Here is a 64,121-nt window from a genome sequence, read left to right on the forward strand (position 1 = left end):
TACTGACTATAGTGATAGTTATTTGGCCAAATTGCCAGTTCTTTTTGTGATTACTTTCTATAAACTTCTTGTTTTGCATGCCTGATAATCCCTTTTCCCTTCTAGATCTCCATCTCCTGCCTGCCTGCACCCCTTTATTTCAAACATTAAATGCATTCTTCACAATCAACAAACCAAATAATGTTGCCTTTTGGTTTGCCTGCATGTTTGTCTGCTAGAACAAAGTCTCTCATTTTCTTCTTTGTTATAAAACAGGTCAGATGTTTGCTGAAATGTTAGTGTAAGGTGATCAGAAGAAGCAACACATCCTGTCAATTCTCAGAGATTCATAATATTATGTGACAGGACTTTACAACTCTGGAAAATGATCACAGTGACATTAATTTTAGCCTCTGTGATTGCGAGATCAAACATAATCACTATCCTGGATTTCAGACCTCTGAGTCATCGCCCACAAGTCACATTTCAGAAGAAAAGAAGAAACTACTAGCTTATCAAATAATATAATGAAGTGTAATGAAATCCAGTCAGATATAAATTAGACAGTAATTACCAGTAATGTGCCCTCACACGCTGTAAGTACATACAGTATTCTACTATTACACTACTACTACAGTGTCATACTGTATATCGCAGAAGAAAATATAATTTCATTATTTACTGTAAATTTACACTAAAGTTTTACATTTCATTGTAATTGCTGAGTCATGTTCAATGTTTTTGCCAGATGACTCCACTTTTGCCTGAACCTTATGTTTCACCACCCCAGTGTGCCAACACAATAAAAAAAGTACGGTGGCCCTGAGAGCTCACAGTGCTGCAACTTAAGAAAACACATTAAAATACACAAAACACAAGCAAACTGAGAAAACACCCTCATCAATTTGACAACACAAGAGCAGCATTTAGAAAATGCTACACAACACAACAGAAGTGTTTCCAGAGGACACTTAAAAGTGATGCACACGTCTGGACACGCTTGTGATATTATCACGTTATTTCAAGAAAATCATATTTTCACGTTATAATGTGAAAAAATCACATTATTTCATGCTAATGATATTTTCATGTTACACGTGATATATATCGTTAGCCCGCTAGCCTGTATCAATCACATTGCATTAAACAAATCAATAAAATAAATTAATGATACATGTTTTAGTTGGTCTCTCTTAACTGCACCAAGTTGATCTTGGTCTTGCTCACCTGCTAACGCTAGGATGCTATCGATCACCTGCTACCGTTAGCAGGCTATCGATCGCCGGCTAACGTTAGCCGGCTATCGATCAGCTGATAACGTTAACATGCTATGATCGTTATAACGTGAAATTTTTATTATCTTGAAATAACGTGATAATATCACAAATGTATCCAGATGTGTGCATCACTTTTAAGGGTCCTCTGGAAACACTTCTGTTGTGTTCTGGTCTATTTGCAGCGTGTTTTCTAAATGCTACACTTGTGTCAAATTGATGAAGATGTTTTCTCAATTTGCTTGTGTTTTGAGTATTTGCACGTGTTTTCTTAAGTTGAGCTTTCAGGGCCACCGTACATTAGTCTTGTTGCAATGAACAGGTGAGCTGATCACTTGCTGCTGGAGATGAGGGTGCAGTTAATATGCACTGAAACACTGTTTTTCAGCACAATTTTCTGCATTTCCACTTTTGCTGACTCTCATTGGTTACGCTCTTATCTAAAATCCTCCGTGTGGAATCTACAACAAAGGATTTTTAAATCATTGACAAGGTCCTGCTCGTTAGTAAATGAGATAAAGTGTCCTTTGGGTTTCTATCCTGTAATAGTCTGAAAACCCTGCCAGGCTTTATCTGTGTCCTTCTTTCACTGTGACTCTGTCTCATCCCTGTAGGCTGCCTCGCATTCCTTCATTTTGGTTTTGATCTTCCTTTGTACTGTTCTCATTTCCTGCCTCATTCCTAGGGCTTTGAAAGCATTTTGTCCTTTATTTGTGCTTAAAGTTCTGGTGTACGCCCTGGTTTATTGTTGTGATATACAATAATGCATTTTTCAAGGAATCAACATATGCCAATAACGCCACAATAGCTAGAGATTTCACATAAGCATCAGACCTACTTTTGTCTTCAGATGATCTGAACATTCAACATCATTTTGTTAAATCATTGGCCAATCATGTAGCTTTCAGGCTTAGTGTGTGACTTTCTTGGTGTGACCCAACAGTCCCCCATAGGCATCGTAGTGGTTTCACACGAAGACATCATCTTGCATCAGCTCATGAACCTGCCATTTGACCAGGCTGCCTCTGGGTCATTCACTGTGGCTGTTTTTCAACTTTTCAACTTAGTTCCTATAACAACTAGACCTTCGGAAAAATGAATACAAACTTTTTATATAATAAGAAAAAAGACACTTGAAGAAAACATGAAGCTTACCAAGTATTTTCTTCTTATATCTAGCAATAGTATAATAGTAATAAGTATATTGTTTTGACTATGATTTACCTACTGACCATAGCTTTATGTGGTGGCTGTGGCTCAGTTGGTAGAGTCGGTTGGCCCCCCGTTGGTGGTTCAATCCCTGACCGTCGCAGCCTACATGTCGAAGTATCCTTGAGCAAGATACTGAACCCCAAATTGCTCCCGATGCTGCTTTCATCAGTATTTTATTTAATTGAATTCCCAATGGTGGCAGGTGGCACCGTTTAGGGTAGCCTCTGCCACCAGTATGAATGTGTGTGTGAAAGGGTGAATGAGCGCAGTCTGTAGTGTAAAGCGCTTTGAGTGGTCGCAAATCGACTAGAAAAGCGATATACAAGTGCAGGTCCATTTACCATTTACCATTTATGTGCTTATTTAATTATCTTATTGTTTAAAGACTTCTTTTTAGGAGTGACATTGTGAGCTTTTTAATGCTTTTCAAGCTATTCAACTGTTGAATATGGTGAGTTTTTACTTAAAATATTGGCAATCTGGGAGAAAAAAATGTGATAACAGCACTATTAGAGAATGACATTATTAACAGGAATTTACTGTAAATTTATACTGAAAAGTTTAAAGTGTACTGTGACTTTAAAGTAATCAAAATCATTTACTTTTGGAAAAATATTTTACTCAACAGAAGTATTGACAGTCGCTAGCTAAAAAAAGAAAAACACTTGAGGCTGACCTTAGATCACATGGGTTCCTTTGACCCTTGAACCCCGTTCCGTTAAGACCCGCCCTATTCTGCCTCTGATTGACTCTGACTCTGACAGCTCAACAACATGAACCAATAGTAGCGCCAGTATACCAAGTGTATTATATTAATCAACATGGCAAAGTTTCAGTATTTGAGCTATTTGATATTTCTATCATAATCAGTTTCTATAACTATTACTAGCAACTTTTACATCACTTAGTAAAAATACAAACAAAGTGAAGAGCAGAATACAAACCATTAATAAAACATTATACAGTACTTGATGCAAATGGAAAATGTTTTGAAAAATAATTGAATATAGGGATATAACCATAACTATGCTACACTATGTGCTGTATACAGTGCACAATGATGTTAATATGTTGTACAATGTACATAAGTGAAGTCAGGTGGTTATTGCTAATATAGTAAGGTGCATGATTGTCCATAAATGTTAGGGGTAACTGCATATTGATACTTTTGATCGTCACAGAAGAATAATACCCTGGCTTCTAAAAGAATGTGACATTAATATCATTATGTTCAACATCCCTCAGAATGCCACCCAGACTTCTCAGACATGTTTTGCATCACACTCTTTCATCCACAAGAAAACATGTTTTTTCAACCTAGCCGGCCATTTGATGTCATTGTTAGCTAACGCTAATGTTAGCTAGTAATTAGCTATTACCGTTAGCATGGAGCGACATAAACTAAAATGTTTTCGTCTGATAACTACTTGACCTAGTTACCTGCTGCTGACAGGACGCTCCGGTGTCTCCGCTCGGACATGCTTCAGCTCGGACATCCTTCAGCTCAGACATCCTTCAGGGACAGCATGTCCTTCTCCCGGCACAGTACTCCAAATGTGCGAACATTTGTTACACATGCTTCACGACGCATGGTATGGTCCAGGTCAGCCTCCTGACAGCACCTGGTGTCAGGACACACCGACACCAGGTGCTGCCGACCCGCTCCGCCCCCCAGACGAGCTCCAGCTCCACATCCTCCTCCTCTCTCCGGACCACCGCTCCAGTCTATGATCAGAAAGTCTTTCAATGTTTGTGGGCTGTCTGAGAAGACTGACATAAATTAATACGACCGCCATCCTCTGCTTCAGAGAGACAGCCTGCACCACTGGACTGCAGGTCTCTGCTCGGTGTCACGGCAAACCCATGGATCTAACACTTTAACTATTGTTTGATCATTTAGAAACAAGAAACAACATTTTTAAACCTTTTTATTATCAGTGATGAAGCGTAGAGTTGTTGTCGTGAACGTCATGAAACAACCGTTGTTGTTGTTTAGATGATGCTTCCGCTACCAGCTGTCAGCTGTAAACTGAAAAGGCACCCACGTGGAGGGCTGGAAAATGACCAATCATAAGAGGCCTGGGGTCAATTGACCAAAAAAGACACAAAATAACTTTAAAAAAACCTAAATTACTTTTAAAAGACACAAAATGATAGAAAAAAGACACACAATTACTAAAAAAGACACAAAATAACTAAAAAAGACACAAAATGACCAAAGAAAGACACAAAATTACAAAAAAGACACAAAATGACAGAAGAAAAACTAAATTACTTAAAAAAGACACAAAATGACAGAAAAAAAGACACAAAATAACTAAGAAAATCACACAAAATGACAGAAAAAAACCTAAATTACTTTTAAAAGACACAAAATGATAGAAAAAAGACACAGAATTACTAGAAAAGACAAATAATTACCAAAAAAGACACAAAATAACTAAAAAAGACACAAAATGACCAAAGAAAGACACAAAATTACAAAAAAGACACAAAATGACAGAAAAAAAGACACAAAATAACTAAGAAAATCACACAAAATGACAGAAAAAAACCTAAATTACTTTTAAAAGACACAAAATGATAGAAAAAAGACACACAATTACTAAAAAAGACACAAAATTACCAAAAAAGACACAAAATAACTAAAAAAGACACAAAATGACCAAAGAAAGACACAAAATTACAAAAAAGACACAAAATTACAGAAAAAAAACGAAATTACTTAAAAAAGACACAAAATGACAGAAAAAAAGACACAAAATAACTAAGAAAATCACACAAAATGACAGAAAAAAACCTAAATTACTTTTAAAAAAGACACAAAATGACAGAAAAAAAGACACAAAATTACTAAAAGACACAAAATTACCTAAAAAGACACAAAATAACTAAAAAGGACACAAAATGACCCAAAAAGACACAAAATGACAGAAAAAAAACCTAAATTACTTAAAAAAGACACAAAATGACAGAAAAAAGACACAAACTTACTAAAAAAGACAAAAAATGAACAAAAAAGACACAAAATAACTAAAAAGGACACAAAATGACCAACAAAAAGACACAAAATGACTAGAAAGGACACAAAATGACCAAAAAAATGTAGGAAATGGTCTGCTACAATATATTTGTGTATGATTGTCAGTGCCAAGAGAAAGAGAGAAAGATGGCCTATATTTTGCATTTTGTTGTCCAAGTAGCTGTTACTTTGTTCAGTGACAATAAAGTTCAATCTAATCAATTCTAATGACTGTTGATTGAGGGTGGGTGGTGGCAGCGGGGCTCAATGGGTGCTCAGCAGCCCTAAAGCTCTGACCCTAGACTTGCCCCTGTCCAATCTGCCTCAAACTTGTCATGCATGATGATGGTTCATCACTGACCAGTTCTACATAACAATATTTAATACATTCCCGCCCTTTTTGATTAGCCACGACCCCTTTCATAACAAATAAACTGTCCTAGAAACTTGTATAAGGTGTCAGATTACTCGGCATAGAGTTCCTGTTTAATTGGTGGTTGATTACCACGCCCCTTTTGATTAGTCACGGCCCCTTTTACTAACTAATGAACCGTTTGTCCTAGAGACTTGTATGAGGTGTCTGTGAACTCAGGACAGAGTCCCTGTTTAACTGCTGATTTAATCAACGAGAATCATGGGCCAGAGGCAAGCACACAATCAAAATTTCTTTAGAAATTTTCTAGTTGTTCATCTTTTATTTCGTGGTCAAATAAATTCTCAATCAATCAAAACAAATTCAATAATTTACTGAAAAAGCTGAACTGTATTGTGTTGTAAATGTACAAGAATATAGTAATGTATTTCTACCAATACACTGTATTTCTAAAATACAGTAGAAACTGTAAAAAAATAAAATAAAATTTAAAAAATGTACTCCTGCTAGATAATTATTATAAATTTACACTGAAAAGTTTTACAGTTAACCCTTTGATGCACAACATGGGTCTTAAGTGACCCGACTGAGTATTTATTTTTTATATCTTTGCAATAAATTAATTTCATCATTCAGTATTCCAAGTTTTCCTCAATCAAGTTTTTGATCACATACATACTAATTTTTTGTTTTCATTTCTTACTTTTTGAATAAAAACGCTTTTTGTATTACTACATGGGTCAAAAAATGTATTATGGGGTAATGCGTGTATAATTTTAAGGAAAAAATATTTAATCAACTTTGGAATAAGGCTGTAACATAACAAAATGTGGAAAAAATTAAGCATTGTGAATACCTTCCAGATACACTGTATGTGTGACAAAATGATACATAAACATGTTAAATAAAAATAAAAAATAATGTATGAGTGTTTGGCCCTTCTTACTGCTAAAGTTACTATTTGAAACAAACTACTATTATTATAGTATTAGGTCATTTAATTTTAAATCGAATTGGGATGAATGAGTTATTTTTGACCCATGTGTGTAAAATTGATGTAATAATACAAAAACTATTTTTCTTCATAAAGTATGAAAGGAAAAATGGATATAATGATCAGTTGAAATAAAAAAAAACATTCAAAGAATACTTGGACTATTCAGTCATAAAATAAGCAGCATTAAATAGCATGAGAAATTAAAACGGGTCATTTTTACCCATGTTGTGCATCAAAGGGTTAATGTATATTTGAACCATAATAACATGTATGAAATACATATGCTAACACAAAATAACAATAGTAAAATGAAGAAAAAAGAACTTTATAATGACTTAATATGCAGAGAATGGATCAAACACAATGAAGATGAGACTGTTGGATTAATTCTGATGCAAAAAAAAAAGGATGGTTATATAACAATACAAAGTTCAGCAGATGTCACAAACAACAGGATAAACTACATGTGTGGAAGCTCAATGAAATGTAGCAGAAATAAATCATTGCTGCAGGGAGCTGTTTATTTATTGATGAAGGCTTTCTTCTCTAACCTACATCAAAGGCAGGGTGACACACGAGGTGTGTGTAAGTGTGTGTATCGCAGAGACTGAGACAGAGAGACACTGACTGGATGTGCATGTGATGTATGTGTTTTACAGTGAGAGCCAAATCAGGTCATTAAAATGAGATCAAAGTGGCATGACACCATATCATCATATCAGCAGTCAAGTCAAGTCGCTCTTATTGATATAGCCCAATATTACAAGTCACAGTTTGCCTCAAGGGGCTTTAAAACAGCCCTGTAAAGCAGGGATGGGCAACTGGAAGCCCGAGGGCCGCATACTGCCCGCACCCTCACTTGAAGTGGCCCTCAGTACAACTACATGTATTTGAGCATGAAATCTTAAAAGTGCAGTGTAAAAATGCACAAAAAACTTATTGCAATTAATGTTGGTCTGCTGTTCTTGCACTGATAAAAAAAAGTGGTTATTTTTTATTCTCTTCAAACCTTTTGTATTCCTATTTATACTATTATACATGCATTTGAGCATGAAATATGTTCAGTTACTGCACTGTAAACATATTTAAAATTACAGTTTCACCAAATCTGGTTAAGTGCACGGTCCTATATGTGGCCCTGTGGTAGTGTCCATGAAAAATTGTGGCCCCCTCCAGCATTTAAGTTGCCCATCCCTGCTGTGTAGCAAATCATCTGATGTCAAAATCATGTCAGAGAAGAGATGAGAAGTTTTGTTTTGAAACAAAATTTTGAACTGAGCCATGTTGGTTTTGAAAAAGCTGACTCTTCAGAATGAATCACTAATATTTGTATAAAGTAAGTTTGTAGGGAAAAAAACAACAGAATCCACCCTCTGTCCTCTGTAACATTACAGAGGACAGAGGGTGGATTCTGTTGTTTTTTTCCAAATACCATATGCTACATAGCATATGGTATGTATGGACATGGAATATGTAGCAGGACTTAATTCATTTAATATCCTTAACCACTTATTCATACCGCCAGACAGGGCTGACACATAGAGACAGACAACCATTCACGCTCTCATTCACTCCTACGGGCAATTAAGAGTCACCAAATAAACTGAAGCTGCATACCTTTGGACTGTGAAATGAAGCTGGCGGACCCGCAGAGAACCAACACTGATGGGGAGAACATACAATTCCACATAAAAGAGCCGCAAGCCGGGTTCAAACAGCTCTTGCTGTGAGGCAAAAGTGCTACAACTACAGTGGCCTAGAGACCTCACAGCGCTGCAACTTAAGAAAACACTTGTGAAAACATCTTCATCAGTTTGACAACACAAGCGCAGCATTTAGAAAACGTGAAGACCACAACACAACAGAAGTGTTTCCAGAGGACACTTAAAAGTGATGCACACGGGGCGCCCCGGTGGCACACCTGGTAGAGCGCATATCATAGAGGCCTTCGTACACGGGCATCCTGGGTTCGAATCCCACTCGGAGCCCTTTCCCTCTGACTTCACTCTGTCTCTCTCACTCTCAATTAAGCCTTGAAAATGGCCAAAAAATATCTGGGAAAAAAAAGGAGTGATGCACACGTCTGGACATGCATGTGATATTAAGTTATTTCAATGACTTGAACTAACCAAATACTTTGTTGCCAAACCAAAGTATCAAATTTTAACACAAAAGAAAACACTTGGCTCTTGTCTCACGGCCTCTATTTCAGAGATTGTGGGATTTCTATAGAATTTGATTAGGCTATCATGCAGGAAAAACTTATGCTAAATCCTACCTATTTTGTTTAGCCAACATTTAAAAAAAACAGCCTGGGGGATGTTCCATAAAAAAAAAATGCTGCTTAATTGAAAAAGCCGTTCCACTAACGCAGCTCAGTCGAGTCTAGTCAACGATAACCCAGGCTAGACAAGCCTAAAACATGGCGGAACTGTTTTTTGGGATGTTGTTTCCGTCCGTCAGAAATAAATTGACACACAGCTGAACTAGCAGGCTAACAGCTCGACTGTTAGCCTGCTAGTTCAGTGGTGTAAATTACCATGGTTACTGAGCGGCAAGTCACATAAGCCACTTTGATGGAACGCCTCCCTCACTTAAGTTAGCGAGGTTTATCAAAATAAGCCAGGCTTTTCCTTAATCCACGTTGATGGTGTCCATTAAGCTGTTCAGAAAAAAAAACGCAACAAAAACAAAATACATGGTGCTTACAGGTCTAGAATAAGGAGTTAAATGTCTGAAATAATAATTTAAAAAAAGACACAATGTCACAGTATGTTTTGAAAATTTTAATAAACAAAAGAAAAAATGGAAATAATACTGTCGCAGCAAACCTTACAGGAGAAAAAAATGCCTTTCTAAAGTGGAAGGAAAATGGAAAGCCTTACAGAAAAAGATTTTTTCTTTCTTTTTTTTTTAACATTCAAAGTAAAAGAAGTACAACAGTGTGGCAAATTCATAAATGTAATATTCCTAATGCACTTTAATCTACAAGTATGGTAGTTGGAATTATTGAAAAGGATGGATTCTTGGCTGCATTTATTGCCACAGACTGAGCTGAAGCAATGAAACCCAAATTATACAGTTTGCATGTTGATGCTACTGACAGAGCCAAGATTAACAAAATGAATCAGAAGGAGCTGAGACAACTTGGGAGTTAAAATAGCTCCATTCCCAGAGTATCTCTGGTGGAGTGCATGCCCAGATTCATTTATTCTGTGAAATGTGTGGTAGTGATGGGGGAGCTATAGAAAATACTTTACAGAGATTATTTTTTTCTCTATATTTAAAGTTAAAGGAATTTATAACATGGTGGTCTATTATATATAAAGAATTTATAATATGAAGATTCCAAATGCACTTTGATGTGAGAGCTGCTGTGTTGGCTGGTTTTTAGTCCTAATCTAGAGATTTAGTGCATTTTTACAACTCTTCTCTTTTAAAAATAAAAGTCATGGTTGGGAAAAGCCTGGATTCCAAATTGCATATATGTAAATGAAGTGTTGTGTTGTGTGAGACGCCAATTATTGTTTTATTTCTATTTGTCTTTGAGTCTTAAGACTCTTGTCTCTCCCCACAGACTCTTCTCTGCATCCGTTTTTTTAGTTGGCCTTGCCTTTTCTCTTCTTTCCTGCAGAAAAGACACAAACAGAGCCACAAATATTACTCCAAATGTTAATTCACAAAATACTGGTCTGTAATTAAACAAAAATATAAAAGTTAACTCTATGGAGTTTTGGGCTGTTTTGTCCATTTCTGAATCCTTTTCATCCTGTCTGTATTCACAACTTAAAAAATGTTTAAATGCCATGTTGGTGTATTTTTTTCACCTATATGAACTGATAATAATTTATTTTTTATTCTGACTTACTGGATCAACATTTTGAACCAAAAAGAAACAAAGAAAAACCAACATAAATGTGATCTTGTGATTGTGTGTGATCCTGTCATCAACTCTGGTTTTTATTCTAGTGGGACTCGATTTTATTTGGGTCTTGTGTGTTTAGCGTAACAATTTTGTTCATTTTGTGTATTTTTATTCATTTTGTGTCTTAGTGAGTCATTTTGTGTCTTTTTTGGTCATTTTGTGTCTTCTGTGGGGTTTTTTTGTCGTCATTTTGTCTCCTTATTTTGTGTCTTTTTCGGTCATTTTGTGTCCTTTTTTGGTCATTTTTTTTGTCTTTTTTGTCATTTTGTGTCCTTTTTTGGTCATCATTAAGTCATTTTAATAGGATATTTTTGACCAGAACAACTTGACACACAGTGCTGAGCTTCATCTCACATTAATATTCAGGCTCACAGCTTTCAGATTGTGTCAACCTCTTCTATGTGGCATTTATTGTTGACCTGCTATCTCCCCTAAACATCCACCGCCCACAACCACCAAAAAGGTCTTTGAACAATAAGAGATTAAGATATCAATTAAACTATAAGCAAAAGTGCAGCATAGAACACAATGGCCCTCATTAATCAAGCGAGCGTAGAAACCAGCGCAGATCTGAGTGTATATTTTGTCTTACGACAGGGTCCACGTGTGATTTATCAAACGATCGTATCTCGCCAACCACAGCGTAAGAATGATCGGCTGTAAATCACACCATAAATCTGGTGGCTGGAAACAAGCGTAATTTAAATACCACGCCCTAATATATACCCGATTCAGATGGCTCGCCTTCAGAGTTTACGACACCGAAGGGCGCAATACGGCCAGAAAGAGAATTTTTTCATCCTCTAAAGTCAGCTTTATTAGCAAAGTGCACCGTTACAATTAACAATAGGGGCAATATAGACATATTAAAGAAATACGCAGCGACGGAGGTTTATGAAATAAAAGTACTTATAGTTATAAACTCAAACAAGTTCACTGAATATTTTACATTTGGAGCACGGACTTAGAAGTTTTCAGCTTTTTGGTTGAAGGAGGTAAACAGTGTTTTAAAGTAAGCTTTAATTCTAAAAGAAGAGGAATTTCTCAGAGTCAGAAAGTGAAACGCTGACGTCCAACAGCTGCAACACAACAAACTAGTTTTGTTTGGCAGCATAAAAAGTGAAAAAGAAGGAAATCAGTGGTGCTGTCAGCAGAGTAGCGGACTATTAAACTCCCGGCGAGGTTTGAGTAATTACATCGTGATATATAAAGCCTAATAATCTATAGCCTATAATATCTGAATATTGCTATTATTATGATGGAGATATATTATTCACCTCTTTACATTTACTAATAATGATGTCCTAGTCAGAGGAGCGTGTGGCAGCGCTGATTGGAAATGTTTCTATTCGGGCAGCGCCGCTGGTGAAGGAGACGCTGACGCTCCGGTGAACAGCAGAAGACAACAACATTTAATATCCTTGGCTGGTATTCTGTTTAAAGAATTTCACAATCGCAGGGTGTATTTATTTTTGGATTATGTTTTAATGATAAATTATGTAGTCTAAACATGTTTTGCTTTGTCACTATTAAAAATCAAAACACCACAGAGTTTTATCAACTCCAGGCATCGATACCATATTCTCAGATCAATTCTCCGACTCAGACGTGTGGACTTCACGCTGATTCAAATTTGCGTACACGAGCTGAGAGCAGACGTGAGATCTGATCGTACCGTCCGCTCACGTCCAAACTGATAAATGCCGAGGCTTGCGTAGAAATCATCTTACGCCCACTTTACGCTCACTTCCTGACGTACGCTCGTTTGATAAATGAGGGCCAATGAGAGTAATTGGGGTTCATCATCAGAATAGCATGATTTAACTGGGTGATGTCAGTCTATGGATTGATGGACTTTCTGATCTAATAATGGTGCTACGTCAAGGTTTTATCAAAATCATAAGAAAACATAATCTAAAGACAGTCAATATCCAACGGGCCACAAACCAATGGGTGACGTCACGGTGACAACGTCCATTATTTATATATACAGTCTATGATTTAAATGCAGAAGAAAACACTTGGCTATGGCCTAATGGCTTCTGTTTCAGAGGTTGTGAGCCTTCTATAGAGTTCTATTAGAATAACATGCAGGAAAATCAATTCATAGTTTGTTCTTTTCGATCCAGAAGTGAACCTGTGAAGTCAGTCTTACCTTTGGGCCTTCTGGGCCTTTGGGTCTTGGTTTTTACAGTGCAAGGTTTGGTGATGGAAAGAGTCTGTTGACACCCGTCATACAGAGCCTTCTTCAACGTCCCTGATCTGGACCGCAAGCCAGTGCTTGGATCACACTCTCCCCAACTGCCAAAGCGATACTTGCAGTCAGCTAGAAGAGTCAAGAAGAGACAGACAGAAGATAGCTGAACACATGCAGCATAGCTCTCATACGTACATGGTCCAACGGGAATTAAGAACTAATGAGGGCCCTGGGCACTGGAGGCAGTAAAAGCAGATTATAAAGACAATTTAGAACCTTGTGTCCAAGGTTGAGCTTCAGCACCAAATTCATGTGTACTAAAAATAACTTGTCTGGTCTTTTCAGTTCCAGTTCCAGCTGTACTGTTTTTATGTTACCACTCTCTCTACTGAAATATTGATCCCTACGTGCAACAACTGATTTCAAAGACCACTGAGACTCATTTAGACATTTACAGCTGCATGCTTCTTGCTTTCTCTTAGTTACACTGTAAACAATTGTCTTGTAAATTAACAGTATTTTATACTGGCAGCAGTGTTGCCAGCATTCTATTAATTTTAAAGACCTCTTTAAAATTAAGTTAATCAACTTTTAACCCCTTATATATAATCACTGCATATATTTTTTTCTATGGTTTCCAAAAAACCTGATACACATCACACATAATAGGTTAAATCAATAAAATGATTTTTGTTAGAGTTTAATGACTATAACAACTTGACGCACAGTGCTGAACTGCATCTTAATCTTTTGGTTCCAGCTTTCAGATGGTTTAAACCACTAGTGCAGGGGTCGGCTCTTCAGGCCATCTACAGCGGCTCCCTTTTTTCTCCTAGATTTGCCACTTTTAATCTCATAAATCTGGGATATTTTTCTCTTAGATTTGCCAATTTAAATCTCATAAATTTGTGACTTTAACACTTGGCCCTAATTGGCAAAATAACAGTTATTATTTTACATTTTAATTTTAATTTGTCATTGATGTATGCCCAAATCAATTTGTATTCTTCAATTGTAAAAATGTGGTTTATAAACAGCAGTAAAACATTTTTTTAAAACATTTTAGTCAACTAAAATGTGCATCATAACTTTTGAAAGTCGCTTTTGAAAGCGGCCCGATGCCTTAACCTCTAAATTTAGCCAGTTTCAAGTCTAGTTTTAAGTTTCCAACGCCAGGCTAGCTTTCCTGAGATATTTCTCAGGAGTCTCTCCTTTAATTGCACTAGGGTCCTCACTGCATTCTGCCAAAACCATATAAATAACTTCTCATTGTGACCTATTAGTAATGTTGGTAGGCTAATTAGGCTTCAATTAAGGCTGTTTTATCTTTGTTGTAAGGCATTCTCCATTCTGAGATTTGTTCTCTTATTCTGGCCAACAATGGCTCTTTTTTGGTAAAGGTTGCCGACCCCTGCACTAGTGGTGTCTATTGTTGACCTGCTATCTCCCCCTAAATAATCCCCCAATTCTCTATAAAAGGGGGGCGAGAGGTCAACTGAGCATGATTTAAAATTTAGAACTTAAAGATCAAACTAATCCAAAACTTGTGTAAAGTTAGTTTCTCTGTACTGTATAAGTGATGTGCGAAAAATAGAACATTACCAGTGCAGGTCTCGTCTTATTAAAAGGGATATGCAGATTGATGCTACACCCCGAAATGAAATGTTTTAACCAACATGCTCAGAGTACAAGCTTCAGGCATCTCACACCAAAGTATGTCATAAACAGTTGTAGCTGAATCAATTAGAGTTGAATCTTCGCTGACACAGTGTCAACACAAATTGTATCATTAGAGCTACACAGACGTGTTTATGCAGGGCTGCTGCACTAGATTGCATCATATGTTACAGGTGCTTGTGATGTTATTTCCCCTGCCTCTGTATGTACAGTCATTCAGTCAATGTCAGCTTTAACTTTGTAGTCCAATGGAGCACATAAATCTGGGATATTGTGTGTGTGTGTGTGTGTGTGTGTGTGTGTGTGTGTGTGTGTGTGTGTGTGTGTACCAGGTGATAGGCATAATTTTTGCAATATTCCAGCTATAGGGGAAGTGGTGGACCTCACAAACAACTTAACGGTTGTGGCCCTCACAAGTATATAAAGACGTGTGTGTGTGTGTGTGTGTGTGTGTGTGTGTGTGTGTGTGTGTTTGTACCTGGTGATAGGCATAATTTTTGCATCATTCTAGCTATAGGGGAAGTGGTGGTCCTCACAAACAACTCAACGATCATGGCCCTCACAACTACATAAAGACATTTATGTGTGTGTGTGTGTGTGTGTGTGTGTGTGTGTGTGCGTGTGTAGGTGTAGTTACCTCCAAATTCTTTTTTCCAGTTGCAAGGTACTTTACATTTCATCTTCCTGCTCTGCTGGTCACATGACCCCTCTCTAAACCCTGCTCCGCAGTCTCCGTTGCTAGGGACACAGTTGCCATAGTGCCAGTCAGTGCATTCTGACCCGGGTTGGGAGGGTTTGTTTTTCTCTGAGGACAGAAAAACGACTTATTATCTGGTTATTTCAAAAATGCAATTGGCAAATTCAGCTGCTGATGGTGGGTTGGTCACTGGGAACTGCCGGAATGAACCGAGACAAATAAAGAAAAGTGCTCAGAGCCGTGCACCTGAGCAGCAAGGCACACATGTAAAAGATATCATCCATATGAATCATTATTTTAAAATGCATTTGTCACTACAACAACCACCACTCTTCCAATGTCATAGAAACTTTAAGTTTTTTGTCATGCAATGCAATTATTTCACTTTGTTTTTACTTAGAGACCTCGTTTTTGGTTTTTAAATGCATCCTGGACAGTTGCCAGCAGGTCCACACTGCAAAAATGGTGTGTCTAAAAACAAGATAAAAACACTAAATCTGAGGGAAATGATTTTGCTGCATGGACAGATAATTTCACTTGACAAGATTTCTTAAATTAAGATTTTTTTAAATCTAAAAATAAGCAAATAAATAAGGCTATGACAAAGCATTATATATATAGTTATAAAAAAAAGAACGAAAAATGTGCAATGATTCCTAGCCTATATTATGATAATGAGGTATTATTAAATTCTTTACATTTAGTAATAATTCTGTCCCAGTCAGAGGAGTGTGTGGCAGAGCTGATTGGAAATGTTTCTATTGGGTCAGAACCGCTGGTGAAGGAGACACTGATGCTCCGGTGTCCAGCAGGATAAATGATGTAACCTAAACATGCTTTGGTTTGTCACCATTAAAAACAAAATCCGGCAGAGTTGGGTCCAAATTGATAAATGTCGAGCCTTGCGTAGAAATGATCGTACGCCCACTTTACGCTCTTTCTGTCGTATGCTTGATTGATAAATGAGGGCCAATGTGTTGCATCATTGCCTCATCAACTCTGAATGGTGGGGCCACTGAATGTTGCTGGTGACTGTATGCACTGTAAGCTTATGATGTCTGAGTGGTGATATTTCATCAAAATATTGTTGGCATAAAAAAACATAATCTACATGCTTTGTGTGCATTTTGATAAAGTGCTGAGAAGAAGTGCTCCCCCATTTTTTCATACTTTTCAGAATGATGGAATGTTTTAACAATGGACCACCACTGTGTATTAGTGTGAACCCCAAATTCATCTATCACACTCCACTCCACTCCATTTATTAATCCACATATGTTTCCTCAGAATGCAAAAATATAAAATAATTTATGAGATATTGCTGCAAGTTAATTACTGTAAATTGACACTGGAACGTTTTATAGTGTATTTGGGCTTCACCATTTAATAGTTGCAATATATTTTGATTACAGAAACTTATACTGTAACAAGAGAAATGTAGAAAGAGACAGTATGGCAAGGAGAGGGAAAAAGATCATTTTACCTTTCTTGTTTTTCCCTCCAGCTACAGTTTTGACAGAGATGAGAGTGACTAACAGCAGCAGCAGCAGTGAAGCCCTCATCCTGTGCAAACACAACAGTGGGAAAATCAACATTAAAAATGGTCACATACATCACAACTGATAAACCATTAAGTGTTGACCCTCACCCCGGGGTTATTTCATGTGAAATCATTATGTGCTCCTCTCACCACAACATCACAGCTCATAACAACCCGACAGGGGACTTCTGAACATTGGCTGTCTTTATACAAGAAAACAAGCACCTACATTGTTTTGTAAATCATAAATGAGAACAGCAAGTCAACTACTTGTTATTTTCATATACATCAGACTTAAATTGCTTAGGTGGTGGGTAGTTTAAAGACAAAATTATACTTTCTGCATCCACAAGGGTCCTGTGGTGTATTTCTATCATTAGACGGTGTACACGTTGGCTTTTTGTGGACATCCCTGCAACTTCAATTGTAGCCACTTGGCTAATCCACCTGCTGGTAGGCCGGTAGGTCTTTATCAGCCCATTGAATTGGCAACTATGTTAACGTTTGTTGTCCAGTGGAACCTGTAGTAGGCCCAGGCGGCAACCTCCAGTTCTGAGCAGGGCAAACCAGGAAATGCTTTAAGCTGCATTCTACCAAAAATTCCAACAGGGGGGCTGATGGCGACTGCAAAAACATTTCTGTCCATTCATTTTAATGCAAAATGAGAAAAATTCCCACTTGATTTATTACCTCAGGATTTTTTTTTGGGACAACACTATGGTAAATGGACCTGCACTTATATAGCGCTTTTCGACCACTACAGACTGCGCTCATTCACCCTTTCACACACACACACATTCATACTGCTGGCAGAGGCTACCCTAAACGGTCCCACCTGCCACCATTGGGAATTCACAGCACATCGGGAGCAATTTGGGGTTCAGTATCTTGCTCAAGGATACTTCGACATGTAGGCTGCGATGGTCAGGAATAACAACCAACCCTTCGGTTGGGGGCCAACCAACTCTCCCAACTGAGCCACAGCCGCACTATGGCCTCAGTCGCTAGTAAAAAAAATCTTCTACAAGATGATGATTGATGTTAATAGTTCAAATAACTGCCCCATTTAGAAGAAAATAGAAGATAAAGAATCGTATGATTTGGGGCATAGCTACCTTTGATTGAAAGCTCACTAACAAGGTGAGCCGGAGAGAGGCAGAACAATCAATAAAGTTATATATAACGTTTTATAGATATCAAAAACAAGGACATTTACGGGGTTGGTCTTATAATTTTGACCCTTCCACTGTATTTTCACTTAATGACAGTTTATTTGAATGTTTTGTTCAGTAAATTGTCACTTTTCTAGCCAAAATGAACATCCCAGTTAATGCTGACATGAATTAGCAGCGACTTCTCTCAGTCAGGTTGAGGTGTATATGGTCTGCTCCCCGTATCGGAAACAAGATGGCGACGAGTGTAACGCTGAACTCGATGCTTCCAACGGGCCACAAACCAATGGGTGACGTCACGGTGACTACGTCCAATATCTATATACAGTCTATGAGTAAACCATAATAGTTATAATAACGATCATGAAAAAAACTTTCATCCGTGATCATGTTCAATGTCAAAATATAAGTTTCAGATTATTATTATTAGGGACCGAGCACCGAGGTGTGAGGACCCTATTGTAAATACTCCATCTTTTATTATTGAATGAATCACGTTTTTGAGGGCTTTCTCATATTCCAAAACTCAAAATTCAATCCCGTCGAAAATTTATTTCATTGGTTTCAGAAATGGGCGTGGCACAATGACCTACTAGCGCCCCTCTCACAGGTTTGTCGTAGAGACACAAAATTTGGTACGTACATGGGAAGACGCACCAAAAAGTCTCAAGAACCCATAACCAAAAACAAACAGGAAGTCGGCCATCTTGACGTTTTCCGCCATTTCCTCGCCTCATATTTTAACAAACTCCTCCTACAGATTTTACCCGATTGACTTCTAACTTTGTCAGTACCATCACAAGGCCTTGTTATTATTATTATTATTTGAAGTAACAGCAGTTAACATCTGTGCGTCATGTTTTCAAGTAATTAGCTATGTCACATCCAGTGCTCGAGGCATCCTCATAACACCTTAATTTAACATAACAGCATTATGTGAGTTTATTGTATTTTATAAACTTTCTTTTACATTGCCTAAACAGGACATTTTTTGCCCTAAACTTAGATAAGTGGTTTTGTAGCGTTATTATATGGAAACTACAACCTTTTAGCTAAATGCTTTGTTTTTAGCAAGCAGGCCCCTACTCACCCATTCTTATGTTAATGATAACTGCTGAAAACGGCCATTAAATCTAGTAATAACATTCCAAATGGCTGGTATAATGAGCAATAAATTCCGCAGACCAAATGTCCTTATGTGACAAGTTGGGAATGAGAATGGGCTGGTGTAAACTGGTGACTGATACAGAGTTTTACTGTATGCAATCCTCAACAGAACAAGACATCTGCATGAAGAAGTGATCATGAAAGCACATCAAAAACCACATTCAGCAGCAGAGAAGAGTCAAACACAAACGGCTATAAAATGTAGTTCACTTCTGTAGGGTTCATTGTTGGAAGGTCTCACTGCATACCATATTTCTAGAAATGATTCTTTATTTAGATACAAGATAAAAAGACCAGCAGAAGTTGGATGCTGTTCATGATTTTTTTCAATCCTCCAAACTCTTTTATCTTCAAGCGAAGACTTCAAGCTTGCCAACAGACATCATTAACTATCAAGGGCTTTGCCTCACTAGCCAGCAGAAACTGACATCTTCTGATGCGCCCCAAGGCCTCAGTGTTATAATATAATCTGATCAAACTCTACATAGAAAAAGTTTTTTATCTTTTTTAAACAAGTGATCCACTAAACTCATTTAAAACTATCTAGAATAGTGAAAATTTAGTAACTCTATGGAGTTTTGGGCTATTGTGTCCATCTTTAATCCTTTTCATCCTGCCTGTATACACCACTTAAAAATGTTTGAATGCCATGTTGGTATATTTTTTCCAGCACAACCTCACCTATATTATCTAATAATAATTATTATAAATTGATATAAATGTGATCTTGTGATTGTGTGTGATCCTGTCCTCCAACTCTGGTTTTTATTCTAGTGGGACTCTATTTTATTTGTGTCTTGTGTGTTTACCGTAACAATTTTGGTAATTTTGTGTATTTTTTAGTCATTTTGTGTCTTTCTGTGTCTTTTTTGTGTCTTTTTTTAGTCATTTTGTGTCTTTTTTGGTCATTTTGTGTCTTTTTTGTGTCTTTTGTTGTGTATTTTTTAGTTATTTTGTGCCTTTTTTTAGTCATTTTGTGTCCTTTTTAGTCATTTTGTGTCTTTTTTAGTCACTTTGTGTCCTTTTTTGGGTCATTTTGTGTCCTTTTTAGTCATTTTGGGGGTTTTTTTGGTCATTTTGTATCTTTTTTATTCATTTTGTGTCTTTTTTGGTCCTTTTGTGTCTTTTTTTAGTCCTTTAGTACAACATAAAATGTGATTTTTAATCTTTTTACTTTCAAAACACTATCATGCTCAATAAAGAATTTGAAATGTTGCAAATGTGAACAAAGGTGTCAAATATAACATATAAGAGGGTTACATCCAGTTCTATCATTTTATACTAAATATATTTGAGCTTGTCTCCAGTTTTACTTGGTATATCATCATCAAACTGAAACTGGCCTCATGGAGTTTACAGCCAGAACTTTAGAGGTAAATTTACAGTAGGGCTCCACGCTGCTTTGTTTTCTAGTCTGGATGGAGTCAACAAGTCTGGATTTAGAGCTTTTGGAGACATATTTAACAAATATATAATATTGACCTCTGACAGTATTCTACTGTAATGATGTCATACAGTGTCATGTTCTATATTGCAATGCAATCTGGGAGAAAAGACTTGTGATGACATGCCATAATTTACAGGAATTTACAGTAAATTTACACTGAAACATTTATCAGTGCAATACAATTCAAAACAACATTGGCGTCCCTATAAAAAGCTCACACACAAAACATTCTTTTCTTTTCTTCTTTCCAGTTTTTCTCTTTTTCTAAGTCAGTTCAGTAATACACAGTACAGGCAAAGCTGGTGGAGCATGATGGAGTGGATGTTTCACACACCAACCAGGCTGCAATTATGCACTGCTGCTCTAATAACCTGTCCAGGGACTGGAGTTGAAAAGCACCGCAGCAGAATCCCATGAGGAAAGCATTCCAAGCTTTTCCAGAATCAACCAAAGAAGCAGCAGAGGGAAAAAAAATATTTAAAGCAATAAAGACCTTGGTCAACCAGATCATTAATCAGATGCTGAAGAAAAGAGCTTTTGAAATGATGTTGCTGATTATGATACCATAACACAACTGTGATATGATGAGACAAAAGAGGTACGGGTTATTTTTTTAAACTGCGTTTTCGTAATATATAGTGATGAGACCGTGACCTATGACCTCGTGTTTCCACCTGAAACAATAGAATCCTATTAGGGTGCAGAGTGAAGGTCAGAAGTCATGATTGTTGTATCCAGGCAGGTTAGAGGTTAATGGTTAGCTTAATGATTAGAGTCTGCTCCGGATGCTCACCGAGGGCCAACTGAACCATCTTCTAAGTCCACAATAAGATTTAGGGGATAAAATTAAACACACCTGATCATAGTGAGGAGAGGAGAAAATCTAGTGGTGCAGATATGAGATGTAGTTGTATGTTGTGTGTTTTGTATTGTCATTTGTGTTCTTGTGAACCTGGTCTCACAGGAATCCGTGGAATAGCCACGGAATCACTCAAATTTCCGTGAAACTGACAAGGCAAGTTAATGACAGTCATATCCCGTGGCTATTCCAACATACAAAGTGATTATGTACATTCACTGAGTGAATATTTAGAAAATAAATATATATTTCTCGCTAGAAATGTGATCAAAATCCATTTTTATGCAGAAACTAAGTCAAAATATTGATTTTTTTCACTAAAAATGAGAGAACTGTCCGCAGTGTTTCTTGTTCTGACCGCCGGGACCTTGAAAGTCACGTGACTTGGAACAAACCAATAGGAAAAAATATTAACTTGCATTGTAGCGAAATGTTGGTTCTTGTTGTTTGTTGTACACTGAAAAAAGTATAACCTTGCTCAAACTAAAAAAAAATGATGTCCAGATATCACATCTAAAATATTTGACTTCATAGAATCTGAATTGAGTAACTTCTTATGACCTGATTATTTTATGTTGATGTAAACAATAATACTGCACTTGACTCAACCTTAATTCTTTGCCTTGATCCAAATTATTTTTCTTAACATTTTAGTTATTGAACCAAACTAATACATTTAAATTGAACCAACCCAATATATTCACTTTTATCTGAATTAATGTTGAATTAATTGACACCAGTTAATTTATTTACATATATCCAAACATTTTTCACATTTTATTTGACTTAACTAATTTTTGTTTCCCACCTTATAAACTCTATAAAAAAAGACATTTGGCCAACAGGTTACATTAAATGTATTTATAAATCTTTAACATATGAACTATATGCAACATATTACATACACGGCCTGACTGTGTAGTGCGCAGTGCTTTCCACTCAAACTAAAAATATTACCTGCAGGTCATGAAGAAGAAAATATAAACTTGAGAGGAAACAAAAACTTTGTTTTTGGTCCTTAGGACTTATATTTAGTTCAGTATAAATCAAACTTGATGTCTCTAAATGCAAAAAGAATGAGTTTTACAATCAAATCAATCATTTTTATCCTCTTTTAAATGGCAGTTATTAGTTTGAATGATACACTTTTTTCAGTGTATTTGTAGTTTAGTCATTTTTCTTTTGTTCTCTTTTTCTTTGTATGCCAGGTTGAGTGGTAGTATGTTGCATAAGCCTGTGGCTTCCTGAGCTCTCCTGTCACATCGGTTCTATGTCCTTTATCAGGTTTTATGCCAAAAATAATATCTAGACTTTCCTTTTTTTCCCCACATAAATGAAAAAGGGTTAAAAATGTTTGCATGTAGTAAAAAATATATATGACAAAAAAAATTCTATCAATGGCTGTTGCAATGTACCTCAAATATGACAGTAAATATGGCATCTCAGCTAACAGCTGGCTGAAATTGGATTTTACTGATTAAAATTGACACATCAATTATGCTATGAAAATTTTAGTGCAAAAATGTAAGATGCAGATGTACTGTGGGCCAATCAACCAACATAGAGATCATGTGACAGACTGAGAGAGAGAAAGCAAGAAAGACGAGAGGGAGAGGGAGAGCTTGGCATTATCAATGTTTCAGTGACAGCTACAGAACAATAATGCAATAAATGATAAGGTGCATGTGAAATGTACTTTATAACTTGAAGATACAATAGCAGTGTTTCCTTTAGGGGGAAGAGTGGCCGCTGGGAAAGTCTCAGGCCATGCCCTGTCAAATGTCCACTCACTCTGCGTGTCTCTATTACAAAAAAAGCCCCCAGAGGGATTTAGAGACTCCGGAGGTGACGTATGGTTTTCAATTGTCGCGTAATTGCTCAGCGACAGTTTCAACTGTGATGTCACATAAGCAACGGATTAAACACGGGAGACGCAACTGTGGCCGCCATAGCTAACTGTGCACAACTTCTACCGCTGATCATAAACAAACCAGCATGGCTAATTATGCACATTGTCTCCGCTGATCATAAACAATGTGATAGTGAATTAACCGACATCGCTAACTGTGCACAGAGTGTCCGGTGCTTGTTGTAAACAAAAAGAGATGCTAAGTGAACACCTCCTGCAGCAGCAGCACATACACACTGTACTGCTACAGAGCTAACTGTTACCCTATTAGCAATTTGCAGACTGGACTCTACATCCCCTCCGGCTCTGTGACTGCAGCTGGGAGAGACTGCTGCAGGAGGACTGTGCCGATTTGACTCGTTCTTACTCTTCTTAACGAGAAGAGTAAGAACGAGTCTCCAAAAGTCTCCAATAATACCAGAAAAAGTCACTAGATAAAGGTTGCTTTTTTTGAAAATAGTCGCTAGGGGGGGGTCTGAAAAGTAGTTAAATAAAGCAACAAAGTCCCTAAGTTGGCTACACTGCTTCGCAGCCTTTTACAAATGATGCATGTAGTTGTGCCGTCGAGTACTACGTCACATCCTGGACTAGATAGAGCATTGGAGCCCAGTTCATTGCTATGGAAGTTGCTGAGTGGTGCATGAAGCCAAAAAAAGTTTGACTTCCATGTGTTTTTGCCACCAACAAATCCAAGAAACTGACCTTACATGTGCTGTATGATTGCCTTCTGATAGCATATATCATTTTTGCCATTATGCTCCCTGTGTTTCTGGCTGGCAGTTTGACATGGCTAGTGCAAGCCTTTCTCAAATCTGCATGGAAAATAAAGCCAAGAAAGGGTGCATTCAGCTGTGAAAATATCAACTTTCCAAGCCCAAATGTCCTCATCTGTGAACCACTTTTCATTAAATATACATAAGTATTTTTTTTCTTGGGGGTGGAGGCCTTTATAACAGTGTCCCTTGTGGCTCATAGTTAGCTGGCTTGCTGCTGCATTTGCTGAGGAAACATGCTATGGAATACCAACCATAATAAAAAGAGCACCCCACAACAAGTTCAGAGCATCATGATTAATTCAGCCAATTATATTGCTTATTTATTTTTTATGTTTATAACTGGACTCTAACATGTTTAAATGGAGAAGACAACACCACAAACCTCTGAAGTCTGAAATGCCCTAATTCTGTGAGCAGGGCAGTAGCCACTTGAAACTTTGTCAGCACGCAAGACATATTAGCGTCAAAACTTCAGAAAAGCAGATCCGAGAAAGCCAGACTCAAGGATAACAGAACAGGCCTGTCTGCAATACCTGCTCATAGTTTGTTATATTGTATGTACATAAGTATCATCAGAGTTCGGTTCTGTACCCTTGACAGAGTGTGTGACAGAGACTGTCTCACACCAAATGTGTGTCTGAGCTGCTGGCTTAGAAGTCTTTGCCTTGTGGAAACAACTAAATAATGAGGGGGAAAATATTCTGAGACAGCTACCTGCTGTACTCACTTGCTGTGTTTGGATGCTGCTGTTGTTAGTCAGGTCTGCCAACTACACTGTAAAACTTTTCACTGTAAATTTGCAGTAATTAACTTCCAGCAGCTTCACCCGCAAAGTACTGTATTTTTTGTGTAACCTAATATTGAGAACACACTGAGAGATTGCCATTTTTTACAGGAATTTACCATAAATGAAGCCTGTAATGTGCTGAAATCACATATTTTTTCTCCCAGATTACATTGAAATATACACTACCAGTCAAAAGTTTTAGAACACCCCAATTTTTCCAGTTTTTTATTGAAATGGAATGAAAAGGGTACAAAGGTAAGTGGTGAACTGCCAGAGGTAAATAAAAAAAGGTAAGCTTAACCAAAACTGAAAAATAATGTACATTTCAGAATTATACAAGTAGGCCTTTTTCAGGGAACAAGAAATGGGTTAACAACTTAACTATGGAGTCTTGGGCTATTTTGTCCATTTTTGAATTATTTTCATGTCTTTGTAAGTCATTTTGTGTCTTTTTTTGGTCATTTTGTTTCTTTTTTTAGTCATTTTGTGTCTTTTGGTGGTTTTTTGGTCATTTTGTGTCTTTTTTTGGTCATTTTGTGTCTTTTTTTTTAGTCCTTTAGTCCAACATAAAATGTGATTTTTAATCTTTTTTTAACTTTCAAAACACTATCATGCTCAATAAAGAATTTAAAATATTGCAAATGTGCATTAACTTCAGAGTACACTGAGACATTAAACTGCATAATTTTCAATTAAATTCTGGAAAAGTTGGTGTGTTCTAAAACTTTTGACCAGTAGTGTAAAGTATGACACTTCACGGTAATGTTAGAACCACAAGGTTCTGAACTTGGACCAATTTTATTCACACTATACTAAAAAATAATGGCATTGTGCTGTAATCAAAACATTTTTCTCCCCAATTGCATTGCAATATACAGTATGACACTGTATGACATCACTGCTAACAAGATCTCCAACCAAACAGAATAGACCAAAAAAATGAGCGTTTCGCAGCACACGTCATAATACATACACATTCAGTTTGTGGTTGTGAAGAGGGCTGCAGTTTTGGTGAATTTATGCTACAAAACCACTGACCTAGGTTTAGGGCAAAAAAAAGACAGTTTAAAAAGTACATAAATGTACATAAATGCCGGAAGTAAAGTACTTAAAAAACTAAAGTTACGTAAAAAGCCGTTCCCCAGTCTCCTGGGTGAAAGTCCACAGTTTGTTTGACCCATTTACCTCCCCTCCCTTCCCCCTGACTTTGACATCCACCATTTATACTCTGCATCACCGTCAATCATTACTACCACGTCCGCAAAATGGCAACGGAGGACAGTTTAAATGTAAATACGAGTCGTATTTTGCTGCCTGTACAAACGCCCCTAAACATTTTTGAGGGGGTACCAGTCTCTCAATACAGTACAATACTGTTCAGATTTCACTGTAAATGTACATCTAAGGTTTGCATTGTACAGTACTTCACTTCATCGAACAATAATATCATTACTTCAGTTACATGTATAGGGGTTAAGTGTTATATAGTGGTATATACTGCAAGGACTGGGTAACATGACACCCACACACAAAACATAGAAAGTAAAAGGGACATAGAAAGAGAGAACAGTCTGTCACAAGCCCTTTTCCCATCATACACAATCTCATCCTTAGTGAAGCCAGTGACGAGAAGCATACTATGAGCACACCGCAGGGCTTGTTTACGTGTAAGTGGTCGACATAAAAGCCAAGGCTACAGTGGCAATTTAGACAGTAGGTCATTCCTTTATGTATTAATGCTTTTTTTAAATGTTATTGATGATCCTGCATATTTCTAGCCTGACCTCACAGAAATATGTGAAATTACCACAACCTTATAATGCATGCGGTGTCACATAATGTGATAAAATTAGGTGCAAATGGAAAGTCCATTAGGATCCCTTGTCATGGCAGACACACAAATCCGTAGGTTCAGTAAAACATGAGCTGTCTATAATGTCATTGACGACCAGTTGTCCCAATGGTTTGGACTTTTTGCCGGCTGTGGCTCAGTTGGTAGAGTGGCCACCAATCAATCGGAAGGTTGCTGGTTTGATCCCTGACCATGGCAGCCTACATGTCGAAGTATCCTTGATGAAGGTACTGAACCCCAAATTGCTCCCAATGCTGCGTTCATCAGTGTATGAATGAATTCCCAATGGTGGCAGGTGGCACCAGTGTGCCCGGGTAGCCTCGGCCACCAGTATGAATGTGTGTGTGAACGGGTGAATGAGCGTAGTGTGTAGTGTAAAGAGCTTTGGATAAAAGTGCTATATAAGTGAACCACAAGAGGTAAATAAATGTTTGCAAGCTGTTTTGTATACTGTTAAAAACAGTTGTGTTGCTAATCCCTAGCAGCCGTTAGCATTAGCATAATTGTCATTAGCTTTGCGCTCTCGCCTCACAGCTAGAGGGTCGCCGGTTCGCCTCCCGCCTGTGGCTCTTCTGTGTGGAGTTTGCATGTTCTCCCCGTGTCAGCGTGGGTTCCCACCGGGTACTCCGGCTTCCTCCCACAGTCCAAAAACATGCACTTAGGTTTAATTGGGGACTCTAAATTGCCTGTAGGTGTGAATGAGAGTGTGATTGTCTGTCTCTATGTGTTAGCCCTGCGATAGTCTGGCGTCCTGTCCAGGGTGTACCCCGCCTCTCGCCCAATGACAGCTGGGATCGGCTCCAGCCCCCGTGACCCGATTGCGGATAAGCGGTTAATGGTAATGAATGGTTAAAACAAGCTCTTGTTTGTTTCAAGGGACGGACTTTTGTGACTGTAACAGAGGACTGAAAAAACCCTTTTGAAGAACTGTTTCCTTCCCGCTGGTGTGTTCCTGTTGACGGTTCCTGCTGTTTTCTTCTTAGTAGTCTTTAGTCAAACTGAACGGCAAACAAGACATTTTTAAATTACCACAATGTTTTAGGGAGACCTGTCAATCACAAGGTAGCCACGCCCCAAATCATACCCTGCTTTATCGTGTATTTTCTTCTACATGAGACCATTATTTACACACTTTTATATTGTGTTGAAGAAGACTTAAAACTAGCCATTGAGACCATAACCTTGCCATTAGAAGATGGAGAGGTAATAAATCAAGTGAGAAGACATCTCATTTTGTATTTAGATAGATAAGACTGGACTTATTTTGCAGCTGATGTTGGCGATCCCTATTGGATTTTTGAAAGATTGCAGGCTTAAAGCACTTCTGGGTTTGCTTCACTGTCAGACTGGGGGGTTTACGCCTGAATAGCTTTTGTTTCACTTTAAAGATTTGCTTGGATGCACCACCAGTCATTTAAAAGTTTTGATACATAAATGTATGTAAACACAGGTAAGATCAGCATTGTGCACCCCTAAAAAATTAAGAGGGATCAGTTTGTTTAAATATCAACAATTTTGCATTTATTATATCATATAAGGATCGATTTTAAAGATTGAAGATTCAATTTCTGTCCATCTAACTGTAGTCGCTGTGTGAATACTGCCACTACCACGTAGACAAATCCTGGTCAACAGACAGAAACTCTGAGCTCCCTCGAGTGACTTTCTTCTCTCTGCTCTGATTATCTCTGTCAGTGCCTAGAGGTCCATCTGCCATAAGACAAGACAGGGGAAAAAAAGTAAAATATAGTAAAATCAGTCCTGAAACCACATTCTGACTTCCGTATGAACATGAAAGTAGACGAAGAAAAGATTTCTTCAGGGTCATGAGAAGTTATTTCCGGTGGAATGAGTGTGTCAGAGAAAGGAAAGGAAGAAATGCTTTCCTTCTTCTTCAGTGACTGTTGTGTTTTATTGTGACGGACGTGGAGTCCTCCCCCATGACTGAGATTAAATGAGGATATAGCCAGTGGCCATTTTATATTCTTTTACTCTGTCATTTCAGAGTCAGTTAAATTATACATACATTATAACGAAGCTATCTTTGTCTGCTCACTGAGATCAGAGTAACTCAGAGACGAGGCAAACTTTGCATTGACAGTGAATGTGAGTAATATTTCTGTGATATGGCTGGATCATATACACATGGTGCTATCAACTGGCTGAAAATGACATTGTTTTCTACTTTGTGAGCGTGATGTGTACCAGCTCAGCACAGATATGTACTGCCTCTAGGAAGCAGCCATGTGCTCGCACTCTAAAGTCCAACATGACAAAAGCCCTCGGCTTTTCCCGCCTACTCTGCTTTTATATGTTACCAAACTAACTGGCTGTGTGACAAGGGTAAGGAAGTTTATCTTAAAGCAGTGTGGGTGGTGACGGACTGAATCATGTTTTCCCCCTGGGGCTTGCCGTAGCTGTATGCTCTCACTGCTTAAAGTACTACAAACCCATATACTCAAGTCAACTCAGGCCGACTTGATTCGGCTGCTGCTAATGCCATCTCTTATACATCCTTGTTGCCCCCTACACTTCCCATACTGCAGCCCATAAACTAAAAAAATACAGAAGAGAGCACTTGAGGGCTCAACAGATTTGTTCATCTATGGACAGTAGACTCAATGCTTGTTAGCTTATTTATTGTTTTCTTACTTAGTTTGTTAAGACTTGCCAGTGTACTTTGGTTGAGTTTAGGCCTATGTCTGTTTATTAGGTACACCTGACAAAATCCACACTGTAAGAGCAGATTTGATGTTAATTGTTGTGTGTGTCATGGTCCGATGGTGATTGGCGGGTCAGCCTATATAGTGTGGGAACCTTTTGGGGGCTCGTCAGGTGTTTTTCCAACCAGAAGAGGAAAAACAGTTTTTGACTGCTGCGCTGCGCTGTGCTGCACACGTTATGCTTCGTGCAGATGTATGTAAGAGAGAAAGTGTGATTAAAGCATGAGATGTTAAATAAACTGACTTGTTTTGCATCTAAACTGAAAAGCAACTGGACTCTCATTCATCATTCACGGCAAAGTCAAAGCGTGTCAATTAGTTTCCTGTTGAAATGCCTCAGGGGCTTAAAGAATTGGCCTAGCTTCTACACACACTGTAAACCTTATTATATGTCATTAGGTCTCTTACTGTATATTGCAATGCAATCTGGGAGAAAAAAAATGTGATTACAGCACTTTAAGAGAATGCCATTATTTCCTAAAAGAAGCATACAATGTGAATAACATTGGTCCCAGCACAGAACCTTGTGGAACACCATGACTAACATAATGTTATTATAGCCATTATTTACAGGAATTTGCTGTTAATTTCACACTGAAAAGTTTAACAGTGTACTGTAAATATTCAGTAATTTAGTGACAAAGCTGTATTGTGTTGTAGATTTACAAGACTACAGTAATATACCATTAGTATGTTTGCATGGTGCAGAATGGTTCCCATCGCTACTGTGGTATGATAGTGTGATTCTACCTTTTCAGTACTAGGATGTTTTTACCTCTACATCATCTTTGCAGGATTGCGCTGCTCTATGCATGCATCATTTAGCTGTAGAGGGATTTTTTTCTGCAGTGCAGAACTAGGATTACAAATAATAACCTTTAATTTCAACTTCTGCAGAGCTGGCATTTAGTAGGCACAGTGTTGTTATCAGAAGGGACCAAGAGTTATGGTTGATCATTGAAGCAAAACAGAGACACGCCCCTGAAAAGGCTGACAGTATAAATTTCTGTGGCATGTTCACTTTTTAATCTGAAAAGCCAAGTGTGCTGTGAAAAACACAAATTTTGCTCCCCTGCCACCCAAGTTTGGAGTCTGGATTCTGACCAAATTATTAGAAGAGAGGGAGGCTGGAGATAAGGGCTTGAGAGCTGGTCAATGTGTGTGCATGCGTGTGTGTATTGCTGTTGACTCTGTAATTAGGGATTTTGAAAAGCATCCAAGCGGAAATGACTTTTTATCAGTCCCTGTATGACCCACTAACTATTCCAGAGAGCCCAACAGACTGGAGAAACAGAGGCAGGAATAAAGATGAATAGTTACAGAGTCAGTAAACATGCACAGCTCAGTAACATCCATTAGTAACAGCCTTTCTACACAGGCGTGCTTTTCAGTGGCCTGTCTCACGCCCATCTCATTGAACAAATATGCTTCAGTTTAAATCAGCACAGCTGTCATCAACGGCCGCTTAACTCACGATTTATTAGCATTATTGCAACCCAGAGCATCTTCTGTGATGCAGAAGTCCACTGAGAGCTAAGAGCTAAAACTCAATCAATCCAGTGTAGAATGTGTAAGATATAACCTGTGAGGTTATAAAAAAAGTGCACAAGTGCATACTTTTTCATAATTAAACAATAGAAATATTTTGATTGCTGGTAAATGGCCATAGTACTGTATAAGTGGAACAATACAATCTCTCTGTCAGGGATGTGGACTAGATTTACTGTGACTGTGGCTTTACTTGACTTGACAGAAAATAAATGACTAGAGACTTGGCTTGGTCTTGGAATTTAAGCATCTGATGGCCCAATGACAAGATTTCATGTTTTCAGTCCAAATATTAAATAGAAAAGATTTAAAATGTTTTACATTTTTAATGTCCAACCCAAAGTTGGCATTAGCTGCGTTTCCATAATCTATTGCTGTAGGCTTATTCTTCAGGAAACAGTAGAATTAACACCAACAAAAAGAGGTTGACAACTTTGGCCACCCGCGAGAGTAAATGGAGAGAAGTCTTCAGGAATTGGATTCAATTGGGCAACAAATCATGTCAGAGCGGAAACAGCTGATCAGTCATGTGAGTTACATGTTCACTATATCAGAAACTTATTTGAAAAAATTGTTTCCATGCGTTAAGGGCATTCACTATTTTTCCAACAAGACAAAGAAAAAAAAAACCCTCAAGCGAGCGTTAAAACTTTTGTGTGCCTTTTTGGTGTTTCCGTCAAGCCTTCTCATGCGGATCTGCAAAATGCTCATAGAAATTTGTTGATAGAAACACGACTGTTGTAACATTACATTACATTACAGGGGTCTGGTGTGAGAATTTTTGCCCTGCTCTTTGCAGATGATGTTATTTTGTTGGCTTCACCAAGCCATGAAAATAGTGGATTGCTTCCTTCAAGTTGTGAGTGAGTTACAACCCAACTCAAGTATCTCAAGGTCTTGTTGATGAGTAAGGGTAAAATGTACGGTGGCCCTGAGAGCTCACAGCAACTTAAGAAAACCCATGCAAATATTCAAAACACAAGCAAATTGAGAAAACATCTTCATCAATTTGACAACACAAGCACAGCATTTAGAAAACAGTGCAAAGACCACAACACAGCAGAAGTGTTTCCAGACGACACTTAAAAGTGATGCACACGTCTGGACACGCTTGATATTATCACGTTATTATAATGTTAGCGTCAGATCATAGCGTGCTAACCTTAGCCGGCGATCGATAGCGTGCTAGCGTTAGCGGGCTAGCAAGACCAAGACCAACTCGGTGCCGTTGAGAGAGACCAACTAAAACGTGTATCATTTGTTTATTTGATTTGTTCAACTGCAATGTAATTGATAGGGCTAGCGGGCTAACGCTATATATCACGTTTTAACTTGAAAATTTCATTATCATGAAATCACATCATTATCTTGAAATAACGTGATAATATCAAGCGTGTCCAGACCAAGGTTATTATAGTTAACGAAAACTAAAGAAATAACGAAAACTAGAATTGAAAAAACATTTTCATTAACTGAAATAAAAATAAAAATGAGAGTTTTTAAAAAACGATAACTGAAACTGTATTTTGTGGTCACAAAACTAAATGAAACTAACGGAAATTATATTGAAAATGTCCTTCGTTTTCGTCTTTGTCAACTTTTTTCATACGTAAACCTTTTTGGTTGATGAGAAATCTATTTCATCTATCTGGTTTTATGACTTAATAAACTTATTGGAGCTGAGATGGATCAGACAAAGGAAATAAAGACATTTATTGTGACTTTTTTTAATCTGGCACCCAACAAATACCCCATTACAAAAAAACTAAAACTAATAAAAACTAAACTAAAACTAAGCATTTTCCCAAAAATAAAAACTAATTAAAATGAGCAAACTCACTCTAAAAACTCATTAAAACCAACTGAATTTGAAAACAAAAAAATCACAACGAAATTCAAACTAAAACTTTTGAAAAATCCAAAACTATTATAACCTTGGTCCAGACGTGTGCATCACTTTTAAGTGTCCTCTGGAAACACTTCTGTTGTGTTGTGGTCTTTGCAGCGCGTTTTCTAAATGCTGGACATTTGTGTCACACAGGACAAAAAGGTTTTAGCACAATATTGCTGAGAGATTCCTCTTGATCGTTTTAATTTTGTAATTAACTAGAAAAATATTATTATATTTATACTTATTTTGCTTAGCCACTCTTGACAGTTAGTTCCTGTAAACTGATTCAGAGTATGATACATTATCTGTTCTGTCCTTTTCAAACATGCTTTTTTGCTGTTCTCAGTGAGACTACAAAATGCACTCTTGTCATGTGTCACTTCCAATACTGATGGAGTCACCAGCTACTCTCTGATCCCATCCTCCTCCACACAGACAAGTCAACCATGAGTCAACACTTTCTGCAGATGTTTCACATTAAAACCTACCAGGAAAGGAAGGGATTATGCCCTTTGATTTTCTGGAAAGGCTTTTAATGTGAAACATCTGTGTAGAAAATGTTGAGCTGGCTGGAATTGGAGAATTTCTGTTACAAAAGAAGCTTTGCAGAGGGCAGAGAGTATGGCTCCAAAGGTTTACTGAGTGAAAAGTTATTAAGTTCTAACATTTTATATGGCAGTGATTATTCCATAATCCACAATATCAACTGCCATGTTAAAGTTAGTATGTATGTACCCCCAGTTTGGAGAAGCAGGCAGGAGAACCAATACAGAAGGTAAGCAATGTGCTGCAGACATTGACAGCAGTACATTGCAAAATTACTTTAGCCATCTAAAAATCGAAATATTAGTGCCAATGTAGGGCTGGGCGACGTGTCGAAATAAGAGATATATGGATATGTTTTTAAATGTGATATGGAATTAGACCATTTCGCAAATTGATATAGTTTAAATTTGTGCCCTTATGTGGGTTTGTCATATTTAGTTATTTTGAAATGTTCTTTGTATTATTCTTCTCAGATAAATATATTTATTTCAGAAAAAGATTGGCCTATTTTATTTCATAGGCTATTTTTATTTAAGATATTTTTATATTTAAATGTGCACTTTATGGAGCTTTGATTTAAAAAAAAAAAAAGGTTCTCCTGTTGTTATACAGTATTCATATTCATTTAAATAAATAGTTTCAATAAAACTACTTGTGACATGTCATATTTGGCTTTGACTGAACATTTGTTTCACTTTGTGATAAAAATATCAGGATATATATCGTATATTGATATTCAGCCTAAATATATCAGGATATGACTTTTTGTCCATGTCGCCCAGCCCTATTATATATTGTGTAAAAAAGATTCCATAACCAATATGCCTTCGATGGGTTAATATGACAAGATAATATTTGTCAGCTGAGATATCTGCTGGGATTTAGTTTTTATTTACATTTTACAAAGGGTCCTAATTTTTTTGTTGCATCTTGTTTAATAGCACAGGCCTATTTCAGTGTATGTGACTTTGCTGAGTCTGGACTCACTCTTTAAAACCCCAGGCACGCGTTAATACAAGCAAACTAAGCGAGGCAGCAGTAGACCAGCAATTTCTGTGTTTTGCAAAATAAAATTACAGTTTTTGTCAAAGGAGGCTGGTGGCTTTGAAGAGAGCATAGATAACCGCTTCAGTTCCCCCCATATTAAATTAAACAGAGCTGTCTGACTGTGGAAATCTTACAATTGAAAGCACACTTAAACTGATATTGATAGTTTTGGGTGGTTAAATTACATTTCGCGGCCAAATCCATTAAGGTTGGTGATTCTTTATGATCTGATCTTTTTTCTTTTATATATATAAACATATATATATATATATATATGTATTTATTTATTTTTTATTTTTTGGGAATTATGTATTTTTGACAAGTTACAGAAAACGGACACAGAGTAGAAAAAAAAAGCAAAAAAGAACACAAAACAACAGAACAGGGCATATTGGAAAAATAAATAATATTAAATAATAATAATTAAGTACATGTATGACCTGATATTGAGACTCATTGTCCAGTCATTTTGTTTGTTTGGTGGATTTTATGATTACTTTGCACACAATTATGAATATTAATATTGAAGAACACAAAATAATATCAGTTAATCATCATATCTGCTCCAGGACCACCTGGCTGGTTAATCCAGTGTGGAAATATATGAACATATGCTTTTTTACATTAATCATATCTATACAGAAATATATTGTATATACTTGTAAAAGCCCATAAATATAAACCTGCATTAAATAAAGACCTTGATCTCTCTAGCTGGGAATTTATGGTGTAATTCATAGATGTCTGGATCATAAATATTCACTTTGGGGGCAAAATTGGTTTGCACAATTAAGTTTTATTAGCTGCATCTGTCTTTCGCTCTAATCGCCTTTTGGTTGCTGCTCACTAGTCTGTTCTGTTGCCCAGTTTGTCAGCAAAAAAGCAAAGCTAATAATATGTAATTCTCCCAACACTGCTCCCATCTGCCTGCCCTTTCTACCTCTCTTTTTCTCCTTCTCTCTTTCATACACACACACACACACACACACACACACACACACACACACACATGTACTAGAGTGTGTGCCAAATACTTAGAGCACAACACAACAAAGCTACATGTATCAGCAGGAAGTAAAAGAAAACATGCATTTCTAACATTTTTAATCAAACTCTAAAAATATGCTACAATAGCTTCACTGCTGCACACACACACACACACACATTCCCCCACATTTCCATGCCTCTCTACCAAAGTATGAGTGCCATACACTCACACACCACTTAAAGTGTGCATAGAAGAGCTTTAGTTGCAGTATTTTAAAGTTGGGATGTGGGGAAAGTGCTGGGACCTGGCAGAGGAAATGGGACAATTATATAAAGACTCATAAAACCCAGCAGAAAGATTATAAGCACTGAACAAAAAAAGGTTCGGAAAAAAACAATACAGTTAGGTATAAATATTAAATATGAGTGTTTTTTGTATGTTCATTTTTAACATCTAAATCTGGACACACAAACAGAAAACACAGTTATAAATAGTCTAATTTTCTCATTGGACAAAAAAGTTTGAGGCTATTTTAAAAACTTTTTCACTTCTCTGTTGCTGGATTATGATTTTTAAGATTTAAGGATGAGTTGGAATTTAAAGCTCACTTACTTGTTGGCCGGTCAGCTGTAGAAAGACTCAGGGGGAAAGTTGTGTCTCTCTCTTGTGTCCTATGTGTCTCAGTCATGCACCTCCCGGAGCACCGGCTTTTGTCTCCCAAACCAGTTCATTCTGGTTGCATTAGCCCCATTCACCCCACGCCCTCAAACACACACACACTCACACACACACACACACACACACACACACACACCTAAACACACACACACACACACACACACACACACACACACACACCTCTGATACACTGATATATATTCAGGGTCAAAAACTAAAGTAAAGTTTCTTTTAAACAACAAAACTTATATTTCACTGTGTTGTATTGTATTTTTTTACTTTGTATGTTTGGCTTGACCCGGCCTCATCATGTCCATGCATGTGTTGTTGGTATGACAATAAAGAATGATTTAATCCTTATCTTTAAAACTTAAAGCGACAGCTGTTTTATTAGTCCAGTTAATCATCTCCAGCTCCTAAAAATGAACATATTTTGCCATTTCACAGCTTGTTCCCATAAACAGGTTTTGCATAATTTGTTTTAAAAAAAAAGTGTGAAGATATGAACAATGTTTATCCCCGATTTTTATGGTCATTTTGTGTCCTTTTTTGGTAATTTTTGTATTTTTTTTTTTTTTGTAATTTTATGTCTTTTTTTGGTTATTTTATGTCGTTTTCTGTCTTTTTGTCTCTTTTGTTTTGGTAATGTTGCTCTTTTACCATATTTTTGTGTCCCTTTTGGTAATATTGCCTTTTTCCCGTCATTTTGTGTCTTTTTGGTAATTTAATGTCATTTTCCATATTTTTGTGTATTTTTGGGTAATATTGTCTTTTTTTTTTGTCATTTTTTAAGGAGCCCCTAAAGGGACATGGTGAAAATAAAATAAAACTTTGGTTTCCCGTGAGCACGAGAAACATTTCTGTTCACCAGAAAGTATTGCATGAGCGCATGGTGTCTGTAAGAACACCCTCTGCATTTCAGCTTGTTTCTGTATGAAAATGACATTCCAGGAGTAAGTTCGGCTATATTTTGACCTGGGGCTTCATTATAAGGACATTGCTGCTTTACTTGCAAAAACGGCAGTTGTTTTCTCGAGATAACGATATAATTAATTTGAGATCTTGAGAAAACAAAACAATAGTGTAGTCCAGACGCGTAGCCAGAAAAGTAATGTATTTGTAACCCGGCCCGTGTGGGATGAGCCTCTCCACACCCTGGGACTCTGCGTTGTGTTGTTTATGATGATGTAGGACGGAGGAGGGACCAGTCGGACACGGGTGGTCGTTATATTATGGCTCGGACCGCGTCGTGCTTTATTTCTCACAACGGCTGGCAGCTCAACCTTAAACAGTACAAGTAAACACTGGCGTGAGACAACAGAAAGATTAAAGGCCGGTGTTGTGTCCTTACTGGTTTCCATACTAACTGGTTACCGTAGGCTATGATCTGCGCATTTTCTGTTACGCATGAGCTGTCCGTGGTACTGAAAAAACAATCACCGTTAATGTGATAATTTTCTGTCTGATGCAGGTCTATGTTATGCTGTACGTTAATACTTTATCGAGCCTACTGATTGGGTTCATCTGTAGTCGGCACTTTGTGCAATAAAATTATTTATTGTGCTGTGCGATAGAGCCGATACGCATGTTTTGTCTTTACTATTGTATTGTGTACAGCCTGTAGAGAGCTCTGTTGGGAGAGCTTGTGCTATAGGCAGTGTTTTGCTGTCATTAGGGACCGAGCACTGACAGTGCGAGGACCCTATTGAAATTGGTCCGTTTATTAGGGACAGAGCACTAACAGTGCGAGGTCCCTAGTAACCTAACCTGTTGCCAGCGGGGGGCGCTCTCAATATTGATATGTGGGTGTGTTCAGGGCTGGACCTTCATCACGTATGAGAAATTTGGGACAGATTGGTCAATGTATGGTCAAGTTATACAGTCTCGTGTGTTGTGGCGAGACGGCATAATTTGCCGCCATGCCATGCCCACATAGTGTGACGGTCAGTAAAGCTTTTGATAACTTTTGATCCCAAAGGCCTTGTGATGGTACTGACCAACTTTAAAGTCAATCAGGTTAAATCTGTAGGAGAAGTTCATTAAAATATGAAATGTGGTCATTTAATGAAAGGGGCATGGATATAGCATAAGGGGCGGGGCTTTATGAAATATTATGATTTAGAAGTGTTAAGAGCCGGACTCTGATGAAGCATGAGAAGTTTGGAGCAGATCGGACAAAGAATGGAGAAGTTATAATGATCTTGTGTTTTATGGCGAGACGCCATATTTTGGCGACATGCCACGCCCACATAGTGTGACTGTCGGTAAAGAATTGAATTTTATTTTTTTATTTTTATTTTATTTTCACCATGTCCCTTTAGGGGCTCCGTAATTTTGTGTCTTTTTTGGTCATTTTATGTCATTTTCCGTCTTTTTGTGAAATATTGTCTTTTTATGTCTTTTTGGTAATTTTATGTCGTTTTCTTTCTTTTTGTGTCTTTTAATGGTAATTTTATGTCTTTTTCCATAGTTTTGTGTCTTTTTTGGTAATATTGTCTTTTCCCATCATTCTGTGTCTTTTTTTGGTAATTTTACATATTTTTGGGGGGATTTTTTACATCTTTTTTGGTAATTTTATGTCTTTTTCATTTAGATAGAAGAAGTGACTCATCTAACTGCACAGATGTGTTGCCATGAAACAAGGCTCCACACATCGCAAACTGTTAAAATGCTCACACATTTTCCAACTTTACTCCCAGTTAGTATTTGTTGATTGTACAGATCCACATCAGCAACAGATAAAAGCGCCACAGCAGTAGCGAGGAGAATCTCTTTTCAGCTTTTGTTGTTTCTTTGATCATTCTGTGTCTTATCTTATCAGACATGACTGAATCAATTCATGTCTCTGCTTTCATCTTATACCCATAATGTGGAGTTGATCTTCATCAGGGGAGAGCAAGAAATGAAAAAGCAAGAATAATAAAAATGTTTAAAACTAAAAATGCTTTGATGGTAATTAAACAGGCCAAGAGGGTTGGTGTTAGTTTCTTTAACGCAAATAAAAAATAAAATTCCAAAACTACTTAATGTTATTTAAAGGCAAAAAAAAAAAGAAAACATGATTTTTTTCATAAGCTTACCATATACAGAATAACTGTAGAAAAGTGGGCCCACAAGTTGTAGTGGTGACTGTAGATACTCCGGCTGCACAGGAGATAATACAGTTTGATTAAGCTTTGTAAATGAGTGTGAGAGCACTTGGCAGAGTGTCACACTCCTGATCAAAGACACCAAAATAACCTCAGAACTCACGCTTTCATTATTCATGAGAAATTAGCTTGTACTTGTCAATGGGAAAATGAATAGAGATTTCACAGGAGTGAATGGAGCAGCTAGATTATATTGTCTATTCCCTCAGTTCTCTCACTGAACCAGTGTATTCCATTCCATCACTGCATAGTTAGAATATTGCTCTACATATTTATTCTCATGATTTATTTGGCAGCCAACCACCAGTACTGAAAAATTAAGATAAATTGTAAGTCTTACTTGTCATTAATCCTGCAGGGGAAGGAATGACATGTTACATAAAACCTTTATTTTTTTATTTTATTTTATTTTTTTATTATTTACTTTGATCTCTTATTGAGATCAAGTCACAAACAGAAAGTTAGCGCCGACAAGCCCTGGTGTCAACTTCCCTCGAAAGTACTGGCTTGCAAGTTCATGCAAATTTCAGTCCATTAAGTTGGCAACTATATTAATGTTTGTTGTTCAGTGGAACATGGAGTAGGCCCAGGCGGCAACCTCCAGGTCTGAGCAGGGAGGCAAACCAGGAAGTGCCTTAAGCTGCATTCTACAAAAAAATCCAGCAGGGGGCGCTAAGTGTGGCTGCAAAACATTTCTGTCCATTCATTTCAATGCAAAATGAGAAAACTTCTCACTTGATTTATTACCTCAGAAATTTGTTTAGGACAACACTATGGTCTCAATCACTAGTAAAAAATCTTCTTCAAGACAATTTGATGTAAATAGTGTAAATAATGGCGCCATTTAGAAGAAAATTATAAAAAAATTAAAATGTATTATTAAAGAATTATATGATTTGGGGCGTGGCTACCTTTGATTGACAGGTCACTAACAAGGCGAGCCGTCATCAGGAGAGAAGCAAAACAATGAGTATCCACGGCAACGTGTCAATAAAGTTATATATAATGTTATATATATATTAAAAAAAGGATGTTTAGCGGTTTGGTCTCATAACTTTGACCCTTTCACTGTATTTTCACTTAATGACAGTTATTGGAATGTTTTGTTCAGTAAAAATGTCTTGTTCAGCGTTTGGTTGGACTAACAGACACTCCAAGGAGTCGCTGCTCAGTTTTCTGAGGTCAGTAACGTACATTTTGTTTTTGTTTTTTGCTAGCTAAAATGAACATCCCAGTTAATGCTCCAGTTAATGCTAACATGAATTAGCAGCAGCTTCTCTCAGTCAGGTTGCGGTGTAGAGAGGCTGTAGTCAGTGATCAGATCCCTCTCCTCCTCCACAGTCCAGATATGGTCTGTGACAGAAGATGGCGACGCGTGTAACGCTGAACTTGATGCTTCCAACAGGCCACAAACCAATGGGTGACGGGTGAAATAAAGCCAATGCAGAAGTGCCTAAAATCTGCATTCTTGGTAATGGTCAGCAGGGGGTGACTCCACTGGCTGCAAAAAAAAAAGGGAAGTATAAATGAGCAAATGACCCTATTTCTCACTTGATTTATTACCTCAGTAGACATTTTCATAATGATTGTATTGTCTCAGTCACTAGTTTCAGGTCTTCTTCAATACAACACGATGCTCATTTAGTGAACTATGGTTACATTTAAAGTAAAATAGACGATAAACTAGGGTAAGCTTTACAGCTTTGTGATTTGGCAAGTCTCTACCATGAAAACTTGAGTACCAGAGTAATGTTGGAGAAATGGATGGAAACAGGCTCAGTTGGAAACAGCTGTTTTTCCAATCAAACTATAAAGTGACCACAAGCAGCCTGAGACTAGTCTGCTCATACAGATCATCTCTCTGATGGTTTCCCATAACCTCAAAGAAACATCACTTCATGACAAGTCATGACCTCATCATGTCCATATCATCTGTGTTCAACCTCTCCATTGGTGCACCATTAGTGGTCCATGGTGGTTGTTGGTATTTTGGTGGAAAATGGGCCTTAGATGTGGAGATTTTGACCACAAAAAAGGAGAACTGAAGCGGTTTTACAACAGTCAGCAGAAAGCATCTAGATGCTCTGGCTGAAAAGGAGCGAAGAGTTCATTGCAAGACCTGACACTTTCTCAGACTGGACCAAGGTTATTATAGTTAACGAAAACTAGAATTGAAAGAACCCGGTCTCACAGGAATCCGTAATATAGCAACGGATTCGCTTAACTCAAAATCCGTGGAATAGCCACGCAATCACTCAAATTTCCGTGAAACTGACACGGATTTCGCTACAATGCAAGTTAATGACAGTCATATCCCATGGCTATTCCACGGATATTTTTTGGCGGACAGTTCTCTCATTTTTAGTGAAAAAATCTATATTTTGACTATTTTCTGCATAAAAATGGATTTTGATTACATTTCTAGCGAGAGATATATGTTTTATTTTCTAAATAGTCACTGTGAATGTACATAATCACTTTGTATGTTGGAATAGCCACGGCATATGACTGTCATTAACTTGCATTGTAACGAAATCCGTGTCAGTTTCACAGAAATTTTAGTGATTCCGTGGCTATTCCACGGATTTTGAGTTTAGGGAATCTGTGGCTATTTCACAAATTCATGTTGAATTGAAAAAACATTTTTGTTAACTGAAATTTAAAAAAACAAAAGTTTTTAAAAAAATGATAACTAACTGAACCTTTGTGTGGTTACAAAACTAACTGAAACTAACTAAAATTATAGTGAAAATGTCCTTCGTTTTCTTCGTCAACTTTTTTCATACACAATCCAGTGTTTCTATTTCTGTGTATTCCTGCTTTGTGGGCTTCCAGGAGAAGTGGAGTGAAATTACCGTAATGACACCATGTTGGCTGTAAAGAGCAACTTCTCAGCTTTCAGAAAACATTGGAATTTTTCCGCTAGCGCAAACCATTTTTCCCAAGTTTACACTGTATGACAACACATTGAATGTGAGCAGTGAGATTAAATATCTTGGCCATATTGTTACAGAGGATCTCACTGATGATCACAATATTTTTAGACAACGATGCAAGTTATATGCACAGGCTAATACTTTGATTCGTAAATTCCATCACTGCTCTTACAAAGTTACACTGTTCAAAGCATTTTGCACACCCATGTATGCTGCACATCTGTGGTGCAACTACAAGGTGAACAGCATGCACAAACTTCATGGCTTATAATGATGCTTTGCGATTACTGTTAAATAAGCCAAGGGGGCACAGTGCCTACCTGTGAATCGCTTTTACGTAATCTGATGTATAAATTTATGAGTCGCCTTGTACTGTCCGAAAATACTGTGATCATTGCTCTAACTGATCCTCAGGTTAGCTCCACCCGCCTCTCCTCAGTATATTGGAGACACTGGCGGAAAAGTTTGTTTTGGTCGGTCTGAAGATCATTTTTATGTATCATCTGTATTTTTGGTTTCTGTAATGTTTTTGTCTGCTGTGTAATTTATTTTCTGTGTTGTTCCTGTTTTTAATATCCGTCTCCCATGGACCCTGAGTCTTGAATAAAATTTGATTGATTGATTGATTGATTAGTTAGTTAGTTATTATGGTAAAAGTGTCGACAGCAACACTCTGTAAACTTTGGATGTTGTGCTTTCACTGTGTGCAAGTGAAAGTCTTCAATTCAACCATGAGATTAAAAATCACATTTTTTTTGTTGCAGAATACATGTAGGGGAAACACTGCATAATCCTTGTTGGTTGATATGAAATATATTTATTTAGCTCCGACTGAAAAACCTTCTGGTTAGTGAACATGCAGGAATACAGGATTTCTACACTCCAACCAAAATTCAAAACACCCGGAACTGTCAGAGTTAATAACTTTATTGGGGCTAAAATGGATAAACCAAAAGAAATAAAGGCAACATTTATTATGACCTCTTTGAATCTCGCACCCAACACATAGTCCATTACAAAAAATATAAACAATAAAAACTAAACTAAAACTAAGCACTTTCAAAAATTAAAAACTAAACTAAAACTAGCAAACTCACTCTAAAAACTAATTAAAACTAACTGAATTTGAAAACAAAAATTTAAAAACGAAAAAACGAAATAAAAACTAAAACTAATGAACAATCCAAAACTATTATAACCTTGGACTGGAGCTCCCAGACACACGTTTTTATACTACGATAACTTGACACACATCAACTGTGGTACATACAATATTATAGTATCCAAAACTGGATGAAAAAATGCCATAAAATAGTTTGCCGAAAAATGTCAAAGGTGACCATGACGTCCTGGCTTCACATTGCTACATTTCTTTCTTTGACTGATTTTCAGTTTGCTGCTTCCCTGCACACACACAATCACTTACCTCAGTTATCTGGATCTCGCCCATTAAGATTTATCTTCTGGCAGATTATTTCTTTTTTTATTGATTATTCATGGCATGTTTCATTGAACTAGCTATGTAGAAACATTGCAGGAAGAAACTGAAATAATTAAATGGTAAATCCATATCTACAAAGGAAAAATACACAAGGAGAAATAGTCATTGTCCAATTAACTGCCCTCTTTTATTATCTTCACATTTATCTCAAATACAAATTATACAAATATCAAAGAACTTAAAAACAATGCAACATTAATAGAAATACAGACAAAAAAAATAAAAAAAAATTAAACATTTTAAAACTGTTTGAATGTCATAAGTATGAGTACATTGGCCACAGATGTCTTAAAAACCTGCTGTACATCACTGTCAACGCAAAGCTAATCTGAAGACGGCAACAAATATTAAATGCTAAAACTCACAGGCAAAACTAAAGAAGTCAGTGAGGCTAATTTGAGACATGTCTTTTTGTTTTGCCAATTATTTCAGCAGAAGCTGCGCTGAATCAAAGGCAGTATATATATATACAAGTTTACACAGAAATCATTGAGTCCTCAAAAGTCTCGTTGGTGCACAGAAACTTATGATTGAAAGTGGGTCGTAGTTTAGTTCATTTGCTGCACAGAATTCTGCTTTTGATCAAAGCCGTGTCTCAGATTCTAGAGTCCAGCTCACATCTCTGTCAGGACCACCAGTGGTGAGATATTTATTTTCAAAGTTCTTTGGTAAAGTTAAATCATAAAGTTAGTTGACATAAATGTATCAATTAAAGTTTAATCTGCAATTACAAGCAGAAAAATGGTGAAACCTTCAAAATGCATGTAGAGTTTCAGAATTAAAGCTTCAAAATTCATGTAGAGAAGTTGGCGTGAATATAAAAAGTCATGTCATGCAATGAGTGGTGACTGTATTTATGATAATATCTCAGGTTTGATGATGGTTTTAACAGGATCTGGGTTCTGATAGTTAGGGCTCATCAGGTTTTTGCATTTGTACGGTTCGGAAATTGTTTTTCCTGGTTTTATCTTGTGTGCTCGTGAAATGAAGGAAGGAATTTGTGTCTGTTGAGTTTGTGTCCAATTATACGGACGCCCTGAGAGCTCACAGCAACTGCAACTTAAGAAAACACTTGCAAATACACAAAACACAAGCAAAGTGAGAAAACATCTTCATGAATTTTACAACACAAGCGCAGCATTTAGAAAACGCTGCAAAGAACACAACACAACAGAAGTGTTTCCAGAGGACACTTAAAAGTGATGCACACGTCTGGACACGCTTGATATTATCACGTTATTTCAAGATAATGATAATTTCACGCTATAATGTTAGCGGCTGATCATAGCGTGCTAACATTAGCCGGCGATTGATAGCGTGCTAGCGTTAGCGGGCTAGCAAGACCAAGACCAACTTGGTGCTGTTGAGAGAGACCAACTAAAATGTATCATTAAATTATTTGATTTGTTTAACAGCAATGTAATTGATACGGGCTAGCGGGCTAACGCTAGTTGGCTAATGCTATATATCATGTTCTAACGTGAAATTATCATTATCATGAAATAACGTGATAATATCAAGCGTGTCCAGACGTGTGCATCACTTTTAAGTGTCCTCTGGAAACACTTCTGTTGTGTTGTGGTTTTTGCAGCGCGATTTATAAATTCTGCGCTTGTGTTGTCAAATTGGCGTTTTATCAATTTGCTTGTGTTTTGTGTATTTGTGTTTTCTTAAGTTGCAGCGCTGTGAGCTCTCAGGGCCACCGTATAATTAACTTTAGTCTGTCTTTGGTAAACTAACTTTTTTCAAAGGGAGGCTTAAATTTAGTTATTAATTTTGTGATGCCACAAATCTTAATGTTCCTTACAGTGTCGGTGTTCAACAGTTTACATTATATTCCATTTGTGTGTCCTGTATCTTTAAATGTAAACAAGCTTTAAAGTTTGGCACAACTAGAATAATCATACACAATTAGATTTTCCTTAAACAATCCTAATAAAATTTGAACATGTAAATGATCTGATTTGAGTATTTCTGTGCTCCCTCAGTCACAAAAAGAAAAGAAAACATGAGGATGTCAAGGATCAATCCTTCAGCACAGGCACAAGCAAAACATCACTTTGATTATTGTCCAACATATAAATAACAATTACAATATGTTGATTTATGTCAACAAAATACAGTATGTACAAAATATTGATAAAGTCTCATGGGTGAGGTAACCAAAGCAACAGCATAACTGATGATGGCGTCAAAGAGTCCAACTCACTAATCAGGCTTAAAGTCCAACAAGATCTCTGACCACTGATATTCAGGAATCCTTTGTGATTTCACAAGCCCCTAATGTTAAAGAGATAGTTTGGATGTTTTTGAGGTGAAGTTGTATGAGGTACTTGTCGGGACCTGTCACAAACGGATATTTACCACGTAAACAAAGGCCCACCCTAAAAATGTTATACCTGTTTATGTGTACGCTATATTATCGATATGTCTAATGAGTTTTGTTGCCGTCTATAGCCGTTTCATTTGGCACTACTTTTTCTCAGCCGTAGAACTTCTATGTTCCTACGCATAAGCTCCGCAGATCAGCTGTTTTGATCCGAATCAACTAGAACAAAGTCCCCCTCATGGCAGCAGCAGCTCTCCAGCAAGGTTATTATAGTTAACGAAAACTAACCAAATAACCAAAACTAGAAGATTTTCGTTACCTGAAACAAAAATAAAAACGAGTTTTAAAAAAAAACTGATAGCTAACTGAAACTGTATTGTGTGGTTACAAAACGAACTAAAATTATAGTGAAAATGTCCTTCGTTTTCGTCTTTGTCAACTTTTTTCATACGTAAACCTTTTTGGTTGATATGAAATATATTTCATCTATCTGTTTTTATGACTTAATAAACTTATTGGGGCTGAGATGGATCAGACAAAGGAAATAAAGGCAACATTTATTGTGACCTGGCACTCAACAAATACCCCATTACAAAAAAACTAAAACTAACACTAAAACTAATAAAAACTAAACTAAAACTAAGCATTTTCCCAAAAATAAAAACTAATTAAAACTAGCAAACTCATTCTAATAACTAACTAAAACTAACTGAATTTAAAAACAAAAAATCACAACGAAATTAAAACTAATAAAAAATCCAAAACGATTATAACCTTGCTCTCCAGGTCTGTAGGCATGGTTTACAGTTTACACAGCAGCAGGTGGTCTGGGTTCTTTCTTGGGCTTCATCTTGGAGTCTAGTTTCCACACAAGTTTCCCCCCTCTCTCTCATGTATATTCTGCTTCATAAAGATGGGCAGTCTGTGGCCTAGAGGCTAGGAATCGGACTTGTAAGTGCAAAATCACTGAATCCTAGTGCCCTTGAGCTAGGCACCTAACCTCCCTGGGTGCAGATATGTGCTGCCCACTGCTCTGAATAAAAATGATCATTTTGGGGGTGAACTTTTCCATTCAAATAACATTTGGTGCAGCGTTGGACCAGTACTGTACAAAAGACACACAGACTGCATATTAATATTAAGACTCGATTCACCAGAGGCCTCACACTGCCTGGATGAACGCCAGATACCGATCCAGCTGATTCTAGATCATGAAATTAAGTCACAAAAATCATGACGCAATTCAGTTGGTTGCTCAAAAAGACCATATGAGGCCAAATTAGACAATTTTGAAAAACTCTTGAGTTCAAAAAACTGTAAAAATTGTCCCACACTCTATTTTACAATTTATACATGTTTGCAAAATTCAATTGTCAAACAGGAAAAATACAACTTGTGTTATGTGTTCACTTGTGTGTGTAAAAAAAAATGGGTTAATTGTAGAGGGTGAATATCCCCATTATGGATTATTCAAGTAGTCTATTTTATCCTTTTGTCTCCACATTGAACGGCGTTTCATCATCATTTTTATTTTCTTGTCTCTTACAAAAACTACTACTTGCAACAACTGGATTGGGATGAAAACAGACGATCTGTGGCGCTTATGTGTAGAACATGGAAGATCTACGGTTGAGAAAAAGCAAAACAAAACTGCTGTGGACAGCGAAAGAAATCATTGGACATAAAGTTAATATAGCGTACACATTAACAGGAATTAAAGTTTTAAGGTAGGCCTTTGTTTAAGTGGTTTAAATACATTTTGTGACAGTCTGTTTCCTGCCTGGAGCGTCTGGTTCTCCAAACTGGGAATGTGCAGACCATCATATAATACACAGAATACGACAACATAATACAACCTCACTTCAGAATCCAAACTATCCCTTTAACTGTACAATGCCAAAATATTAAACAGTTTGGTCCATGGCAAGGTATTTTTGATGACATTAGCTGTGAATACTCCTGGACCCCCGGACCACCATGAGCTGCCCCCATACCACCCACAATCATTTGAGGCTTGTGTGTTATTAAACTAGACTTGTTCCCAGGAAATGCTTTGCTCCTCACATTCAATGTACTCCTTCAAAATAAAGCTATATATTAGGAGAGAAATGGACAACGAGCCTATATGAAGAACAATGAATTAGTCAGGAGGCGGAGCTAAATAAAGGGGACACGCCGGACAAAAGCACCACCTTTTTTCCACATGCTCTCTATCACTATAGGTTTCAATTTTTGGTAGGAGCCACTTTATCAAGATTGTGGATCGGAGATGGCAGCCATATAAAATCTATGAGAACCAGTATATCTTCCAAGCCACTTCGGTCAATCTTGGTGTCAAAATCTACATTTTCTGGGTCAAAGAATCATTTAAAGATATTGAGAATATCACTAGATGATCATTTGATCAAATAGATATGTTCATTTACACCCAGACTGGTAGGTCTTCAAGTGCTGCAGCAGGGAATCCTGAGTTGAAATTGTTTTGGAATCTATGTTCACGGCATAGTGCGGATTAGCTGCTGTGTACACAGCACAAAAAAATTTGAGTGAACGCTTTCATCTCATGTCAGATCTTGTATGTATATTTTTCCCAACAGAAAATGTAGATTTTGACACCAAGATTGACCTTCTAAGTGGTTTTGAAGATATGTTGGTTCTCATAGATTTTATATGGCTGTCATCTCCGATCCACAATCTTGATGAAGTGGCTCCTACCAAAAATTGAAGCTTATGTGATAGAGAGCATTTGGAAAAAATGTGGTGCTTTTGTCCGGCGTGTCCCCATTCTTCTCAAATCTGGTCCTAAGCCACCTGACTGAATGTATATACAGATTCATAACAACTCAAACTGGACTGTTAAATAAGAAACCAAAGTATATCAGTATGCGATTCTTTAACGTTCATATTGACATGGTTTCCAACTAGCCTATATACGACAACAGCATAATAGAATTCATAGAATTATGGCTTTTGGTTTTTGGTGCCAACGAGATGATCAGCGGCCCCATGTGACCTCTGACCTTTGTGTTTCTTTCTTTCACCACAAGCCAAAAATGTCTCTCTTCCTTGTTGGACGTTCAATGAGCTTCATCTAACACCATCAACACCGAGACAAAAACCCTCTCAGCCACAGAAACTGGGCTCTAGAGTTGTAATCTTGTTAGATTTTCCCTCCGTGATGGTTTGAGATAAAACTGTGTTTCCTGAGTTTTTTCCAACATTACAGTCTGCAGATTCAATTTACTTTCTCACCCAGAGTGAGACAATCCCACCGCCTGATCATCACTAATTTATGATGACTTTTAACTTGAGAAAGACGTCCTTTTGAATTTGTTTGATATGAAACATGACTGTGAAAATTGATTCCCCCAGAATTGCTGTTGAAAATCAGATTCTGATCATCAAAAAGCGTTTTTTTCTTTTTTCTTTTTTCTTGACTTCACAAACACTTTATTACTGAGCTGCTCAAAAAGAAGAGGAATGACTCCATGTACATCTCACAATCTTCACTCTCATTAACACGAGTGTCACTGTCATTACCGTCATTATAGTCATTGCCATAATCAGTATTAAATGCATGTTGCGATGATATTTGGCACAGCTTGGGGCTCAGTCTGCTGACTGGTAGCAGTCCTCCGTCACACAGGCCTCAACCAGCTGCCGTCAGCCTCAGAGGAAGAGGAGGAAGACACAAGTCTTCATCCGCGTCCTGCCCATTAAGAGTCCAACAGATTCAGACGGCTGTTTCCTGGTCCTCCCTCTGGATCATCTGGTAGTGCTGTCTGTTCTCCAGGTAGGCCGCCAGCTCAGAGTCATTGGCCTTCTCAGCCCTGTTCTTAGGAGTCTCACCCTGAGGGAGACACACAAACAATTACTGAGACTGTTATACAAGATTTTTGAACTTTTGTTCTTTGATTCTTGAGGGTTAATGTGGATAAAAACTTTGAAAAGATGCACTGTAAACCGTTGATATCAATTTACAGTGAAATCTGGATTGGATGGATGAAGTAGACTTCAAATCCAGAAATGGACCAAACTTGAGGTGTAATGTGGATGAGAAGTGGCAAAAGACAGAGACGACAAACACTGCTATTTATCTCAAAAAATGTATCTATCTACATAGTATTGCGATATTTTGAGTGGCAATATTACATCAATTCATACACTGATCTTATCATTGCATATTTTAATTAATTATTGTAAAGGAGAATAAAGGTTCTTGTATGTTTTATTTAAGACATCTTATTTTGACAGTCTTCTTGCAAATTCTGTGGTGATTCTGCCTTTATTTTGAAAGCTGCATTTGTTTAGCGACAGGAGTAATAAATGCTATATAAGATATAAGAAATTATATAAGAACTATAAGTAATAGTAGCTTTTTGTGATTACCCACAACTTTAATTGTTAGCTAATGATAGCTTGCTGCTAACGAACGGCATAATGCAGCAGTGTTTTTAGACCGTTTGGACCTCTGACGGCCCGGACAGGTTGATAGGATTTAGTTTGGCACGCAGACGCACACAGAGAGATGATGTGGGGACGGGACTGATACATTAGAGACAGGTAGGTTCTTGTTTTGAAGCGCAGTGGGAGGGCAGCTCGGTATATTCAGTGTGTGCGTGTGAATGCGTGCGCATGTCTCGGAGGAGGACGGAGAGGTGGGTCGGGGTTTGACTGACTGATGGGTGACAGACACTGCTGAGCAGAGACACAACGCAAAATAACTTTATATTATGAATAGTGTAGATATACTTTCAGTAGGTTGAAATGTGACGTTAGTGCAGCACATGAGACTTTAGGGGACCGCCACAGTCTAGGTCATTAATGGGAACCCTTACGCCACTACAGCAAGAAGTAGGAATATTGCCTGTATCATGATATGCATTTTTTTTAATAATAAAAAAAAATATACCGGTATAATCATGAATGATATGATATGGCCCACCCCTAGTGACATGCCCATGACTATTTATCATTTCAGAGTTTGAGACCCTAAACTCATTACTTGTGCAATAAATCAAGTGAGAAGTAGGCTCATTTTCTCATTGATGTCTTTGTGCAGCCAGTGGAGTCGCCCCCTGCTGGCCATTAGAAAGAGTGCACGTTTAAGGCACTTCCAAGTTGGCTTCCCTTTTCAGACCTGGAGGCTCCGTCCACAGCTTTCATACAGTCTGAAACAGGGACGGTCCTTTGAGGCGGCACTGTTCTTTAGTTTACACAGGGACAACACTGAGGCCATGGTGGAACAGTGAGTCTCTTCTACAGTTAGTAAGTTGTTTGCCTTGATGATGTGCTGGATTACTGTTTGTTTGCAGAAACCACATGAGAGTGTGTTGTGTCACCCTCAGCCTGAACACAGCCAGACCTAACAACAGGCACAATGAACAACATGCTGCTGATTCTACTAGCACTTGCACACACACTTGTGATGAACACTGAGCTTTAGACTTTGACAAAAGCCTGTTTTGTTTTTAACAAGACTCAGAGTCTGATTCCCACTTGCCACAATGACGAGCGTCTCTGCTCCTGTGTGCCGGAGAGATTGTGGTGTTTCATTAGGCTCCAGCCGCTGTGTCTAAGACGTGTGTGATAGCCAGTTACGGCCCGGCTGAGTTTTCCATTTCACATTTCTCCAGAACTGAAAAGCGCCGTTGTTAAAGTAGCATTGTCTCCGACTGATAAAAATGAGATAATGAGAAACAACTGAATTCAAAATGAAATAAACAACTTGTGTCCTTGAGAGGACACCCACACACACACAAACACATATTCTAAGTGGTTGTTTAGGGAGGAGGGGCCATGCTGAATCACTTCCACAGTTTGGAGCAGACTCTAATTAGTTGAGTCCAGTGTGTGTGTGTGTGCATTTGTCTTTGGGGTTCTACCAGATTTGGAAACATTTCCAGTGAGTGAGAGAAAGAGACAGAGAGACCCTAAGTGGTGAGTGCAGAGAGATGTAGAGATAAAACAGAGTACTTTATAGAGATGTCAAAATCATGGTCTTCTCAAGTCATTCGTGTCTCTCTCTCCATTCACTGCTCTCTCTTATTGTCTGTCTGTCTCACACTCTCTCTCTCCATTCTTTCCCCTCTCTCTGTATCTAGGTCACTGCTGAGTCCAGCCAGTTAGGAGCCTTTTCTACACTGTTGAAACCTCTGTGGAAAACTGAAACAAAATCCAAAGAAGATGCGCACACACACACACACACACACACACACACACACACAAACACACACACACACACACACAAACACACAAACACCATTTGACCAAAACTCAGTGACCCTGCCATCACACCTATGAGCCTGTTTGGCTTCCCGTTAACATAAGCCGTCGCTTTTCTGGGACGGCTTTCCACCAGATTCCAGAGTGTGTCTGTGGGAATCAGACTGTATGAAAGCTGTGGACGGAGCCTCCAGGTCTGAAAAGGGAAGCCAACTTGGAAGTGCCTTAAACGTGCACTCTTTCTAATGGCCAGCAGGGGTCGACTCCACTGGCTGCACAAAGAAGTCAATGAGAAAATGAGCCTACTTCTCACTTGATTTATTGCACAAGTAATGAGTTTAGGGTCTCAAATTCTGAAATGATGGTCCCATTGAAAAGAAAATAGTCATGGGCATGTCACTAGGGGTGTGTAATATCATATCATTCATGATTATACCGGTATATTTTTTTTATGAGTAAGAAAAATGCATATCATGATATTGGCAACATTCCTAGTTCTTGCCGTAATGGTGTAAGGGCTTCCCATTAATGACCTAGACTGTGGCAGTCCGCCCGGGGTCTCATGTCTTGCACTAACATCAAGTATATCTACTCTACTGAAAGTATATCTACACTTTTCATAATATAAAGTTATTTTGCGCTGTGTCTCTGTGTCTCTCAGCAGAGTGTCTGTGACCCGTCAGTCAGTCAAAAAACCCCGACCCACCTCTCCGTCCTCCTCCGGGACATGCGCACGCATTCACATTGCTGGACCCCCTAGACCAGGGGTCTCAAACTCAAATTACCTGGGGGCCGCTGGAGGCAGTATCAAAATGACCAAAAAAAAGACACAAAATGACCAAAAAAAAGACACAAAATTACAAAAAAAGACACAAAATTACTGAAAAAATACTAAATAAAAAAAATCATAAAATGGCAAAACAAAAGACAAAAAATGACCCAAAAAAGACACAAAATTACAGTAAAAAACTAAATTACTTAAAAAAAAGAAACAAAATGACGAAGAAGACACAGAATTACCAAAAAAAGACACAAAATAATTTTAAAGACACAAAATTATTAAAAAAGACACAATTATTAAACAAGACACAAAATTATTAAAAAAAAGACAAAAGTATCAAGAAAAGACACAAAGTTACTAAAAAAAAGTAATTAAAGGGACCTTCCATATCCAAAATATCGCCATGAGGGCCGCAATTGGCCCGCGGCCTGCGAGTTTGAGACCCATGACCTAGATGGTTATTTTTATTATTTGCTAATACTCAGAATCAAGAGTCATTTTTTTGTATTTGGCAACTGTTGAGATTTGCACCTTATACTACATTTTTAATGTATGATTGATTTATATTTTGCTGAACGTTTATTTATCTATACAGACTAAAATAATCATATTTTCCATATATTTTTCAGTATTTTCTAATATCGTCAAGCATATCGTTATCGCAAAATACCCTGAAATATCATGATAATCCTTTAGGGCCATATCGCCCAGCCCTATATGTAACCCTTTTACAGTGTGTTTTCACTTCACTAAAAGTTAACTAACACAACAGGAGCTGGCTGTTCATTTTTTATAGCAAGTGTATTTATGATTCAAAATTGATATCACACTTATTGTGAAATCCAGATGCACCTTGCTAACCCATCCAGCTAGCGTTAGTGTTAACTCAAAGTGTCAGCTGCATTTCAAACCAGACTCTTCTCCTCTGTAGTGCCCCGGTGGTGGAACCAACTTCCAAACTCCATCCGTTCCGCTGAATCCTTCTCAATCTTTAAGACGAGACTGAAGACCTACACTGACGACTACGACAAGTATCTCACTGACTCTTGCGACCGTGCGACCTTGCGAAAAGCACTGACGTCCTAATGGACTCAAACTGAACCCACGGCACTTACTCTGCTCCGTTTCTTGACTTCATCCTTGCTTGTCTTGTATTAACTCTAATTTGTACGTCGCTTTGGATAAAAGCGTCTGCTAAAAGATATAGTAGAATTGATAACAGCATTTACTCTGCAGATGGTACCTGGCTCTGCTGGGCTGTCTTAGCTGGTCAGATCCACCTCTTGCTCCACCCACTCATCTAAATAAGATTCCATAAAACCAAGATGGAGATAGCCAAAATGCCAAACTCTAAACCAGTGATTCCCAACCGGTGATGCCTAACCCCCCCAGAGGGGCGCCAAAGATCCATGGGGGGTCGCGAAGCCCTCTTGATTTTAAGGGATGTAAAAAATCTGATATGTTAAGTATAGATGAGTCAGCATTTAATTCATTAGTGGGACAAAAACAACTTAATAAAGGCTACATTAAACGTTCATTTATTTAAATAGAAAAATCACTATAGAAAAGTTTAAAAATACATGCTATATCGCAAGAATAAGGACATGTGTAACATCCCTCCTGCAGTATACACAGGTAACCTCACCTAGCGGTAACCTCACCTAGCAGTAACCTCACCTAGCGGTAACCTCACCTAGTGGTAAACTCACCTAGCGGTAACCTCACCTGGCGGTAACCTCACCTAGTGGTAAACTCACCTAGCGGTAACCTCACCTTGCGGTAACCTCACCTAGTGATAACCTCACCTAGCGGTAACCTCACCTAACAACAGAAACGCAGAGCTAATTAAAGTCACGTTGAGTTCAGCTTCATAGAAGCAATGGACAATGGGGGGTTGCCAAAGTTTACAATGGTAAAAATGTGGGTCCCTCAAGAAAAATGTTGGGAACCACTGCTTTAGACGGTAGTCCACAAACCAGTTGCCAAGGTCACAGTGGCCACATCATCATCTTTTATACAGTCTGTGGTAGGAATTTGTGACCATTTAGCCAAAACAGCTTTTGTGTGTTCAGGCACTGAAGCTGGACCAGAAGGCCAGTTCTTAGTCTTCCTGAAGCTGTTTACTGGGCTTGATGAGGGCTGTCAATAGAGTTCATCCACTCTAAACTTGTGTTACCGTGTTTTTAAGGACCTCTCTTTGATGCTCCAGCATGACTATGCCTCTGTAGACAAAGAGCTTCTAGAACAGTTGCCACAATGTTAGAAGTGCCCAGTTGGCTACAGTCTCCTGTAGCACCCTTTACTGGAACTAAGAGGCCCACAGCCTGACAAACAGCCCCAGAACCATAGCCATAGCATTCTCTTGGCATCTGCCAAACCCCGATCCGGCCATCAGACCGCCAGATAGAGCAGCGTGATTCATCACCTAACCACTCCTGCCATTCCTTGGCATTGCTCATGGTGATGTGTGGCTTGCTAAGCCATGGAAAGACATTTCATAAAGCCCTGACACACAATCCATGTGCGGATGTTGCTTCCAGAGGCACTTTGGAGCTGTGCAGTGAGTGATGCAACAGAAGATAGGCACTTCACCACCGCTGGCTCTGCTCTGTGAGTTTGCATGGTCTTTGAGCCATTGTTGCTCATAGGCTATTCCACTTCACAATAATAACACAGTGGACTGGGCCGATCTAACAGGGCAGAGATTCACTAACTGTCTTGTGGCAAAGGCCGTAAAGAGCTAATTGAATTTAAATGTGCCCTATGTCTCAGGAGATTTAATGACTATATGATCGATTTTATGTACTTGCACCTGAACTCAGTAATGAACAGGGTTGGCCACTGACATTTGGCCTCATAGAGTTGCTACATACACACCAAGAGACAGCCACAATGACAGACTTCAGTTGAAAACCCAACCCTTAATAGGGCACTCATTGAAATACTTGCAAATTCCAAATTTCAACCCTAGAGAATATTGGAGGATAATGCATACAGCCAGAATGTGAACTGTGGAATGTGGAATGTAATGTGGGGGGGTTACAAATTTATGACAAAAAAACCTCAAATTAACGGTAAAAAAGTTACAAATTTATGAGAAAAAAATCTCAAATTTGTGACCAAAAAGTCTCAAATTAATTGTAAAGAGTTTAGTGAGTGGCAAATCTACAAGGAAAAAATGCGCAGATTTATGAGATTCAAAGTGGTGAATCTGCGAGAAAAAAGTTTTTTTCCACTTTTTTCTCGTAAATCTGCGGGCAGATTTGCCACTTAATTCAGCAAATTTTTTTCTTGTAGATTTGCCACTTCAATCTAGTAAATTTGCAACTTTTTTCTGGAAATATATGTATTTGTATTTTTATTCATACTTGGCCCTAATATGCCGTCATAGTCAAGTTCTCCTCGTACAAGTCAGTGAAGAATAACTCTGTTTGTACGACTGTTTCTTGCAGATTTTTTTCTTCTTAATTCTTACATTTGAGGTCAAGGTCAATAAAGTTAATATTATTATATTATTATCATACTGATAGGTCAGATGTCATGGTGTCACCGTCTGTGATGTAGTCTGATCTTTGCTGATTAGCTGGAAGAAATTCATGTGGTTCTAAGGCCCAACAAAGAGACATGGGGACCCCATTTTGATATCCACTGAAGTTACTAAATATAGTTCTTCGCCCGATAAAGGGTTAAATAACTGGGATTTTTCCAAGCAGCAATCACAACAGCCGAGTTGTAAAGCCAATGCAGCAGAGCTTTCACTGGTCACTACAAATATATACATCATGGCTCCAGGACTAGTATAGAAGTAGATCCACACTGCAAACTTCTCCATCATGCTTATATGAAAAAATACATCAAGGCCTAGCAACCAATGTGAACACACTTGACTTTTTGCAGAAAATAGATACAGCTCTCACTCCAGTTATTTTAGGACTGGTAGCAAACCATTGTAATGAAGGATGTGTCATCAACTGAGACATTGAACAATGTGCTGCAGAAGTTGACAGTAGTAGCAAGATGGAAGATCTCAGTGATTACCTGCAAGCTGCTATTCTATTATTACATACAGGTACATCTCAAAAAGTTAGAATATCATGAAAAAGTTCTATATTTTTTGTCAATCATTTCAGAAAGTAAAACTTGTATATTATATAGATTTATTACACATAGAGTGAAATATTTCAAGGCTGTTTTTCTTGTAATTTTGATGATTCTGGCTGAATGAAAACACAAAACTCAGTGTCTCAGAAAATGAGAATATTACATTGGATCAATTTAAAAAGGATATTTAAGCACAAATGTCAGGCTTCTGAAAAGTATGTTCATTTCTATACATCAATACTTGGTTGGGCTCCTTTTGAATCATGAATTTCTGCATTAATACTTGGTGGCATGGAGGAGATCATCCTACAGCACCATGTTGCTTTTATAGCAGCCTTCAGCTCATCTGGCGTCTCTCACCTTCCTCTTGACAACAGCCCATAGACTCCTATGGGGAGTTATCTGGCCGGTCCAGCCCAGTAACACCATGGTCACTGAAGCAGCTTTTGGTACCTTTACCAGTGTGGGCAGGTTCCAAGTCCTGCTGGAAAATGAAAGCAGCATCTCCAAAGAGCTTGTGGAAGCATGAAGACTCTAAAATGTCCTGCTAGATGGCTGCTATGTTGACTGAGACACTGAGTTTTTGTTTTCATTATCTCTAAATCATCTAAATTACAAGAAAAACAGGCTGGAAATATTTCACTCTGGGTAATGAATCTATATAATGTATGAGTTTCACTTGAAACACACAAAAATGACAAAAACACATAAAAACACAAAAATACATTTTTTAAAAACAAAAAACACATAAAAAACACATAAAATTCCAAACCAAAAACACACAAAAAAGACAAAAAACACACAAAAACACAAAAACGTGCATAAAAACACAAAAAATTACCAATTGATGTATAGAAATGAAGATACTTTTCAGAGGCCTGACATTTGTGCTTAAAATATCATTTTTCATTGATCTTATATAATATTCTAATTTTCTGACACTGAGTTTTGTGTTTTCATTATCTCTAAGCCAGAATCATCAAAATTACAAGAAAAACAGGCTTGAAATATTTCACTCTATGTGTAATGAATCTTTATAATGTAGGAGTTTCACTTTCTGAAATGATTGACAAAAAATATTGACATTTTTCACGATATATATATTGAGATGTACCTGTATATCTTTAAGAATAGACAAACCTGTTTGGAACAAAGCAGCTTGATTACTTTACTGAACATGTCACTATATTTCTAGCAATAGAATTTCTAGCAATCTTTCTACTTTGCGGGGCAAGGCTGCTGCCACCAAAATTGCTGTAAATTTAAAAAAAGGTCAGGTGAAGCTGTGATGAGTGCAGTAGGGTAAAGGTGGTACTGTAACACATAGACACATACCTGTAGGTCTGTTTTCATCAGTGAGGCTCCTGCTTCTACTAGATAATGACAGATGGTCCTTTGACACAGAGATGCAGCTCGATGAAGAACCGTCTCCCCGCTGGTGGTCCAGGGTACAAAGACAGAGAGAGAGCCTGAGATAACAGCGTCTTCTGAGAGTCAAGCACCATTGATGATCAGCCACCCTACGGCTTTTGTTTAGTTTCTTATGTTTATTCTCTTTAACATTGGTGCACTTGTTACGATACCAGGCACATACAGGCAGCAGGGCTCAGTGGAACAGCTTCAAAGCTGCTGCTACAGTCACACGACTAGCTTTCACACTTTTACAACATTTTCTCACACTGTGTCACCAAAAGTGTGTCATAAAGAAAGTTCGGATTAACAAAATCAAAAACACAACCACCTGAAGATCAGCATTATAATCCCATCATTATTTTTAAGTTATATATATAAATATATATATATATATAAATATTAGGGCTGGGACTCAATTAAAAAAATTAATCTATTTAATTAGAGGCTTTGTAATTAATTAATCGAAATTAATCGCATTTTAATCGCATATAAATATTTGACCTGAGAACAGTGAGAAGTAATTTTTGTCACATGGATTTTTAGTATACAATTGAATAATGACTGAATACATAAGCTTAAGCAACAAAAATATTGTTTATTTTTGTTCAAGTCCAACAGGCCAGTGCAATTTTTGCCATTAAGTGTAGCAATAACATATTTAGAAATATAGTACATTTCAGAAATTCAGGTAGCCTATAGGTAGGTAGACCTTCTGGAAACTATAATACTTTGGTTTTTTAAGTAAAACACAATACTTTCAAGTACATTCAGAACATTATAAACCCTGACTATTAGAAAACTTTTCCCATCCACGGGGCCAACCAAAGCGTCTCATCAGCTTCTTCCTTCATGTTCACTGTGGTTTGTTGTTGTCTGAACTCATGAACGCTAGTTGGTGCTCCAGTATAATCGGTCCTCCTGAAATTAATCCAGTGAGAAACGTTCCGCGGTGCAAAAATAAGTGTGATTAAAATGTGTCAATTTTTTTAATGCGTTCATTTTTGTGTAATTAATTAATCTTAATTAATGTCCCAGCCCTAATATAAATATATATATATATAAATAATATTTTTTTGGGTTAAGTTAAAGTTATGCATGACTTTACTTACTGTAGATGTTCTGTGACATCCAGCAGATCACTTGGAGCTGAAAACAGACAGATGAAAGTTGACACCAGGCTGTCACTGTGGAGTTTCAATGTCACACTTCAAAGACAGTCAAAATATGTGTCCATGTTCACTGGTTTTCTGTGAAGTCAAATTAAAAATGTATTTTCCACGACAGGGGCGAGTGCTGATCAGTGAGAGGGATGTTACATGACAGGCAGGGGCAAAGTCTGTGTGTGTGTGTGTGTGTGTGTGTGTGTGTGTGTGTGTGTTCTTGTACTTCCTACATAGTGAGGACTGGAACACGTTTTTAACCAACAGAGTGAGGGCATTTTTGCAAAGTGAGGACATTTCGGCCGGTCCTCACTTCTTTAAAGGCTTTTTTGAGATTTCAGACTTTGTTTTAAGGGTTAAAGGTTACATTATAATGATAATTAACTGAAACTGTATTGTGTGGTTACAAAACTAACTAAAATAATAGTGAAAATGTCCTTCATTTTCGTCTTTGTCAACTTTTTTCATACATAATGAAGATGGATAAGACAAAGGAAATAAAGGAAACATTTACTGTGACCTCTTTATCTCCCACCCAACAAATACCCCATTACAAAAACCTACAACTAATAAAAAAACTAAAGCATTTCAAAAAATAAATAAATACTTACTGAAATAATAAATAATAAATAACTAACTGAAATTGAAAACAAAAATTCACAACCAAATTAAAACTAAAACTAATGAAAAATCCAAAACTATTATAACCTTGCAAGGGAATTCACTGTTCCAATGAGGGCCCTCACAAAGATAGAAGTACAAGAATGTGTGTGTGTATGTGTGTGTGTGTGTGTGTTTTCTTTCTTTCTCCCCCTTGATCACAAATCTCCCTGTAGAGTCTTAACACCAAAGACTTTCCATCAACAGCAAATTATCTTCTGTCATCTGTTAACCCCTTAGCGATCCTGCAAATTAACCTTAAAATGCCTAAAAAAAACATTGAAAATGTAAATTGAAAGCTGTTCTTCAATAGTTTGGAGTAAATCTGTGGTCACATTTGAAAGGTAATACTGGAGTTTATTTCCACCTTTCATTATCTTGAAATAATGTAATAATATCAAACATGTCCAGACGTGTGCATCACTTTTAAGTGTCCTCTGGAAACACTTCTGTTGTGTTGTGGTCTTTGCAGTGTTTTCTAAATGCTACGATTGTGTTGTCAAATTGATGAAGATGTTTTCTCAATTTGCTTGTGTTTTGTGTCTTTGCATGTGTTTTCCTAAGTTGCAGAGCTGTGAGCTCTCAGGGCCACCGTACATTTGTGATGAATGTGACAATTGATATGTGAGAAAATTTGGTGTTGATAGGAATTTGTTGGCGCTTAGACTCTACAGGGAGATGTGTGATCTAGTTCAAAGCTCCTTCTAAAATTCAAATGATCACACTTATTGTGAATGTGTGTAAAGATGAAGATGTTTTCTCAATTTGCTTGTGTTTTGTGTATTTGCAAGTCATTTCCTAAGTTGCAGCCACCGTACAAATGTCAATAAAAGTCTGAATGAGGGCTTAGCGTGTTTTAGCTGTTTAGAAGTAATAGAATAAGGTATGTGGTGGAGGGTGGAGGCATCCTTTACCCTCCCACATGCGTAGGTAGCTTTTGACTAGGGACACTAGGATTTATTTGTTGGCGCGACCTCTGTATTTGTTTTGGTTATTTTTTCCAGATGAGCAAGTCTTTTGCTTGTGTTTTGTGTTTTCAGAGGTAGGGATGAGTCAAGCCTCGTTTGGTGATATCGATTTCTATTTGTTTGGGACGACCACCTTGTCCCGTCCTCCCCCACATCCCAAGGACCTTTTGTTTTGTTTGCAAGTGTTGAGATGAGCTGAAAATAAAACACTTTTGTTTCACTTTGACTGCGGCTCCTTCAAAATTCTTTGGCTGTTGTGTAATCATCTCAGTTTACCCGTTTTCACAAAGGGGGACGTAACAGATGGTGACAAACAATACTTCTGTTGCTGAGATGTTCAGTCCTAGCCACTCGAAAATAACACATTTATCTTTTCATAAGTGTCTCCAATTAGATTTTCCAAATGGCATGATAAAAATAACAAGTGCTTCTTAATTAAAGTCACATCTAAAACAATTCATTGATACGGTCACATAGTGGAACATGAGTCTGGTCATTTTTTTCACTGTTATGACTTTCATATCCGTGGGGTGAAAACAGAATTGTGACAATCCAGCAAAAGTATGACTGAATTAAGTTAACATGCAAACTGTTCTGCATGCCCCAAAGTAGTAGGATGCTTTAAAGTGCAGTAAAAAGAAAGAGCAACCTGAATTCTCATTCTGCTAACGAATACTGTCTTTTTTATAATTTTTTTCAGGACTTTAAATGACAAACACACATTTTTAAAACCAAACGAAACTTGATTTATAGTAATTTTGGTCCAAAACTAGACAGCATATAGACATATATACTAGGGCTGGGCGATATATCAATATAAAAAATATATTATATATCAATATAAAAATACATTGATATATTTTTAATGGAATTAGACCACATCATATATATCAATATAGTTCTTTTTTTTCTTTTATATATAAATGCTGCCCTTACCAGGGTTTGTCATATTTCGTAATGTTCGTTATTCTTTTCTCAAATAAATATATTTATTTCAGAAAAAGATTGGCCTATTTTATTTCATAGGCTATTTTTCTTTAAGATATTTTTTTTTTTATCTAAATGTGCACTTTATGGAGCTTTGATTAAAAAAAAAAAAAAAAAAAGGCACTCCTGTTATACAGTATTTACTTAAATAAACAGTTTCAATAAAACGACTTGTGACATGTCATATTTGACTTTGACTGGACATTTGCTCTCACTTTGCGATAAAAATATCGGGATATATATCGATATTAAGCACAAATATGTTGGGAAATGACTTTTGGTCCATATCGCCCAGCTCTAATATACATCACTTGTATTTGGCATCCATTGTGACCTGCTATCTCCCCCTAAAATCCACTGCCCAGAATCCCTAATTCTCTATTAACCCTATAAAGCCAAGTGTATCATATTAGATACAGTTATTTTTGAGACCTCTACATCATCAAAAACCTGATGTAAACATGTGTTGAAGATGAACAAACTGAGCAACAAATTGCACAAAAATACCAGATGTAGCAAAAATGATATGCAGGTTCCACGAATGGATCATTGCTGCATTAAAAAACTTCATATCTGCAGATGTATGATGTTGTGTTATATGGAAAAAATATGTATTTTGCATGTTTGAGGAAAAAGGAAAAGTCAAAGTCTTAATAGGTTAAAAATGTTAGGGTTTATATGTTTTTGTTAGTTCGAGAAAAACAAACTGTGAGCAACAAATTGCACAAAAAGACCTGATGTATCAAATATGATACAAATTAGAATTCATATATGCAATTTATTTATTTCTTAAAATTCGTCAGCAGGTTAATAAGCACTCAGTTTTTACAAAAATTGAATTTTCTGGCAATTATTTCATGGTTCAGGCTTTATAGGGTTAAAAGAAAGGGTGCTGATTGCTCAGGGGTTAACAGCTGTGGATTTTTAGGGGGAGATAGCAGGTCAAAAGTAGATGCCACATAGAAGTGATGTAAACCATCTGAAAGCTGGAACCTGAAGATTTATTGATGCAGTTCAGCACGGTGTCAAGTCATGAATCTCCATAATAAAAACGACTTCATTAAAACTTCATGAAGTCATTAAAGGTTTGCTTTGACATCTCTCATAGATCCCCAGAAGTCTAGATGTTTGGGCTATTTTGTCCATTTTTGAATCCTTTCCATCCTGCCTGTATACACCACTTAAATATGTTTAAATGCCATGTTGGTATATTTTTTCACCTATATGACCTAATAATAATAATAATAATAATAGATTTTTTATTCTGACTTACTGGATCAACATTTTGAACCAAAAAGAAACAAAGAAAAACCAACATAATGTGATCTTGTGATTGTGTGTGATCCTGTCATCCTGTCATTTTTATTCTAGTGGGACTCGATTTTATTTGAGTCTAGTGTGTTTAGCCGAACAATTTTGGTCATTTTGTGTCATTTGTTGTGTCTTTTTTAGTCATTTTGTGTCTTCTTCTGTGTTGTTTTTGTGTGGTCATTTTGTGTCTTTTCTGGTCATTTTGTGTCTTTTTTTAGTCATTTTGTGTCTTTTTGTGTTTTTTTTTTTTGTCATTTTGTGTCTTTTGTTGTGTCTTTTTAAGTTATTTTGTGTCTTCTTTGGTCATTTTGTGTCTT

At 37.4% G+C, this 64,121-nt stretch overlaps 2 protein-coding genes across 2 annotated transcripts in view; both read right to left on the reverse strand.

The window, feature by feature from the left end:
- Positions 1–9,632: 9,632 nt before the first annotated feature.
- On the reverse strand, positions 9,633–36,307 carry LOC131962619 (midkine-A-like). Its single transcript, XM_059327566.1, has 5 exons — positions 36,218–36,307; positions 16,837–16,916; positions 15,294–15,461; positions 12,938–13,108; positions 9,633–10,485 (listed from the first exon to the last, which is right to left on the reverse strand). The coding sequence occupies exons 2-5, from the start codon at positions 16,913–16,915 to the stop codon at positions 10,457–10,459; spliced, it is 447 nt and encodes a 148-aa protein (XP_059183549.1). The 5' UTR covers position 16,916; positions 36,218–36,307; the 3' UTR covers positions 9,633–10,456.
- An 11,297-nt stretch (positions 36,308–47,604) lies between these two features.
- The window catches only part of LOC131962755 (diacylglycerol kinase zeta-like), a 112,305-nt gene continuing 95,788 nt past the window's right edge, over positions 47,605–64,121 (reverse strand). The window contains exons 35-37 of the mRNA XM_059327810.1: positions 59,828–59,864; positions 58,641–58,740; positions 47,605–50,048 (exon numbers count right to left, since the gene is read on the reverse strand). Of these exons, the coding sequence (XP_059183793.1) occupies positions 49,932–50,048; positions 58,641–58,740; positions 59,828–59,864 (254 nt within the window). The 3' untranslated portion in view covers positions 47,605–49,931. The remainder of the gene's footprint in view (positions 50,049–58,640; positions 58,741–59,827; positions 59,865–64,121) is intronic.

This window comes from Centropristis striata, chromosome 24, assembly GCF_030273125.1.
Source record: "Centropristis striata isolate RG_2023a ecotype Rhode Island chromosome 24, C.striata_1.0, whole genome shotgun sequence".
In the NCBI taxonomy this organism is placed as follows: domain Eukaryota; kingdom Metazoa; phylum Chordata; class Actinopteri; order Perciformes; family Serranidae; genus Centropristis; species Centropristis striata.

Excerpts from the sequence above, each read along its gene's own strand:
- LOC131962619 (XM_059327566.1), bottom strand. The coding sequence starts at position 16,915 with ATGAGGGCTTCACTGCTGCTGCTGCTGTTAGTCACTCTCATCTCTGTC. Across the intron at positions 13,109-15,293 it reads CTGGAAAAAAGAATTTGGAG|CTGACTGCAAGTATCGCTTT; the intron begins GTAACTACACCT and ends TGACTCTTCTAG. Across the intron at positions 10,486-12,937 it reads AAGGCCCAGAAGGCCCAAAG|GAAAGAAGAGAAAAGGCAAG; the intron begins GTAAGACTGACT and ends TCTTTTCTGCAG.